This window comes from Crocodylus siamensis, chromosome 2 (assembly GCF_052110815.1).
Source record: "Crocodylus siamensis isolate JL-2025a chromosome 2, ASM5211081v1, whole genome shotgun sequence".
Lineage (NCBI taxonomy): Eukaryota > Metazoa > Chordata > Crocodylia > Crocodylidae > Crocodylus > Crocodylus siamensis.
In genome coordinates this window covers 166,746,071-166,817,517 of record NC_143396.1, presented here as the reverse complement: position 1 = coordinate 166,817,517, position 71,447 = coordinate 166,746,071, and the positions used below count along the sequence as shown (strand labels likewise).

At 47.7% G+C, this 71,447-nt stretch overlaps 2 protein-coding genes and 1 non-coding gene across 3 annotated transcripts; 1 reads left to right on the top strand and 2 right to left on the bottom strand.

Moving 5' to 3' along the window:
- Positions 1-1,501: 1,501 nt before the first annotated feature.
- On the bottom strand, positions 1,502-1,654 carry LOC149871105 (5.8S ribosomal RNA). Its single transcript, XR_016440917.1, has one exon. It is a non-coding gene; the product is annotated as a 5.8S ribosomal RNA (ribosomal RNA).
- A 19,435-nt stretch (positions 1,655-21,089) lies between these two features.
- APLNR (apelin receptor) lies at positions 21,090-24,339 on the bottom strand. Its single transcript, XM_090032142.1, has 2 exons — positions 22,953-24,339; positions 21,090-21,413 (listed from the first exon to the last, which is right to left on the bottom strand). The coding sequence occupies exons 1-2, from the start codon at positions 24,039-24,041 to the stop codon at positions 21,390-21,392; spliced, it is 1,113 nt and encodes a 370-aa protein (XP_089888268.1). The 5' UTR covers positions 24,042-24,339; the 3' UTR covers positions 21,090-21,389.
- A 26,496-nt stretch (positions 24,340-50,835) lies between these two features.
- On the top strand, positions 50,836-63,997 carry LOC149871103 (olfactory receptor 2A12-like). The gene is made up of 3 exons (XM_090034555.1): positions 50,836-51,719; positions 51,989-52,133; positions 63,866-63,997. Exons 1-3 carry the CDS (start codon positions 50,839-50,841, stop codon positions 63,995-63,997), a joined length of 1,158 nt encoding a protein of 385 aa, XP_089890681.1. The 5' UTR covers positions 50,836-50,838.
- The last annotated feature ends 7,450 nt before the right edge of the window (positions 63,998-71,447 follow it).

The window sequence follows — 71,447 nt, the reverse complement described above, 5'->3', positions numbered from 1 at the left end:
CCCTGGCTTGAACTATCAGTGACATACCCCTTCTACCACAGTACATTCAAGCACTGGGGTTATGGCTTTAGGCCAGGGGTCAGCAATCTGGGAGGCATGAAGCCATTAGATCTGGATCTGGCTAGCAGATATGGAGCTTCTGTGACATTTGACCTGAACTGGGTCATTCCAGCCCACCACCTGAAAAGGTTGCTGACTGCTTCTTTAGGCCATTCAAGATCTCCCCCTGTTGGAAAGTGCTCAGCTGACCAGTAGCACTAATGATTGGGTCAGAGGCATAAAAAGCATCCAGAGAGTAAGTTGAATTCCTCCCAGTAATTGCAGTCCTGCCCACAACTTACAGCCCGCTTCTGCCCCATTGCAATCCTCCATCCTACTCCACCAGATTTAGCCCCTGACACATCTCCTCCAGTTTGCTAGAGGAGATCTTGTATAATGGGTCCTACTTTCCTTTCTGTGTTATTCCTCCTGTGGCCACTGCTCAGGTTGACTCTGTGTGTGTGTGGGGGGGGGGGGGGGGGGGGGGCGGCGCGCACGCGCTCCTAACTAGGACAATGCAACCTTTCATGCTTTACTGTAAGAACTTGTGGTTCCCAAGGGGAGGGTGAAGACCTCACAGCTGGGGGCACAACAGAAAACACAATGTTTGTGGAGCCATTTGCTCTGGGAGGGAAAGTGTGAAAGTAGTTCAGGGCCTTCCCTTGCCTCTTTCAAAGCAATAAACAAAAAGCCTTCACATTTCACTTCAAAGGGGAGAAAAAGCCTTGAGGAAAGTCAGAGGAGGATTTCTGAGGCTTTGGATTTACCAGACATCAAGGTGCATTCTTTCCAGCCAGAAAAACTATTTATCATATTGCAGATTCCTATTGAGAGACAAGGATTTTTATGGTTGATATCTTTTCCTGGACCAGCCAATCTTTAATTAGCCCAATCCAATAAAAAGATAGTGCCACAAAAAACCCTGTCTCTCGTGGTTTTTCTAGATCATCCTGGAGACAACATCAACCCAACTCTATCACCACATGAAGATACAAAGCACTTGGAGCATCCACCCCAGTGTAGTTAGACAACATCAGCATTATACCTGCCATTTTACTTGTCCTCACCTGGCACACCTCACAGGAAAAATGAGGAGGCTTATCTGCTCTACACAAGTTATCTGCACATAACCACATAACTCCTCCTGCATAACCGCCATGAAGTACTTAATACAGTAATTTAGGTTCCAGAATCTGTGGGAGTTTATAGATGTGCTCCAGGAGGTGGCGGGGGGAGGGGGGGAACGCTTTAATTAGGACAGCTCCAAGAGCTACGCTAATTTAAAATGCCCAGAGCATCATGCATAGCAACATCCTCATGCTGAAAAATAACAGTGGGGTGAGAGCTTTAGTTTAAGTCAAACAAACTTTAGTTTAAAGCACCCCACCACCATTTTTCAGTGTAGAGACGCTGGCCAGTGCCACTGGCCCCACACACACCGCACGGGCGATTGATCATCAAGCAACGCTCAGACAGGCGTAGCCCTGGGAGGAACCCGGGGCCACAAGTGCGTTCGAAGTGTCGAAGATCAATGTGTCCTGCAATTCACATTAATTCTCGCAGCTAGCTGTGTTCTTCATTGACGCACGAGATGAGTGATCCACCGCTAAGAGTTGTCAGGTTTTTTCACAGGCTTTTTTCCATGGTTGCCACCTCACCCCGTGCAGGCTCCTGGGTCTGCACAAGGTTGGGACAGGGTCCCCTGATACATGTAACACTGGAGGCTGCTGGAGTGTGTTAATTTCTATGCTCCAGCAGACTCGATTAATCAGGTCTGCTCTGACGAACTGGAATTGCAATGCATCAGAGCAGCCTCCCTGCGCTTGTATAGGAGCTCTGCGTGTCCACATATGGAATAGATCAAAAATAGCTATCATACCTCCCTGTTTTAACCTGTATTAATCATGAAGTGTGGACAAGGGCTCGGTTTAATCCAGTATGTTATATTAAACTGCAATAAAGTGCTCTTCATCCAGAACAAGTGTGTCAGCTTCAGGAGTGATTTGGGAATAACTACTGTTTTTTCAGTTCACACCCTATCTTAATCTGAGTTAGTTTCAAGTGTTGACAAGGCATCTGTTTTTAGAAGGGGATAGGTAACACTGATTAGTGAGCCCATGGTAAAAATGCTTTTTTGTCAGTGAAATCATAGCTTGAATAACATGGTAAACACAGGCCTAGACCTCTTATTGCTATCCCTGACAGTCCTAGTGGCCACTAACTGTATTTGGCCTAATATGTGGGCTAGTAGAATCACATCCCAAGTGCTTCATTTCAGGGAGATGCCAGGAACTTTGTATTCACAGCTGACCAGGCCATGAGGTCCTCTGTGTGTTTTCACCCATATGAGCTAGCTGTGGTCACAGAGTACATGACACAGGCTAGGCTGGTTTATCTCCAAGACCACTGCCCACAAGCCTCAGGAAGAGCCTCATGTCAAGTCTATGTTGTATAACATATTCCTTATCTGTATCACCACAGTACCTAGGAGCCTCAGTCATGAATTGGGCCCCCACTGTGCTATGTGCTGTACAAACCCAGAACAAAAAGATAGCCCCTCTTTCAAGGAGCTCACAGTCTAAGACGGGACAACAGATGGAGACCCGAGGAAGCAATGAGATGCTGGACAATGCTGGATAATCACTTAGAAATGTTGGTCTGTTGGGTCAGACAGGGGTTTGCTCACACCACAGCCATGGAAGCACTCAGCTGAGGTTCAACCTCAAATCATCAGCATCTTTTGGACAGAAACAGCAACGCCTTCAGGTTGGGTGGGGGTGGGGGTTCTGGTGATGATGACTAACAACTGAGATCTAACACATGCTAAACCCATTTTCCCTATGACCCAAGGCAGGCTTTGAACAAGAACTGTTTGAAAGATGCTCAGCTTTCCAAGGAGTCCTAGCTTCTCATAAAGGGGGGCAGAAGGAGGAGGGGAAGGAGAACAGGCTTTGTTTAGTTTTCAGTCACCAAAATCCCCAAATTTTTGGACCCCAAATCACACCCCCCCCCCAAAAAAAAACCTTTAAACTTCTCAGCCAAATACCAGGGCATTTCAGGTTTCTGTCAGAAATGTTTCAGTGTTCAAGGTTTTGTTTTTCTGATTATATGTCACTGTGCTTTGATCAAAACACACACTGCACTAAAAAAATGTTAATTTGAAAACATATTTTTCCACAGGGATAATGTTTCATATACATACTTTCATAGCAACCTAGGGGTAGAAGGAATCTCAAGGGTCCTAGAAAGATGCCCTTCCAGCGTCTTCTTTGAAACTTTCCAGTAAAGAACCTACCACTATCTCCCTGGGCAGAAAAGTGCAGGGATTCTCTTGAAGCAGAGGCGTCAAAATCACCTCAGACCACTGGGCCTCCTCCTGGGCTACATCCATGGGTACGGTTACCATACATCTGGGTTTCCCAGGCATGTCCTCTTTTTGAGTCCTCCAATCTCCATCCAAGCTGGTTTTTGAAATAGGAACAAGTGTCTGGGATTTTGTTGGTAGAACTGTATTTCCCAGCTTGCCCTAGTGGCATGCGTGTTTCCAGGGATTTGGGTTTTCCGTTTGCTATGGAAAAATGCAGATTTTCCTCCTTAAAGGAGGAAACCATGGGTTTCTCCTTGCAGGCTGGTAGCCTTCCAGCCTTCAAGAAGCTGCTTGGGGTGATTGGCAGCAGGGGGCACCATGTAAATCTGCACATGCACATGCACCGCGCTGGCATACAGCTAGACAGGTTGGTGGGACTAGCCCTGGCAGCTGGATGCAGGTAAGTCTATGGGGAGCTGAGGTTGGAGGGCCAGGTCTGAGGGACTGTCCAGGCAGCTCTGTGTATGTGTGTGGCAGGGATATGTGGAGGGGATGGGTATGCAGGAGAGGGGCAGGTGCCTGCCAACACTGGGGGAAGGTGTCTGGGCACTGGGGCTGCAGCAGGGCACACAGGACAAGGGGGAGGCACCTGACCCTCCAGCAGGGAAAGAGAGTGAGGGGCTCCTCCAGGGGTGGTGGGGAGCTGCACAGCTGGGCCAGTGGCTCTGGGGCCAGTGTCCATGGTCAGTCACAGGGGCAGGGCAGCTGGGAAATGCTGCCCAAGGTGGCAGCCATGGTCAGGCTGCCTGGCATGGTGCAGGAGCCTCAGCCCAAGGTGGGGGATGCCACAGGCCTCCCCTTCTTCTCCCTCCAGCCCACGCTGGGGCTGGACTTGCTACACTACTGCCTGCACGAGCTGGAGCCACTACAGCCATGGCAGCTGGGAGTCCCCTCTGGTAGGGCTGAAGGGAGCAGGGGGCTGTGGGTCGGGAGTGAGGGGTACCAGCAGGACTGGGCAGGCTATGGTTTGGGAATGAGGAGTACCAGGGGGGTAGGGAGCTATGGGTCAGGAGTGCAGGGCACTGGATGTGTTTGGGGGCTGCATGTCAGGAGTGAGGGGCACTGGCAGGGCCAGGGGGTTGTGGCTTGGGAGTGAGAGACACTAGGGAGACTGGAGGGCTGTGGATCAGGAGTGCAGGATTCTGGCAGCTCCAGGGGGTTGCAAGTTGGGAGTGAGGGCCAACCCCCCATCAACAGGTGTCCCTTTTTTTGGAACTGGAAATATGGTATCCCTGACCATGGGGCCAGCAACAGCTGCAGTGAGGCCACACTTGGGCAGCAACACAGAGCCACATCTGGATGGCAGCACAGGTATAGGGAGCTGCTGCCACTGGCCATGTACACTGAGATCCAGGGACACCAAATTATGTGGTAGGCCATGCCCCACAATTTCCAGTAGCCTGCAGGACTGCTAGTGAGCCAGATGGAACAGAATCTGTCCTGAAAGCCATATGTTGGACACTCCTGCCTTAGAGTGTCCAACGCTCAGACCACAGCAAGGCCATGAGGGACTTGAAGCCTGGACTTCAGATTAGGAGTCTAATGCTCAGCCAGTGGAGCCATCCAGGCTCACGCAAGGACTTTATTTCTGAACAAAAATTAGAACTGGGCCATGGTAGTGAGCATGCAAGATCTAGAACAGTAGGTCACCAGGGCCTCTGACTAAGCTCTTCTTCAAACCAAGTGCTAAGAGATGGAAACTCCCCAATCCTCAGAGAGAAAAAAGAGCAGCTGAGGAAAGCACCAAAACTCATCTTCCCGGCCTCATACAAAGACAGCTCATTCCAAGCCCAGAAAGATGGGTTACTTCTCCTGCTATGCCCACTCTCCCACTCACCCTACATTGCAGGATGCCTCTGCTTACCTCTTCTGCTATGACTTGTTTTTCTTCTTCCTCTATCATATCAGTATTGGGAGAGAGAAAGCATTAAGGAAAGCCACAGAAAATTAAAAAGGAGGGGTATTAAAGGATGATTTTTAAGAAAAGATGCATGATTGCACACACAAAAATGGAAGGGAAGCTCCTCCTTTCATCCAGGATTTTCGAAGTGTGTGATGATGAGATGTAGCCACCCAAGATCTCCTAGGCACTAACCCCCTTAGGCCTCTTTGAAATTCCTACCCAAATGAATGCAAGCCTGAAACTACAAACAAAATTTTTGCACGTGCATTGACCAGCTCTCATTCATTTTTAAATTGTGCCTAGGAAAATGGAGGGGAAAAGGGGAGGGGGCTGGGGAAGGGATAAATTTTGTCCCCCACTTCCTCTGTCATTCTCTGCCATTTTAGGGTTGGTGTCTATAGGCCAAGAGGCAAGATCTCCCTGACCCACTTTCCTCCAGCTCCCTATTTCATTAACTCATTCCCTGCTCTTTTCCACTTTCTCTCAATCAATCTCTGATCTCTTCCCTTTGCCCTTCACAGTCTTCCTCTACCCCATATGCCCTGCCCCCTCCCCCCCATCCCTGCCTCTTGCTGTTTCTCAGGAAGGTGACACCTCTCTTATCTCCTTCCGACTGGTAGTCTGCTCCAGTATCCCCCCTCCCAGTGCCCCTTCCTCTCCACTCTCCTTAGGAAAACTCTGTTTTTTTGAAGCTGTCACTCCAATTCCCCTCCAGAGACTCCCAATCCATCCACTTCCCTCCTTGAAGGGAAATGGAAATGCCTGAAGGCCAGATAGAGAATCTATAGATCCCATCCTTATTGGCAAAAGGCCCAGTCTCCATTTCCTCCTGTGGACACAACTCCTGGGAGGAAGCTGCAGCCAGAATCTCCTTTCATAATACAGAGGTTTTATTTCTTTAGGGAGATATTTAATTAATTGACCATACACCTTTGCAAACAGTTAGAACGTGCCAAAAACTACTTGGGGACCTGCAAAGTGGGGACCAGCCTGTTCCTTGCCTTGGAAACATCAGAAATGTCAAGTCGTCTCTTCCTCTGGAGACCTCAATGGGGGCCTCAGAGATGTGACCCATTAGTGCTCAGAGATGTGAGAGGGCTAGGTCTTTACCAACAACACCCTTGTCAACCTTTGAAAGTCTTCAGGTGACTTAGAAGTTCCAAAAAATGTATTGTAAAGGATCTGATACACTTTTGCAGCAGCTTAACTAAATCACTTTTATGTGACACCTTAGTATATAGGGGTGTAGGTTGTTTCAGATTCATACAAAGAACCTTGTCTACCTTTGTATATGACACATCAGTAACACTTTGCTTGTAGAAAGGCTTTTATAGAGAGTTTTGCTGATATAGACCCTAATTGTTCCCTGATTGGAAATATAATTTTGAAATATCAAAAGAAATATAGCAATTAGCCCCACAGCATATAGGGGCACTCAGAAATGGAACAGCCCATCAGCTGGAGGTGAATTTTACTCTTGACTGACATCGTCCATGATAGTGTTTATTGCATATAATGTATGCACATAGATTTGCATCTTTAATCATTTGTTTTAACTTCCTGCAAGTCCTTACACACACACCTAAGGGATGGTCTCTGCCCTGATGAGATCTCAAAGCACTTTAAAAAGGAAGTCATGTTGCTTTTCCCATTGTACAGTTGGAGAAACTGAGGCACAAAAAGGGAAAGTGGCATGCCCAAAGTCACCCAGCAAGCCTCTGGCAGAGCATTCAGGTCTCCCAAGTTCCAGGGTTGTGTGTGTTCCATTTGGCAACAACCTTAGATAGGGAAACTAAGGCCTGGGGGCTTTCTGAGTCCCTATTATCATCACCCTGAACTATATATAGCCCTTTCCACCTTTGCAAAGTGAGTGCAAAGAGGTTTGGATGGTTGTTAATGACTAAATGACAGTACTACTTCTCCATCACCCTACACTTCCTTATGCCAGTGGCACCAGTCAACAGGGGCAATAAAGGAATCCTCATTCAGGGCAGTGGCATTTTACACCCCTCTTAGCAATAACATCCACTCTTGTTATTTAAACTTCATATATGTGGATATATATATAGACAAAGGGGCAAATTCATCCCAAAGGAATTATGGATTTGGCCCACAGCAGCAAAAAATTATGTCATAGTAATTAGGAAGTTTACCCAAAAGAGCTAAACAAAGAAAAACTTAATAAGGAACAAATTAATAGTCCTGCATCCTTTCCAAATCCAAAGAAAGGGCAAGGGGACAGGATAGTTAAGAGCAAGTATATGAAGGATGTAAATAGCAGAAAAGACAAAGGATTATTTAGGATGGAAGTTAAGGAAATGACTTGCCCTGCATGACAAAAATAAGATAGAGAATTGTGATGGATCATCAGGAAAAATTGCCTGGTAGCAAAATACTGAAATCTATTGTCCTGTTGAAGCATTTCTTTAAGGGCAAGTTGGGAATCCTATACACTGAGATGTTAAAAATAATAAATAATGGCTGAGAGTAAATAAAATAGTGTATGTATTGTAGGAATGTCTAGGGTTCTCAGGGTCCCATTGTGCCAGGGGCTGCAAAGCTTAGCTTTTCCTAGGGTTTACACTGAAAAAAGACAAAGAATGGAGGGAGAAATGGTAGTGACACAGCTTGTCAGAAACAGCAGTGAGACTAGAACTGTGGGCCACCGAGTCACGATGCAGTACCCTATATTATCCAAAAATATTGCCAAGCAGCAGATTTAGTAATAAACTAATATTTGTTTGCAGCATCTGCAGAGCCTGTGGCATCTGATTGCACAGTTTAAAACCAAGGTCTTTGCTAAGTCTCAGTGCTACCTAAAAGGAGGACTGCATATTTTCAAAAATACCCAGGCATGAAGGTCACACATTAAACCACCTTTGGCTTAAAGACATTCCAGGCTTTTGCTACATTCAGTCATTGAGCTCCTCAGCTCTGCTGATTTCACCAGCTATCAAGGGTTCATCCTTGCTTATCCTGGATTGAATTGATTCATGTTCACTAGATTCACGGTCATTTTTGATGGCCAGCTCTTCCTTGAAATATTTCTGACCATACCTTAGCAGTGTTCCTTGAGGTGTTAATTGCTTTGTGTAATCTAATCAATCCACTTATTACCTCTCTGAATAGTGCCTCCTCCTCCTTCTGTCCCTTTTCCTTCTCTTGCTGCTAGTCCATTCCTGGCATCTGAGGAAATATGTTGTTGCCTGAGAAAGCTTAAGCTTCCAAACCAGTTGGTCTCTAATGTGCCCTACGCTTCCGTAACTTCTACCTGACCGTAGCTTTAAATACTCATTCAACTACACAGGTTATTAGAATATAATCACAACACTAGCAATCAAAATGCTTTGCCCATGAAACCAAAAGTGCTAAGTGTAAACACTGATTTCATCCCATTGGTATCCCTCAGGACTGAATAAAACCCAAAACATCTTACTCTCCTTTGCATAGCTATACAGGGTGTGAAGAAGTGTGATCTTATTTGAACACCACTGTGGCAATGTTCTCCTAGTATGAACACACTATACTGGTGCAGTTGGGCTTTGCATTAATACTTAACTCCCCTCACGCACATACCAAGCAAAACAGGCCATACTGGTAAAAGCATGAGTGTGCAACTGGGTTCCACAGGAACTACACATAGCTCTCGCTCCTCTGCCTTCCCCCACAAAAACTGGTAGAAATCTGTGGTGCTAACCTGCCTACAATGTCCCATGAAAGTGGGGAGTCCTAAACCCTAAATCATAGTTTCATAATTTCATAGTTGTTAGGGGTTGGAAGGGACCTTATAGATCATCAGGTCCACTGCCCCTGCACTTGGGCAGGAAAGACCACTGGAATCAGATGACCCCAGCAAGGTGGGCATCAAGATGCTTTTTGAAGATCACCACGGTGGGTGACTGCACCACCTCTCGGGGGAGCCTGTCCCAAAACCTCAGCACTCAACTTGTAAAGAAGTTTTTCCTTATGTCTAGCCTGAAGCAATCTTCAATGAGCTTGTGCCCATTATTTCTTGTCCTCCCCTGGGGGGCCTTCCTGCTGGAGCTGCCCAAGGCTCAGTTTGGATTCTAATGAGAAGATAACTGGGCAAAAGTGGGGACCGTCACTGCAGTAGAGCCGTGTCCCTCACAAAAGAGATACAGATGCTGAATGTTGTAGAACCAGAAAAGCATTTGTACACCATGCGCTGCTCTGAGCAACCCACTCCCTGGAGGGGGGCAGGAGTGCAGACAACCCCACATTCAGCATCTCCTGTGGGCGAGCTCCAGGTGCTCTGAGTCATCCAACTCTTTCTTTCAGAGATCCTGGGCAGCTAATCCTGTCTGGATCAGCCCCCTCAAGCCAAGTGTCCAGCACTGCAGTGCTCAATAGAGGGGGCTAGGTGACCAATCTGGACCTGGCCCTAAGCAAATGCTTCCTCTGTTTTCAAGGACAAACAGGTTAACTGTAGGGGCAAAGGCAGGAGTGAAAAACAGTGTCAATGCCCCCAACCTCCACCCCATGATCCTGGCTTTGCTGGCTGGCCGGCCGGCCCACACACCCACTTGTGGTCCCATCCCACATAGGGAGTTTTGGTGAGCTGTTGCTGGGGGGCTTCTAACCCGGCCCACAAACCTCATCAAAACTCCCTATGTGGCCCCGAGGCCAAAAGAATTACCCACCCCTGACTCAAAATACCAGCATAATCCAGATGGGAACACGCAGGCCTAAAATGTATTGGGTGAGGTGCTTCCCACAGAGCTAGGGAAGGATTCATGCCACTGACCAAGGCCCTGGCAAAACCTTATCTGGGACACGGTGTGCAGTTCTGGTCACCCATGTTCCAGGGAAAGAAGTTAAATAGGACCAAGTATAGAAAGGGTGAGCATGATGATGAGAGAGGAAAGGAGTGCTCATTTTACAAGCGGGGACAATAGCAGCCTGGGTTGTTTAAATAACAAATCAAAGGCTGACAGGGGCTATGATAGCTCTACCTAACTACATCAGCAGGGTAAATAGCAGAGATAGAAAAGAGCTGTTAAAATTAAGGGACAACACTGACACTAAAAGAGAAGAGTCTAAATTGGCCATGAATAAATTTAGGCTGAATATTAGCAGATGGTTTCTAACAAGCACAATCAGAGCAGTGTTCTAGGACAGTGTCCCAAAAAGTAATGAAAGTAACAAAAAAAAATCTACCTCCTTTAATTAAAGACAGGGCTTGACAAGTTTAGGAATGACATAATCAGATATGTTCACTTGCATGTGCAGGAGATGGATTTGAAAACCCAAGAACTTAATTCTAGTTTGCACGCCCATTTTATTTTTATTTTTTGGTCTCAAAATATTTTCTTGGGGATGAAAAGGAGTCAGTTTTTCAAATAAATACAAGTTTTCTTGGAACTTCTGGCATTTTTTCATCAAATCCCCCTCTCCTCACTATCCTCCCCACCCCAATGTTTCAATTTTGGGAGAGAAATCTAAAAAAAATCATTTTATTTAATCCCCATCTACTTTGTTCTTGACTTAAATCAATGATTTTCGTGGCAACAAACATAAATCACGTAGCATTGATGCAGGGGCGGAGGCTCTGGGGAAGGATCCAACAGTGTCCCTGCATTTAGTCAAATCTCAACAACTACTTTAGCTTTATAGCTGAAATAATTTTGCATCTGCTTCCCACTGCACTGGACCGGCCAATGTCCACCTGTCCAAATGTGCTAGAGAAGCACTGCCTTCTACCATATCTCTGTACCTCTCCACTCCTGTTTGCATTTGAGCTCTGACAAATTTCTTTTCACTTGCGACATTAGTTAAATCCCATTTAGCTCCTACTTGATATGATGGTTATGTGAGGTTTTTCTTTTAAATCAGTTTAATCAGAAGTATGTATAGCAGCATTGCCAAACTATATTTTATTGCAAATCTCAAAATGTTTGGAATTGTTTTCTTGAAGCTTGAGCTTTTGGTTTCATGTGATTCTGAGTCTCAGGTTTCATTTTAAAAACCTAGCTTCCGTTTGTGGTAAGACTATACACTATTTTGGTCTCACAAGTTTTAGAAAGATGAATTCAAACTGGAACAGGTGCAACAAACGGTTCTCAAAGATAAAAAATGTAACTCCTAAAATGACCACGTGCACCCCCAAACTATTAAATTCATTTTTCTGGACCAAAATCAAAGTACTTTGGTACTTTGGGGTGGGTGGGACTGTGGTCAGGGTTCTTTGGGACAGTTCCCTAGTGGCATTGCCACAAAGTTTGGGGTGGCCCAAGAAGTATTTTGCCCCATAATCGCATCCTAATCTGACCTTCGTTTAGGGCTCTGTACTTGATGAGAGATAATATTTTACATATTAATTAGTACATATGTGTAGCTAATAAAATTCTGTCTCTGTAGGATGTGTAATTCATTAATAACAAGCTTTTATTGGGTCTAGATTAGCTTTGAAAAAGGAACCGGGAATAAGGAACCAACTTCAGCCTCATGTTTGTCAGAACATTTCTACAAGAGTGGAGAGGGTGGAGAAAAACGCTGTTGACAATATTTTCCAGTATCTTTTTTTTTTTACTTAACACTGGGGAGAAATGTTCTAATCTGAACCTAACCCAGTCCAACCATTTTCAGTTTTCAGACAGAAATATTTTGATGAGACCTTTGATTTTCTTTTTCTGCAAAAAGCAAGCACTTTTTGTGAAGTTTCAGCCCGGTGGAAAACCCGTTTCAGCAGAAGATTTTTCAGGCAGCATGTGGGGTTCTGGTCTGGGAGGCCCCAGTTCAGATAAACAGGGCTGGACTAATAGTTTTCATGAGCATAACAAAGAATCTGACCCATGCTTATAATCACAGTGCAAAACCATGTGCTGATCTTGCCCTAAACCCCTGCCCATAAGCAGCAGCTGTAAAGGGTTTCTCCCCTCCCCCAACCTGTTCAAGGAACCGTGAAGCCTAACTGGGATTTCATTTAAATGCTAACATTGTTGGTTTAGCCAATTCCTCTATCTCCTGCCCACACCCAGCCTCTCCTTCGTTTTCTCTTAAAATGGGGGGGTGGGGGGACTGTAAAAGAAAATGTTAACACAACATTAAACTTGCAGATTTAAAAGGGAAGCAAACACCCAGCTTCCTCACTTACAAGGCACTTTGATTGTATTTTTTAATTGCTAGTGGGGCTGCCAAATGTGTATATGCATACAGGGTGAGTCAGTCTGGTTCCAAAACCCTTCAATTTTGCATTCTCAGTAGCTGTGGTATTTAACAATGTGCCTTTCCTAGTGCATTAGCAGACCTCCTAACTTTTTTCCTGAACTTAATACTCTTATGTTTTCTGATCAAAAAATTATTTAGGTTTTGGGTCCATCAGCACTGAGTGTATAACAGTTAGAGGCTGGGTTTTTTGTTACTTCCCCCTCTCCATGATACAAAGTACAAGAAGAGTTCCAAGAGGCTCAATCCATTTCTTTTTCAAAGACAGGGTTTTAAGATGTGGCTGTCACCATCTATACGTAACCCTAATGGTAAATTACTTTTAACAGAAGCTGCCCCCAAACTAGCAAAAAAAAAAAATGCTAAAATAAAATGCAGAGGCTGAAACAAAGGAAAAACTAATGGCTAGCAAATGAACTTTGATCAATGCAAGGAAGAAATAAGACACGGATTTTTAGCAGAGTAGGGGAGGAATTAACCATGGGAAAAAATTGACCATTGGATCCTAGGGGAATTTTCATCATGCACAGTTATTAAAGCAGAACCGGATGTCTCCCTAAAGCTAGGCTCTTACTCAGCCATGAGTTTTGGAATCAGTGCAAGAGTCACTGGGTGAGGTTCTCTGGCCTGTGCGAAGCAGGAAATTTGGATGAGGTGATCCCAGCAGTCCAGCCATTCTTTAATTGCACGGCTCTCACATCTGACTTTGCCTTTAAACACAGGTTTCACACACACCCCCACTCAAGAAAGCAGCAAGTGCCAAGACACGCAGTTAGTGGGGCATATATTTGGGCAGAATCATCTTATTTCTAGGTAGCTAATGGGCCTGGTTTCCATTAGTGCCTGGAGCATCCCAAGTCCGTTACTACTTACTCAGTAATGGTGGTTTCAGCTTCCTTCGTCTTGACTTTAGTAGTGCTTCTCAGCTGACTCAGGCTTCAGGCGGACAGAAAACCCAAACCTTCCATCCAACAAAAATGCCCAGGATTTCAAAATCCATTCTGGTGTAGAATGAAACCAGGACCTTTTGAAATCTTTTGTGAAGAAAAAAGGCTGCAATGGGTCATAGTTCCATGATAAGGTGCTCTGCTGAAAAGGAAGAGACCCATGTTAAAGTGTCTTGTTTGGTTATGAGTAAGGACATGAAACTTGGTTTCCCAAATCCCCTGCTACATTACACCATAGGGCATGTCTTCACCTTCTCAGACTGGGCTTGACATAGGGTAGAACAATAATCTGAGTGTTAGTGTTCTGGCTGTCCCTCATAGTACAGAAAAATGCAGAAAGTAACTCAAGTATCCAGGTTGTAGCTGTACTGGTCTAGAGGAAATGGCAATCAGGACTCATAGTAGAGATGATCTCTTTTATTAGACCAACAATATTTTTGCAAAAAAAAAAATTCTTTAATTGCAAAATGTCTTTAATTGAAAGTAACTTAAGACATAGATGACTCCACTCTGATTAAAAACACCCCTTTTCAGGTGTGCAGGAGGGATGGAGAATGGGGAGGGATCTTTCTTCCACCTCCTGTGCTGTCTCCTTTCTGGATAAACAGGAGACTTTGGGTATCAAATGATGTTGGTCCAGACCTGACATTCAAAACAGCTGGGAAGGGCTCCTACAGATCCCCTCCCCTTCAGAAACATAGTTTATTATTGCCCAGTCCAGGATTATTTTGGGGGGTTTTTTAATCTTTTCTAAAATATGTTTCCATCCCATATCAGCATTCATGGCCTTATTAGGCTTGCTGGATCAAAAGGATGCATTTTCCTTTCCAAGCCACTATCTTGAGTCGATTTCCACAAGCCCTTTTCAGCATTTGTTTTTTAGCTTAGCGGCCTAAAAATAAAAATAACTCAAATTAGCCCAGCACGTATCCATTAGGCAACACTTAAGCTGACAAATAAACAAAACATAAACACCCCCATGGTCCCTGCTTCCTTGCAAAGCGACTGCTTGCTTCTTCCCCCCAGAGAGGTGAGGTGAGGCCACCAGATGTTCAGGCACAGAGAACAGAGGCCCAGCTCCTGGGAGAGCTAGGAGCTATTCCTGATTTGGAAACGGAGCAGGTCCCATCCCAATGCTGTGCCTCAGTTCCCCTCTACAGTGTGGAGAATTACTTTGGCAAAGAAGCTGGAGAGGAAGTGTGCCTCAGAGGTTGGGGGAAGAATATAGATTGGTAGGGGCCCCCTAGGCCACTGAGTCTGGTCCCCTACATTCATAGGCAGTTGTTAACCTAAGGGATCCCCCAAATCAACCCCCTCCCTCCCAAGCCCTCACATGTGGCTATGAGGCATAAAACAAGAAGCATCAAGAACACTCTGCATCAGGTAAAAGCAGGGGCAATGGGCACACAGCCAGTGCCATTCCACCACAGCGACATGGAAGAAATTGGGTAACATATGCTCAGATGGTCCCAGGCAGAGGACCATGCCCCATACTACAGAGGCTAGCAAAAACCTTCACAGTCCAAGACAGTCTGCCTTGAGGAAAAATTCCTTCCTGGCCCCAGGCTGGATGACTGGCTTGACCCTAAGCAGACCAGCAAGACTCCTTAGGACTCCAAAAATCTGGGTTTGGCTCCCTCCTCTGCCATTGATTTCTTATGTGGCCTTGAGTAAAGGCTTTAGGATCAAATCCTAAAACAGGCCTGAGGTGCCTAACATGGGACTTAGATACCAAAATTCTACCTGTGATCCTGCCTGGCTGTGACCTACGTTCCATGGGCACCTATTTCACTTAAATTGGCTCCTGCTCCTGCACATGCCCAGAAGTATCTCAGCAGCTCAGCACCTCACACAATGTCTAACCTGACTGAGATCCAGAAACTCAGGAGATTTTCACATCAGGGCTAGGTACAGACAGTCAAAAAATGCAAAGCTGAATTGATTCAGTCTTTGCAGGTTAATCTGAACTGCACAGATTACATTGGCACAGAAGTGAACAAACATATACCTTTGATTCAGGAAGTGCAGCCACATGCCTGCAGTGGCTCAGGCCTGAAGCTGGGGGGCACTAGAGCATGGCTCTCTGGCTGGGTGTTCCCTTCTTCCTCCTGCTGCCCTTGAGGTCTCTGGGATTTGCAGCCCAGAATTACAGCAGCAGGACTCTGCAGGGTTGCTCATCACTTCTTCCTGCTTCCAATTGCCTCTGGGATTTGTAGTCCACAGTTGTAGCCAGCAGTAAGTTTGAACAGGGCAAGCAGTGTTTAATACCCCCTCCATGGCCCCAGACTCCAGCCAGGGTTTGCCTGGGGGGGGTGGGCAGTCCTTCCCCCCACCCCTGCAGACTGGGCTGCATCCCCAACCAGGCTCCCCTCTGTCTTGTCAGCCAGCCTGCACTGATTCAGCTAGGGAACAGAAGAGCAGAGCCAGCCCTGCTCTCTGGAGCAGATAGCACAGCCCAACACTGCAAAGCATTCTGGGATGCTGGGGGACTGATTTAACTTGAACCAGGAAGGGGTCTGGGACAGAATTTTCATAAACTGGTTTGCCCCAAAACACTTAGGGCTGATACTACATTCAACCACATTTATCTTAAACCAGTTTCAGGCATTTTGATGCTGGTTTATGTGCACTAAACATCTGTTCTGTTACAGGTTTAAATCAGTTTCTGACCACTTAAACCAGTTTATGTATAACTTCTGTCTCTAGCCCAGGGGTCCCGTGAGGGACTTCATCCAGTCTGTGTGCTTTGAAAGCAAATAGCAGGCTCCATGCAATGGATGAGGATGGCCATTTTCTTTTAAAATTCAGGCAGAAGAGCAGCCCCTTTTGTACACTAGCATGGTTGTAAGAGCATTACCCCACAATGCTGGAGACCTAGTCTGAGTTTTTTCTTAGCCCAGGTGTGTTGAAAGATATGGCTTGTGGGCTGGATCCAGCCCACAGAGACCCATCATCTGGCCCACAGTGCTGCCTGTGGATCTCAGACAGGTACGCCACATGCAGCCCCTAGCCTCACATGCTTCATGTGGTGCACAGAGCCCGTTTAGTGTAGGTGACACAGAGTGCAGGGGCTGGAGGTAGTGTGTGAGCTATATGCAATGCAGGGGCCAGTCTGTAGCATGCACTACATGTGGCACCTGTACTGGACAAGCCCTGTACACTGCATCTGGGCTAGGCCAGACTGGGCCTACAAGGACCTGTCTGGTGCAGGGGCCACAAGTATCACGTGCCCTGGACCAGCCCCTTGTATCATGTGCTGTGCCATCTGAGGCTGGGGCTGATGCATGCTGCACATAATGAACAGGGCTGCTCTGGTGCAAGCTGCACACAGCTCATGAGGCTACAGCCAGAGCTCATGTGCACATGGCACCTGCATCAAACCAGCCCTGCCACTGGATCTGCATCTGGTCTGAATTGGGCCCACAGACTGGTCCCACATGCTGAATCCAGTACACAGGGCTAATCCGGCACAGGCACCGTATCACATGCAGCATATGTCCCAGACCACCCCTGTACACTATGCAAAGCACAAACCCTGGATCAGCTGCACATGCTGCATGCCATGTGTGAAGCTGGGGTCAGCACAAGCTGCATGAAATGTGTGGGGCTGGAGCTGGTGCACACACTGCAAACTGCACGCAGGGCTAGTCCAGGATGTGTGCTGCATTCAACAACTACACCAGACTGGTTCTGTACAGTGGATCCAGCACAAAGGACAGATCTGTGGGCCCTATGTGGCCCACCAACTGGACCCATATCCCTCATCTGACCTGTGGGACTGGATGAGTTTGATACCCCAACATAACCCATGGAGCAGGGACAACAGCCCAAGACTCCCCCTTCTCAGGCAAGTGCCCTCATTAGAGGGCTGCAAAATCAAGCTCATGCCTGCTCTCTCAGTAACCAGTCTCAAATTCATTTTTGCCCTGCCGTCAGCCCTAGCAGGAGACCAGTGAGGTAGGAGAAATTCTCTGCCCCTTGCCATAATGGCCTACCTCTGGCCAGAGGCTTGAAACCCTCTCCAGGGATGTGGGAGATGCAGGTTGACCTCCCCCATCCAGAAAAGATCATCTACATGGGTATCCCAGCTCCTAGGTAAGCACTCTATCTACTGGGTTACGGTTGGGGGACATGTTCTTCTCTGTCTGTGCTCAGTTCTGGGTTGTAGGCTGTATTTCCCAAGGAGAAAGAGGTCCACAACTTTGAGTAATGCACTAAAGTCCTGAAAGGGGACAGGACTTTAGATGCACCCTTATCTTCAACATTACCCTACTGACTCATGCTAGACACTCCCCATTGAGCATGCTGGCTGGTATGGAGACCAAGATAAGGCTCCCAGTTCTCCCCACATAGCACAAGAAGCCTGCCATGGATATGAAATATCACTCCCCACCACACACACACTCATCCCCTCACCAGAAAGCAAAGGGAAAAGAAACTAGGGTTTATTATGTTTCAAATCCAATGATGTTGAAAACCATTCCCTAGCTGGCTTGTACTTTTTGAACAGGTATGTCTGTCACATTGTGTCTGAGATGGCCTCATCTCTGTCATGTCATAAACTGATGCATCTTCAGACTTGGACACAGTTTGTGCAAATCAGTCTTGGGGCAGCAGGACATTAGTGATGGGCACTGGCAGAGCTATGAGGAGCAGCCTAGGCTAGGGAAGTTTCATTAGTTTCATAGTTTCTAGGGTCGGAAGGGACCTGAGCAGATCATCTAGTCCGACCCCCTGCCATGGCAAGAAAGAGTACTGGTGTCAAACGACCCCAGCAAGGTGTTTATCTAACCTCCTCTTAAAAACCCCCAGGGTAGGAGCCAGCACCACTTCTCTTGGAAGTTGGTTCCAGACCCTAGCCACCCTGACCGTGAAGTAGCGCCTCCTGATATCTAGCCTAAACCTATCCTCTGCCAGCTTGTGACCGTTATTCCTGGTCACTCCTGGCGGTGCTCAGGGGAACAGTGACTTCCCCAATGCCCGCTGATCCCCCCTGACTGGTTTATAACAGGCCACTAGATCCCCCCTCAGCCTTCTCTTCTGGAGGCTGAACGGGTTCAGGTCCTGTAGCCTCTCCTTGTAGGGCCTGCCCTGCTGCCCCCTGATCATGCGAGTGGCCTCCTCTGGACCCTCTCGATGCTGACCACATCCCTCCTGAAGTGCGGCGCCCAGAACTGGATGCAGTACTCCAACTGCGGCCTGACCAGCGCCGCATAGAGGGGGAGGATCACCTCCTTGGACCTGCTTGAGATGCTTCTGTGGATGCATGCCAAGGTGCGGTTGGCCTTCCTGACTGCCTCTCCACACTGCCGGCCCATGTTCATCTTGGAGTCAATGATGACTCCAAGATCCTTTTCCACCTCCATGCTGACAAGAGGGGAGTTCCCTAACCTGTAGTTCCCTAACCTGTAAGTTGTCTATGGGCTGGTGATGAGAAGAACTGACAGAGGTATATGGAGAGTCTAGGGCTGAAATAATAGCGGGGAGAGGGGATACAAGTTAGCACTGGGATACAGTGGAACCTGTGTAGGAAGGAGGATCCAGGACTGGGATAGCAGGGGCCTGTACACTAGGATTGGGATGCATCAACTGAGCTATTTTAAAACAAGGCAGCAGGACACTGATTGAACTGTAGTTTATTTGGGGGGGGTGTATTTCTCCCTTTGTTTTAATGTATTCATGAAGTTCCAGCACATTCCAGCACAAGAGGTACTGCCTCCTGTGCACTTACACATCTGTAAGAGCATCCAAGGGAAATATGCACAGGAGTGTGTCAGTGTGTTCACCCATGTCTGTGTGCGCTCTGCTTTGTAGAGAGCTCACCAGTCTGTGTTGCAATTCGTTGCAGTCTGTGTCCTGGGCTGACCCTGGAGTTGTGCTTTGAGCTCACACAGAACCGAGATCCTCCATGTGCTGGCAAACCCCATGCACCAAGAAGGACAAGCCCATGGGCGCATGCACACCGATGCGTGAATACATACCATAGACGGGCTGCATCCATGTGTATTTGTGAAGGCAGGCAGAAATCATGCTTAACTGCACACTCAAGTCACACTCAGAAAGTGGACAAATGCACATACACAAGCACCTATACAGGCTGACCTTAGCACTGAAGCAAACAAGGACACATTCAGGCTCAGGTATGGAAACTAGTGAGGCACAGCCGAACATCAAATAAGGCAGCCTGGAGCAACCAGTGCACACATAAACATGGGTACAGTACATACACTGACACACTATGTGTATCTGCCCCTGGATACAGGACCATGGACACATACACAGATAACACACAATACAAGCTGGTCCATATATTGGCATATAATTGAGAGCACACAGATATGCACATCCCAGTACACTTACAGAGGTACACATTGTCTCACATACATATATAAACCCATGTGCACATACTCATAGACAGAAACTGCCTTTGCACACTCATAGATCCCCCATGTGTACACATATTAGACACAACATGCATGCCCCAACACAAAACTATAGATGCCAACAAACATGTAAACCCACACACAAATACAGAAATATACACGTGGTACACACAAAGAGGAGTGGATACCAACCCATATGCATGAAATACACCCACACAGAAACCGATGCATGTGTATATATGTACTTAAGAACAGGCACCAACACAGCTGCATACACATGCACAGAAGCAGAACCAGCACACATAGGTACACGCATACATACACACACACAACAACAACAACCCACTTGCAAACACATTTTGTGCACGCACATATGCAGGTGTATACACACACGCAAAGAAGCAGACACCAGTACACATGCACAAACACATACACAAGGAAACCAGCACAGGCGCGCGCACACACATGCACTCCCACAAGAGATGATGCCAACACACTTGTATGCACCCACGCAGAAGCAGACACTGCCACTCCTGCTCACTGAAGCCACTCGCTCACTGCAGAGTCCAGGGGTCTCCTTTGAAGCTTGCTCCACTTCTGGATGATTCTGCCCCCTTCCCATGAGAAGGGAGATCTGGTTCTTCTCCAGCAGCTCTTGTCACAAGGACAGAAAAGAGCCTTGGTACCTCTCACTTCTCCTATGAATATCCTCCATGGCTAGACCTTCACTCCTGATTGCCCCTCACTGATGAAGCCAGCCCATACTGCCATCCACACCCATCCCTTGCCCTGCAGCCTCTCATCCCAGAGCAGCTCAGTAGAAATTTCACCCCATATCTACTCCAGTGCTCTTTTAGCCAGGCAGGGTCTTTCCAGCCTCCCTCTCCTGGCTCCACATCTGCCTTTCTTTCAGTATCTCCAAGAACAATTGCTCCTGCCAGTTGTACATTCCTGGAGCCAATTTGTGAGGAGGTGACAGGACACATTAACAAGCTCAGTGACTGCCCTACCCCACCTCCACCCCATCATCTATCTCCTTTCTTCCATGGCCATCTCCCCACTCCAGATCCATGTAGCCCAGAGCCCCCTCTGCCCTATCCCTGTCCACCCCACTTTTCCCTTTTTCACTGATCAGCCTCAGTCACCAACATGCCTGCCCCAGTCCTGGCCAGCTGACCTTCTTCTCTTCCCCTCCTCCCCACCTATATACCTTCTTGGGTTTCCACAGGGGTCCTCCACAGCAATGACAAAGAGTTCTCCTGATATCACTTTTAGCCAGGCTCCTTTATTTTTTTATACATAAAAAAGTCTATTGTATTAGCATGCCAGTGATCCTGCTCTCAGTGAGAGCCCTTTACTGTAAGCAAGGAACCTATTATTCAAAGCTCAGATGGGATGGCCCAAACAAAAGTCGCAGTTTCGGAGATGTTCCCATGAATAGGACCACCAAAAGAGCTAGTTTGGCAAGAGTCAGGTGCTGGAGATCTCACTGCAGGTCACAACCTTCTTCTCCCACAGGATGGAAACACAAGCCCCATACCTGGCTGGAGGGGCCAGGGCCTTTCTCACCAAACTGTGGAGGTTGAGACCTGGAGGGAAATGATAAACACAAAGGGAAATGCTCTGTGCTGAAACCTTGACCAGCAGGTGCTGTGGTTCAGTTCGGATGTCACTGGGGTCTGGTTCTGATGGGTCTGGCCACCTCTTGTAGACGTGCTCTCCCTCAGGTGATCAACAACAAAACAAGATGCTTCTCTGTTCCCCACATGCTGGGAAGCTCAGAGAATGTACTTCCACAGTCCACCCATCCACAGTCTCATGGGTTGGATGCTCTCCCCCTCCCCCAACCCCCCGACTCTCCTGGGCCTTGCTCTGGCACAGTCTTTATCATACAGGCAGTATATAGAGGTCCAAACAGTCCTGGTGCCATGTCAGACTTCAAGCCCAATACTTTTGGGGCTCCTGGCTCCTCTCCAGTCAAGACTTGCCCCAGGCCCTTTCTTGATACACAGTCAGAGCTCCTCCTGTAGCCCACTGGCCCCAGGGTATGGCAAGAGGCTGACAATGTAGCCTAGTCCTTAGTGGGTAGAGTGAGGTCTCACCCTGTATGCACTAATGAACAGCTGAATGATCCTAGTGATGTCATTTTGCCTCCCCCCACCTCAGTTTGCCTGTCTGCTACCAGGCAATGTTACTGTTTTTTGTAAAGAACATTGAGACCTACTGATGGCAAGAGCTACTGGGGGCAGGTTACAAAGCAAAGGGGTATATGATACACATTTCCAAAAGTGCCCTTATCATCCATATGAGAGGGTATGGGGGGCAAGGGTCTCCTAATCAGACTCCACTCAGGGGAAGTGGGGAGGCTTTTCTATCTACCCCTCCCAACACACAACCACAGGGCCAGTTCTTCGCTCAAGGCTTCTCACAACTTTACTTCCCACTACTAAATCGAGAAAGAAGGCAGACATTTACATGGGGGTGAAAGAAGGGACTGCAGCCCCATATCTTCCTCCATCCAACCTCAAAAGGTACAGTGAATTTCCAGAGGGCCAGGAGCAAGGCTCTCAGGAGAGGCAGCAGCACTAACCATTTTGTTCAGACTCAGAGCACAGCAGGGGTTGCAAAAGCAAGGTCTAGACTCTAGAGAAAGAGGTAGATCAGAGTGGGATGATATGGGGTATCCTCCAGCCTCCCCACCCATGCACCAAAAGCTGCGCCACTGAGAAACAGACAGCAAACCACACTGAAACCTCTCCAAAGTAGGGAGAGAGGGCTGCACCTCAGCTAACCTCTGTCCCTAGCTATGAACTAAGTCAAAGAGAGATTCAGCGTGTCTATGGAACTTTATCCATACCAGCCCTACAACAGAGGAAAAGAGGGAAAATGGAAGAGAAAGAGAAGGATGGAGAAAGAGAGGAGAGAAATGAAGAGGAAAACCTGGGAAAGAGGAGAATTCATGAATGGGAAGGTGAAGGACAAATGAAGGAAGCTGGGATGGAGTGAGAGTGAAGAACAGAAGGTGGGAAGGGAGGATGAGGAGGAAAAGATGGGTCTGGCTCTACTTGTCCCTGCTGGCAGGCTTACTCTTAGCCCCGAACCAGCGTATCATGTGTGTCTGGGCTCACCTTCTCTCTCTCTGTCTCCCCACCCTTCCCTGGAAGGTTCTGGCTGTGGCCAGAGGAGTAGCTGGCTGATTTATCCCCACCAGCGCCTGACCAGCGGCCCTGGCGGCAGCCCAGGACAGTGGTGCAGGCCTGCCGGAAGCGGGGGTCAAAGAAGGCATAGAGGAAGGGATTCAGGCAGCTGTTGATGTAGGCCACGCAGGTGCAGTAAGGGTGGAAGTTGTTGAGGAAGGTGTGGAAATTGCAGGACCAGGGCATCACCTCCAGGTCCATCAGCACATATATGGTCTTCACAAGGTGGAAGGGCAACCAGCAGACTGCAAAAGTGACCACCAGCACAATGATGATGGTCAGCAGCCTCTTCCTCTTTTGTAGCCCCTCATTGCGCTCCTTCCGAAAATGTCCAGCAATGGTGCGTGCAATGAAGAAGTAGCAGGTCAGCATGACAGCAAAAGGAATGACAAAACCCAGTAGTGTAGAGGAGAGGCCCAGCCCCACCTCCCATGCCCCCTCAGTCCCATTGGCCACCACACTTGAGTAGTCCATGTAGCAAGTGATCTTGTCCTCCCCGCGTAGCATGGCTGCCTCACGGAGGATCAAGGCAGGCAGGGCCAACATAGCCGCCAAGACCCACAAGGTGATGGTGGCCACCAGCCCACTGGCCCGTGATCTCAGTTTGGTGCTAGCCATCGGCCGTACAATAGCCAAATAGCGGTCAAAGCTGAGTCCTGTTAGGCAAAAGACGCTGGCGTACATGTTAACGAAGACCAGATAGCTGCTAAGCTTGCAAGCGAAGGTGCCAAAGGGCCAGTGATAATTCAGGCAGGTATAGGCAGCCCACAATGGCAGTGTGGCCACAAAGGTCAGATCGGCCATGGCTAGGTTGGCAATGAAGGTATCAGCTGAGCGCCGCTTCTCACGGCCCCCCCGAAAGATGGTCCACAGCACCAATCCATTGCCCGTGGTGCCCAGAAGGAAGACCAGCAGGTAAATAGTGGGAATGAGGGTCAGGGATGGACTCCACTCTGTGTACTCACAGTCACTAGTCTGGTTGTCAAAATAACTGCTGTCCTCATACCCCAGGTCCTCCATGCTCAGGGTCCTGACTCCAGGGGTTAGAGAAGGATGCTAGAAGGTATCTTCTTCAGCCTGCTCCCCCTCTGGATAGAGGCTCGTGGGATATAGCCTCACCACGTTTGCAGTCCCTTCTTTGCTGTCCAAGTTGGGTATGGGGGGTGGGGGGTAAGTTTGAGTCCTCTGTGCTCAGCTCATTCCTTCTTTCTTTTCTCCTTTTTTCCCTTGCTTGCAAAGCCTCAGACAGTTGTGGCCAGATCCTTTCCTGCCTTCTCTCACATGCAGGCTCAGAGGCAGCTGTTCCTTCCTTTTACCATTCAATCCACAGACTTGTGCTTTAGGATCTTTAGTTACGACCTCCCCTTCACTCTCCCCTCCCCTCCCCTCCCACCCCACCCTGTCCCTCCCCTTTGCCTCTCACACCACATCTTTATGTCAAGTAGACAAACAGACTCCTGCAGTGCAGGGCAGCACAGGGCAGCTCAGTCTGCTACTTGCATCCACAAATGTCCACCTCTTGTCCCTCTGTCCCAGCTCCCTGGGGGCTAGGGTAAGAATGAGGATTGAAGCCAGCTGGAGCTGTTGGGGAGAAGTGGGGAGCTAGTGCTCAGTGTGAAATTTCACAGATACCCTTAGCAACCCCACTAACTAAGTCAGCCCTGTCTGTCTGTCCCTCAGCCTTCTTCCATTTCCAGTGTTTGGTTTCAGGGGTTTTATTGGCAGGAAAGGGATACTGTCAAAACAAATACATCAGCCCTAGTTAGTCCCCTCTCTGCGAGATCTAAGACCATGTCCTAATGCAGTGGTACTCAGTGCCCTCTGGATCCACCACGGGACTTGTTTCTAATAATGTGTCTACCATGTTACTGAACATGCACTGGACAGGACTCCTAGTGCATGGCATGCGCCTATCTGCAGTTCAACCTTTTTCCTCTCCATGTTTTCCCATAATACTAGGTCTCTGAGCCTGGCTGTTATTACACTGTAGGTAAGATATATATCTATTTGCACTAGAGTTTGTGCCACATTAGCCACACTGTCTGGGTGAATGTCTTCTCATGTAATTCCAAAGTCCAGCCTAGGCAGGACCTACTCACATTCCCATGTGTCCCCACTATTTTACTTTTATTTATTCCTGTGACCACATGCAACAAATAAGTTCAGAAGTGCTGATAAAATCCTTACGGGAATTACAGTGTTGAAGTCTAGGAGCCATACTTCAAAAAAGATGCTTAAAAATTCAGGATGTCACCCACAGTGGTTAGGATGACTCAGCAGGAGTCTGAGTTCATAACTTAGTCTGGGCTAGTACTAGAGATTGCATTTTATTAAGCCAGCAATAATGGGGACCTGGTCATTGAGGCTAGGCTGTTACATGCAGCTGTACATGATGCCATCCACATCGCTCCTTTGTGTGCTGTTGATTACAGAAATTGGTGTGCTGTAAACCAGCTAGCCCAGATGAGCAGCTGGACCTTTCAAGCCAGGACAGCTGCAGAGAGCTGCAAGAAAGTTGGGAGGTTTGGAAAGCTTGTCTTGGAGGGAGGGACTGAGGATGACTCCAGCTATTTAGATTATCAAAGAGAAGGTAAATAGGCAACTCCATTTCAGTCTGTAAGTAGCTACAGAGATTAAGGGAGTCAAGGACCTGTTAATCTAACTGACAAAAGGCATCACAAGAGCCAGGGTGATGATAAAGGAATCCAAGCTGGAAAGGAGGTGCCAATGATTAGCAGCAAGGTAATTAACCACCCTGACAACCCACCCAGGGGTCTAGAGATCTTCCCTCCCCCCACCCTGAATCTGTCACCCAGATCTGGTGTCTCTGCAAAATTTGTTGCAGTTCTAGCATAAATCACTGGGCTCAGCACAAGAACTATCCAACAGGATGCCAGACTATGGCTCTAAGAATGAGTGGTGCACTGTGGGGCAGTGTGGGGAGGACTTCCTTTAAGTAACATGTGAAATAGTTCACCAACTCTTGTTAGCTTCCCAGATGCTGTAAAAGTGCAAGCCACCAGAGCCTAAAAACACATATGCATTGGGCTTGCCTGCACCAGAACGAACATGCATTAACTCGGACACCACTGTGACACCAAGAGCCAAAATGTGTGCAGGCTCCCAACATGCCAGTGGCAGGTCTAGTGTGGCGCTGTAGGCTACAAAGATTCCAGGTGCGCTTTGGGCTGGGAAGGACAGGTATATGATGACCTCTTACATATAGGGACAGAGGGATATATTCTGTCCTCAGTTAACTCTAGCAGTCAACAGGGCAGCTCTGGGGTGTTCTCTGTATCTTGGTACCCTCTGGCTTGGCAGCTTAGACAGTCCTGGACTTTGCAGAACGTGTCTGCCCCATCTTTCCACTCTCCCCAAAGTTTAAGGAAGCTTTTCCCCTTGCATTGTAATGGAGGTGTCTCCCATTTGGCTAAATCATTAACTGGAATAAATTAACACATGGAGGTGATGCTGATTTCCAGGAGCTGTGATGCTGGCTCCCTTGTTCCTAACCAGCAGAGGAGCCCCTGTCAGTTTACAAAGAGAAGAGAAAATGCCCCTTGATTTCTCATCTGTTGCATGGGTGAAAAAATCAGACAAGTAAGTCACCCTTAGTCATGTCTCCAGCAGTCCCAGACCTCTCAGTTTGGAGTTCCCTTTTTGATTTGATGAGATTGTGTGTGTATTTCTATATTCCTTGGTGGGGAGGTTCATGGTAATATCGCTAATATCCCTCATGGCAAAAAAGAAAAAAGGGTAGTTAAGGCATGTCCATTTCTGTAGCCAATGGTACACAAGGGTGTGATGTGGTCAGGATCATGCTCACCTCCCTTTATTCTTCAGGTCAAACTAAGTCAATGGATGAGGACCCACAGAAACAAGCCTTGAAATCTTCCATTTGATTCTGTAGCATGTCACTATAGTCAAACTGCCAGCACTCCCCACTCTCAAGTCTGCATCCTCCTGAAACACTTTGGGAGCAGGGGGGAATGGGACACAGACCTGAAGTCACTGGGGGTGAGTTCCCCCGGTAAATGTCCTGTCACAGCCTTCATCATTTCATCAAGAACCTTTGGATGGACTGCAGCAGGGACAGCGAGGTGCAGAACTGGCCACCTACAGGATGCAGGCAACCTCCTGCATCATAAATATGCATCAGCAGGCATCCAGTGCAAATTAGGGAGCACCAGCATTGTATGCTTTCAAGCCATGTGCATGCCAGTACCAACCAGTACAGGCATAGAAGTGACATAGCCCATAGGCAGAAAGCACCCTGTAGAAAGCTATCCCAAGAAAGCTATGCTTTGTGCAGCTGGAATAAACCCAGCCACTAGGAGTGAAACAAGTTATTATACCTATAAGGCTCAGTTTTGTTATTATACCTATAAGGCTATCAGTGGGCTCCCTCAATCAGCAGTCATTTATCTTCACACCCTGACTCATGTAGCTATGCTGGCAGAAGAAGTCTGAGAAGTAGAGCTATCTTCAGCTGGACTTTGCTCAGCAAACCCCAGGTTTTGGAGCAAGTTAAGGACACCTTTAACAAAGGCCTGGATAACACCAGCAAGATCTACATTTGAAAGGCCAAATCCCTCTGAGTAGGCACATCTAGTGAAAAGCTATAAACAGCCTGGGTTCAACCAGACTCTGGGATTGTCTGGTCATAAACAGCATAAACAACATGGGCGCCCCCAGGGGAAGATATGATACATTCTCTGTTATCAATCACCCAGGCTTCTTTGTCTCATGTGGCTTATCTTCCAGGCCGCTTGCTTTCAATCTAGTCCCTGGCCAAAGCTATACAAACAACAGATTTTTTTGGTTCACTGGCAGTTCAGAAAAATCAAGGGGAAAATTTTGGGGGCGTCAACCTGAAAGTCAAGTTTTTAGAAATTCTTAGCAACCAACAAGTTAGGGAGCAAAAAAAAATCATTTGGGGGTTGAATGAAATATTTCCTTCTGCCTGAAATTGAACATTGTTTACATTTCCTGCTTTTTTATTATTTAATGAAAAGCAGTCAAAAGCTGTTTCTCCACAAAAAAGCCATGTCCTGTCAAAAACATCAAAATGTTTCATTTAAAAAAATGTCAGAACAGAAAATTTGGACTCATTTAGAATTGTTGCTTGTTTCTGGATAGAAAGGATTTAGCAAAATTGAAACAAAATTGTAAAACATTTCAGTGTTGCCAAATCTTCTTTTCTGGCTAGGAATTCACACAGTCCCACTCCCAGTCTTAACCAGACATTGGGGGCCAGCACTAAGCCAGTTTTGCTGGATGAGCTGAGATCCTAAAGCAGAGCATCAGCCATGTGGTGCATCCTAAAGTGGAGCATCAGCAACATCCTTGCTCCTGCCTATTCCCTAAGAGAGACCCTATCCGTGCCAATAAAGGAGCAGGAGAAAATGGAAGCTGGGGATACTCCACATTAACACAAGTTTGGAGCCAACAGGTCGTTTTTTCAAAAAACTCTTCTCTCAAGCAGCAAGAAACAGAGCCGCTTCACAGCAGGTCCATCTGAATCTGCAGAACTAAAATCAAATCAGGAAGGATATGGAAGGCAGCTGATGCATGCAATAATATCAGCACAGACACCTGATCATTATCTATGACTAAGCAGATCACCTACCAGATCAAGCAGCTTCAAGGGAGGATGGATTGCACATACCCTGATAACAATCTAAGCTGGCTGTAGATGGATTTCATTTGATCTTCTCTCCCCAGTCACCTCTGTGTTGTGTGTGTGTTGCATGTCAGGCTCTGGTGTAGAATCTGAAAGCGATCTAGATGTCTGCATTAATTTTTTTTTTCTTTTATCTGATCTTACTGGAATTCTCTCCCTATCTCTGTTTTGCAGATGCGTGCGAGAGCAAACAGTGTCTGTTCTGCTGGGTTTCCCTCCTGTATATGGGAGAAGACTCTTTGCTTGCCTGTACAATGTAGCAATCTGGTACCAGAAATGGGCATGGGTTGAAATGTTCCACCCACATAGCTCAGAAGCCCAATCCTTTTTTTTGACTTTCATTGGAATGCAAGTTCCTAAGTGATTTAGTGCTACTTGCCCCAGAGGACTTAGGCTTCTCACTCATTGGGAGTTAAATGCCTCGATACTTTTAAGGATCTGAGTATAGAACAAATGTTATCCTGCTTAAAGTGTTCCAGTCCAGTATTATCTGGTGGGTCAAGCACTGAGAAGGAAATTGGGACCTGGTTTCTATACATGGCTATGCCACTGCCTCTTGGGTGACCATGGATAAGCCACTGCCCCGGGCCTCAGTTTTTCTACTTGTGAAATGAACATAATTATTCAGTCTCCTCTGGAAAGTGCCTGGAGCTGTGCAAGTAGTAAAACTCCATTTCAGAGACTGTAATTGCTGTTATACTGGTATAGATGTTTCCATAGGGGGAAAAGAATAAGCTATGCCTGTATATGACATATTTATGCTATAAGACCCACTCAGTTGTACAGCATTTCATTTGCTGGTCTGAAGAATGCTGTATTGGATGCAAGTAGGGGAGACAGTTATAACCAATTGCATGAAGTGTATGAAACAGCCTCTTGTGCTGATGTGACAGTGGGAGCATCTTTGCAATGGACTTGTGTGAAATGTGAGAGCAAAGAACAATCCTTAGTCATAGGCAGTGTTGACAATTAGCATTTATCTTTTTCTTCCCTACTTTTCTTTTCTCAGCTTCTCTCTCTGGGCCTGGATCTGTCTGTCTTGGGCAGGCTTGAAAGCCACTGAAGCCAGTAGAAAAGGTCCCACTGATTTACAGAGTTTTGGTTCAACCTGATACGTCAGTGAGACTTCACCACATTCTGCCATTGTCCTTCACCTTGTGCAGCCAGTTACATCAGTCCAAAGGGAGTGTGTGATCTCTACTACACAGATTAGCTCTCACCGCCCAGTAGCATGGAACACAGAATCACAGGTTTGGCCGGGACCTCACAGATTATCTTCCCCAACCTCCTACACAAAAGCAGAATGTGTGATTCATAAACTTCTTTTTTCTGAGTTCCCAAGTTCTAAGGGATGAAATCAAAACCTCAGCACCACACAATGCTGAGTCATGTGTGTTAGCCCATTACCCTGCCAGGATAGACTCACAGTGCTCCCTTGTGAACATAGGCAAAATTTGGCCTGCCAGCTCTTCTCCTTTTCTCCCATGATGGAATCCCATAACTTCTTATGATGTCAGCAGGAATTACTTCATACCCTATGAGGGAAGAATCAAGTCTTCTGCGCAAAGCTGTCTGTCTCTATCTTTCTCTTAGATTCCTTTACACTCTGATGGGAAAGCAAGTTCTGGATGCCCATTAGTGGGATGGGAAGAGACTAAGCTTGTAGAAGGAAGATCAACAGAGACAAAATACTGTTGGGACATCCTGTGCTGGAGAGGAGGGTTGGATGAGTGGAAGGAATTGCACAGGATTTGGAAATGAAGACTGAATTAATGGAGTTTCACCCTGTCACAGGTAGACAGTGCTGAACAGCATAGGTGTTCAGACCACAGGTTAGATAGACCACAGCTGCTCCTTTAAGCTTCCCCAGACCATGCACCTTCCTTCAAATGATACTAGAAACCTAGAGACTCTATTATGCGGGACTATGTACACTGGGAGAATGGAGGGTTTTAGTCCCATCTCATCTAAGTGGACAAGAGTCAGGCAGACCTGTCATTTAAAGATATTTCTTCAGCTGAAGAGATGGAGCCACATGCCTTGAGATCTGAAGGCCTCAGGTTCAAATCCCCACAGAGATCCTAACAGGGGGTATGTGCATATTATACAGGCTGTGAGCCAGTCAGCCTCACTTAGCTGGATCCCAGAGAAGTCTTCCTGAAGTATCTCACCAAGGACATGAAATTAGGCCATTGGCTCTATACTGACACACACTGCTAGATAAAAACAGGGCCAGCACTTGGCCTGCTCAGCTCAGAGACATGCAGACCCCAAACCAGCATCAGTGGGTTTATATGCTGTTTTTTGCTGTGTAAAAGACACAGCCCTGGCCCCTGAAAACAGGCACTCTTTGAAGAGGAGGCAAATGAGAAAAGCACAAAAGAAAAATGAGACAGGGAAGGCAAGGAACACAGGAAGGAGGAGCAATAGCAGACCCCACATTGCACCATCCATGTGTATTGGGGCCAGTGTATGCAGCTGGAGCTAATGTACGTAGCAATATAGTTTCCTCTCTCTGGCTTGGTAGTCAGGGCCTCTTTCAGGATCAGGATGACGAGGGCCCAGCAGGGTCATGACAGACACCGTGGCAGTAATAGAAAGGGACAGACCCTGATGACTCAGGAGGTCCTTTCAGAGCTGTGCTCCTGCCAACAGTTTATTCCATCAGAGCGTTTGGTGAATTCTGTCTTGTTGGGGAGCTCTTACTTACCCTGCAGAAAAAAGGACAGAGAATGGAGGGAGAGAAATGGAAACATAAAAAGAGGCAGAAAAAGTGGGTTAGATTCAGGGAAAAGGATCAGATGAAGGGCCCTAACAACAGGAGTATCCCAAGGATACATCATTGGTGATGTGTAGGGGGTGCAGGCGAGTGCACGTGCACCCCCCTGAGCATGGCAGTGCACCCCCTGCAAAAAGGCACCATGCCTGTGGGTGATTGCAACTCACCACCTCGCGCCCTTGCCGCTGACACCACCGGCAGCATCTATGGGCAGTCCGCGATTGCTGCTGGCTGCAGCCGACACTGCCAGCGGCATCTGCGGGTGGTCACCAACTGTTGGCTGACGCTTGACACCCCCACACCCCCACCGGCGACAGTGCCACGGCTGCCTGCAGGAGCTCCCCACTTACTGCCGCCATGCTCCCACCGCTGACAGCGCTGCCACTGCCTGCAGGAGCTCACCATACCCCCCCAGCCTCCAAGGGCACACATCATTCATGGGACAATGCTACAGCCTCTCTTTGGCCCTCTCAGCTTTCTCAAACACTCCTTCTGCCCCCTCCTCTTCTTTCTCCTCCCCTGCCTTCAGGTATCTAGCTATCCTGTTCTCAGTTCATAGATTCATAGATTCATAGATGTTAGGGTCGGAAGGGACCTCAACAGATCGAGTCTGACCCCCTGCATAGGCAGGAAAGTGCTGAGTTCAGATGACCCCAGCCAGATACCCATCCAGTTTCCTCTTGAAGACCCCCAGGGTAGGGGAGAGCGAAAGCACCACCTCCCTTGGGAGCCCATTCCAGATTTTGGCCACCCTAACTGTGAAGAAGTTCCTCCTAATGTCCAGTCTAAATCTGTTCTCTGCTAACTTGGCCATTATTTCTTGTAACCCCCAGGGAGGCTTTGGTGAATAGAGCCTCATCTATTCCCTTCTGCACTCCCATGATGAATTTATAGGCAGCCACAAGGTCGTTTCTCAACCTTCTCTTGCGGAGGCTGAAGAGGTCCAGGTGCCCTAGTCTCTCCTCGTAGGGCTTGGCCTGCAAGCCCTTAACCATACGAGTGGCCCTTCTCTGGGCCCTCCCCAGGTTATCCACATCCCTCTTAAAGTGTGGTCCCAAAACTGGATGCAGTACTCCAACTGCGGTCTGACCAGCGCCCGATAGAAGGGAAATATCACTTCCTTGGTTCTGTTTGTCATGCATTTTCTGATGCATGATAAAGTACCATTAGCTTTGCTGATGCCTTCGTCACACTGATGACTCACATTCATCTTGGAGTCCACTAGGACTCCAAGATCCCTTTCTGCTTCCGTGCTACCGAACAGGTCATTTCCTAGGCAGTAGGTGTGCTGGACATTTTTCATCCCTAGGTGCAGCACTTTGCATTTCTCCTTGTTAAATTGCATTCTATTATTTTCTGCCCATTTGTCCAACCTGTCCAGGTCTGCCTGTATTTGTTCCCTGCCATCCAGTGTGTCCACTTCTCCCCACAGTTTTGTATCATCCACAAACTTGGACAGAGTACACTTCACTCCCTCGTCCAGGTCACTGATGAAGACATTGAAGAGTATCAGCCCAAGGACTGAGCCCTGCAGGACCCCACTGCCCACGTCCTTCCACCACCCATCCACCACCACTCTCTGGGTATGACCCTCTAGCCAATTTGCCACCCACCAGACTGTGTAATCATCCAAGTCACAGCCTCTTAACTGTTCACCAGTATGGGGTGGGATACCATATCGAAGGCCTTCCTGAAGTCCAAGTAAACAATATCTACCCCTACTCCTGCATCCAGGTGTTTTGTAACCTGGTCATAAAAAGAGACTAGATTAGTCAGGCATGATCTACCCGCTATGAACCCGTGCTGGTTTCCCCTCAGCATAATTTTCCCTGCTGGGCTCTCACACATATGAGCCTTAATAATCTTTTCAAAGACTTTACCGAGGATGGAGGTGAGACTAACTGGCCTATAGTTGCCTGGATCCTCCTTCCTCCCCTTCTTGAAAATAGCGACCACACTGGCCCTTTTCCAGTCCTCTGGGATCTGTCCCGTGTGCCACAAGTGCTCAAATATTCTTGCCAGTGGCTGTGCAATGATATCGGACAGTGCCTTCAGTACCCTTGGAGGGAGCTCATCCGGGCCTGCCGACTTAAACACATCCAGTCCTTCCAGGTGACTCTGCAACATCTCAGGGTCAACGCTTGGTAGTCTGTAGCCCAGCTGTTGCCTCTGTACGATCCCATTGTGAGGTTTGTTTTGCCCCTCGTTTAGGAAGACTGAGGCAAAGAACTCATTGAGGAGTTCAGCCTTGCCCCCCCTGTCTGTCACTAATTGCTTTTGCCCATTCAGTAGTGGTCCTATTCCACCCTGGGCCTTCCTTTTACCCCCTTATATCTGAAAAACAATTTTTTGTTATCCTTAACTTGGGATGCCATCCTCAGCTCCATGGTAGCTTTGGCCTTTCTAACTGCGTCCCTACAACTGCGAGCTGAGGAGGCATACTCCTCTTTAGTAATTTCTCCCTGTTTCCACTGCTTACATGCCCCCCTTTTTGCTCTTAGGTTGATCTGGATTTCTCTGGTTAGCCAAGGAAACCTCTTGGCCCCTTTCCCCCATTTCCCCCTTATTGGAATCGTCTCCCTCTGTGCCCGAAGGATCGTTTCTTTAAGGCACAGTCACCCTTCCTGGGCTCCCATCTCGCCAAATCTCTTACTCTGCAGTGCGTCATGGACTAAACGCCTGAGTTCACTGAAGTCTGCCTTCCTGAAGTCTAGCACTTTCACCCTACTAGTTACCTTACCCACTCTATGCCTTATGATGAATTCTATTATTTGGTGGTCACTGTCCCCCAGGTGACCACTGATCTGTAGGTCCCCTACCATGTCATCCCCTGTTGCCAATACCAGGTCCAGTAAGGCATTCCCCCTAGTAGGACCATGTACCTCCTGTGTCAGGTGGAGATCCTGTACACAGGATAGGAATCTGCACAAACAATGGGAATTTGCTGACTGCGTCTCCCAGCAGATGGCAGGGTAGTTTAGGTCCCCCATGACTACCGCCTCCCTAGTCTTTATGGTTTCTGAGAGCTGCCTCAGGAGTTCCAAACCTAGTTCCTCCCCTTGCTGTGGAGATCTGTAGCAGACCCCTACCACCAAATCCCTTTCTCCTTGACCTCCATGTATCCTAACCCATAATCCTTCTACTTTCTCCTCCTCCAATTCCATTTTGATAAGGGTCGATGTATAATGCTCCTTGACATAGAGCACAACCCCTCCCCTCTCCTCCCTACTCTGTCTTTTCTGTATAGTTTATAGCCCTCAATGTGTGCCAACCAGTTGTGGGTAGAGTCCCACCAGCTTTCTGCCACTGCTGGCCCGCTGACTACTGTCACCGCTGGCCCGCTGAGCAACCCTTGCAAAGCCAGCACACCAAGGCACTTAAGGGAGCCCACCCCTGCCCCAGCCCTGGCACAATCTGTGGGCAAGGCAAGAGCCCCCAAGGGCACACTTGCCTGCCTGTACACTAATGCCAGGAGCCTGGGCAACAAGCAGGAGGAGCTCATCCTCCTGCTCAGTGCAAAGAGTTATGATGTCATTGGGATAACGGAGACCTGGTGTGACTCCACCCATGACTGGACCACGGGTATAGAGGGCTATAACCTGTACAGGAGGGATCGTGTTGACAGAAGGGGCGGGGGTGTAGCTCTCTATGTGAAGGAAAGCTACGTGTCCCTGCAAGCTGATGTTGGCGACCAGCATGGACAGCTAGAGACCCTCTGGGTGAAAATTCATGGGGAATACGGCACAGGGGACACAACAGTGGGAGTCTACTACAGACCTCCCACTCAAAGTCCTGAGCTTGACCAGGAGTTCACCCAGGAACTGACTGAGGCCGCTTGCTCCAGGACCTTGGTTGTCATGGGTGACTTCAATTACCCAGACATCTCATGGGAAGATCACTTAGCAAAATCCGAGCGGTCACAAAGCTTTCTCTCGTGCGCAGATGACCTCTACCTGACTCAAGAAGTCTATGGGCCAATGAGAGGCAAAGCGCTGCTCGACCTGGTACTGGCTACGCGGGATGACCTAATCAGCGACCTAGTGATCGATGGGAAGCTGGGTGACAGCGACCACGAGCTGATCACCTTCACCATCCGCCATAAAGCTGGCAAGTCAGTCAGCAACACAGAAGTCCTTGACTTCAGAAAAGCCAACTTTGACAAGCTCAAGAGGCTTGTCAGTCAGGCCCTTAGGGACCATGACCCCAGGGAGAGGGGAGTTCAAGAAGAGTGGTTGCTTCTCAAGGAAGCGATCCTCAATGCACAAGCTAAATCTATTCCAACACGGAGGAAAGGCAGCAAGAAGGCACAGCAGCCCTCCTGGCTCTCCAGGGACCTAGCGGACCTCCTGCGGCTAAAAAGGAAAGCCTACAAAGGATGGAAGACGGGAATCACCTCCAAGGAGGATTATTCTGTGCTGGTCCGGTCCTGCAGGGAGCAAACCAGGAAAGCCAAGGCTGCAACTGAACTCCAACTAGCTTCAAGCATCAAGGACAACAAAAAGTCCTTTTTCAGATATGTGGGGAGCCGGAGGAAAAGCAAGGGCAACGTTGGACCCCTGCTAAACCAGATGGTGCAACTGGCAACTGACACCCAGGAAAAAGCCAACCTATTAAGTAGGTACTTTGCGTCAGTCTTTCATCAGTCCCATGGGACGCCCATGCCTGCTATGGGACAGGGAGATCTGGGTGATGGGGATCCCCTACCGTCCATAAATGCTGACCTCGTGAAGGAACACCTTGAGAAGCTGGATACCTTCAAGTCAGCCGGCCCTGACAATCTGCACCCCAGGGTACTCAAGGAGCTGGCGAGCGTCATAGCCCAGCCCCTGGCACGGATCTTTGAAAACTCCTGGCGCTCTGGTGTAGTGCCCGAAGACTGGAAGAAGGCCAATGTGGTGCTGATCTTCAAGAAAGGGAGGAGAGCGGATCCGGCTAACTACAGGCCCATTAGCCTGACTTCTATCCCAGGGAAGATCTTAGAAAAGTTTATTAAGGAGGCCATCCTTGATGGACTGGCCCAGGCTAACATTCTAAGGGATAGCCAGCATGGGTTTGTTGTGGGTAGGTCTTGTTTGACCAATCTCATTTCCTTCTATGACCAGGTGACCTATCACCTGGATGAGGGAGAAGAGATTGATGTCATATATCTTGACTTCAAAAAAGCTTTTGATCTGGTATCCCATGATCACCTCTTGGCCAAACTGGCCAGTTGTGGCCTTGGCTCCACCACGATCCGCTGGCTGGGAAATTGGCTCCATGGTCGTAATTGATGGCAGTCACTCATCGTGGTGCCCTGTGACCAGTGGGGTCCCTCAAGGCTCTGTCCTTGGACCCATACTGTTCAACATCTTCATTAATGATGTGGACATTGGAGTCAGGAGTGGACTGGCCAAGTTCACCGATGACACCAAACTTTGGGGCAATGCATCCATTCCAGAAGACAGGCAGGTGATCCAGGCTGACCTGGACAAGCTCAGCAAATGGGCAGACAAGAACCTGATGGTGTTTAACACCAAAAAATGCAAGGTTCTCCACGTTGGGAGGAAAAACCTGCAGCATCCTTATAGGCTCGGCAGTGCTATGCTGGCTAGCACTACAGAAGAAAGAGACTTGGGGGTCATCATTGACCACAAGATGAACATAAGCCTGCAATGCGATGCTGCAGCTAATAAAGCGACCAAAACGCTGGCTTGCATCCATAGATGCTTCTTGAGCAAATCCCGGGACGTCATTCTCCCCTTGTACTCGGCCTTGGTGAGGCCGCAGCTGGAGTACTGCGTCCAGTTTTGGGCTCCACAATTCAAAAAGGATGTGGAGAAGCTTGAGAGAGTCCAGAGGAGAGCCACGCGCATGATCAGAGGTCAGGAAAACAGATCTTACGATGACAGGCTGAGAGCCATGGGACTCTTTAGCCTGGAAAAGCATAGGCTCAGGGGTGATCTGATGGCCACCTATAAATTTATCAAGGGTGACCACCAGGATCTGGGGGAACATTTGTTCACCAGAGCGCCCCAAGGGATGACGAGGTCGAACGGTCACAAACTCCTGCAAGACCGTTTCAGGCTGGACAGAAGGAAGAATTTCTTTACTGTCCGAGCCCCCAAGGTCTGGAACAGTCTGCCAGCGGAGGTGGTTCAAGCACCTACATTGAACACTTTCAAGAGTAAATTGGATGCTTATCTTGCTGGGATCCTATGCCCCAGCTGACTTCCTGCCCTTTGGGTAGGGGGCTGGACTCGATGATCTCCCAAGGTCCCTATGAAACTCAACTAAGTCGTAAGTGTTTTCTGCAAGCAGGAGTGCTAGTGCATCCTGCTTGTTCCCCATGCTCCTAGCATTAGTGTATAGGCACTTGAGCCCTGTGAGTTGCCCCATGCCTCTTCCCCAAGGGGACTGTATCACCCCCGTGTCCCTAACAGCTGGGAAGCAGGGGAACAGCAGAGCAATTGAAAGTCATGGCAGGACTTGATACTGGAGACCAGCAAAACAGCTGGAGTGGGAACAGCTGACTAGAAACATTTCTTGAGACTCTCCCCAAGCCATTGTCACCCACTGCTCATTTGAGATGGAGGATTTTGTCCTGTTGCCCAAAGGGGGATCCCCACTCCCTCACCATCACCCCACTTTCAGCCATTGCTCCCCTGTCAGCTGCAGAGGAGCTTGGAGGATGATTTTTCCCGTCATTTGAAAGGCACTGGTTCTGTCCCCATAGTTTCCTTTGGTAGAAAAAGGAGAGGAGAGCCTCTGAGGGGAGGCCAGAACAGGGGAGCACCTACCCCACACACTCCCCCCAGCCCCAGCAGAACTGGGGTCCCATTGAAAATGGAGGGTCCTTGAGTCCAGAGGTCCCACAGGGGGAAGACAATGAGGTGTGGATCTCAGCCACCACCTGGAGAATCAGAAAGAGCAGATTTCATGGGGAGGCTCTTGGAGGCAAGGATCTACGCAGGAGCAATGTGAGGGGTGGAGGGGGTCTCTTTGTGGCAGGGTTGGCGGCCACTTGCTGTTGATGATCCTGAGTGTCCCAGTGATGTGCTTAGGGGGTAGAGGCCTGCAGGGCAGAACTGGGGTCTAGGTGGCTGTCTAGGAGGGAGGTCTCCCCTGGGCAGGTACACGGTCCTTTCAGCAGTGGGGTCCCTATGACGTAGGGCTTCTTGGGCCAGAAGTTTGCAGTAGAGAACAGGTGCCCTTTGCTATCTCCCCACACTCTTCTTGTCTAGATTAGAAGGGAATAGCTGGCAGAGGCTCTCTGCAGCAGGCAATGGCGGAGAGGAGGCAGGAAGGGAAGGCCTCAGGGAAAAAAAATAGATGGTCTTAGGGCCCTGCTCATGCTTGGCAAATCCCCAGCCAGCCTTAAATCTTAAAATCTCTTCCAGGCAGATATTTATAGCAGCTCAGAATAAACAGAGCATTTGCAAAACAACCTAAAGCTATGACTGCCAGGCGGCCCATGCCCAGGGGTTAGAGGGGAGGCTCCTATATCTGCTTGCGGAGTCCCCATGCAAGGAGATATCAACGCCTTTGTGGTGCTTACCACCTCCACCTCCCAGAGCCCCACACACACAAAGGAACATGGGACCCCAAGCCTTGCACCCATCTTGGTCTCCACTTAATCTCGTCTGTCTCTGAGACAAGGGCATGGCTGATACACTGCCCTCTCTCCTCTTTGCCACTGCGGATGATGGTCCCCAGGGTCTGGCAATGGAATGGGAAGGCACCCACAGGATCTGAGCCTTTTCATAAAGCCCCAGCTCCTGAAGACAGGGGATGAGAGCTGGATCTTGGCTGGCAGGTTCAGAAATTAGAAGGCCTGAACAAAAAAAATGGAAAGGAAGGTATATATTGGTGTCAGGGCTGTATCTGGGGTAGAGGGGGTATTAATATGTGTATGGGAGAGTTGTTAGAAGTCTGCATATATGGGCATGGGGGGTTGACCATGTGTCTGTGTGTCAGGAAGAATAGCTGTGTATGTCCATGTATGGGCATGTAGCTGCACATGAGAGGAAATGTCTGTGTGTATGGGTGTGCACATGGGTGTGTGGGTGCACAAGGGTGGGGGTGCAGAAATGTGTCAGTTCCCAACAGATTTTGGTTTCTGCCTTCTACCCTCTAACATAGCCCTCCTCCCCCCCCACCCAGGGCCAGACAGAGGCATGGGCAAACTGGGCGGTCAGCCAGGGCCCAGACAGAAAAGGCCCCAAAATGGTAATGTTTATAACTATTATTATCTCTGGTGAAGAGGGGCCCGATACTAAAAGTTTGCCTGGGGCTGCCAGAAGTCCAGGTATGGTGCTGCCCCCACTCCATCAGAAAATGGTGAATAATCCGTAGCAAAAAAAAATTTAGAGACATGTCAATTTCTAACTTCTGGTTTGGAGAGAAAAAGGAAGGTGGGGAAATGCTTTGACCATTTCAGAATGGGACATTTCACATATTTGTGTTTCGAAATAGCTTCATTTTGTATCTCTTGTTGTGTTGTCAAAAAAGTCAAAACTGGGGGTGTGTAACAGCCAGAACCAGAGGAATTAATAAGCAATAAATATGTGCTTCTTGGAGGCATTTGGTATTTTGCCCAAACAGGTAATATTAGTTAATATAAAGCTTGTAAGTTTGTAAACTGAAAATGTAACTTTTCTGTCATAAGTTTAACCAAAATGATAAAATTAATTGTTGATGTAATTGACTGGGCCCCATAGGCAAAGTTGTAAGATTAGGAGACCTAACAGTTTTTTGCTCAGGGTTCAGCCTTAATGATAAAACTGAATCAAACAGCCCCGTTGGCCTGTGATAAAATTGATACATTCACAGTGCCCAGCTGGCCTGTGACAGGGGTGGGAAGGACTGTTGATTTTTCTTATAGAAATATCTTGGTTGATCCAGGGTAATTTTTTCCACAAAAAATTTCATGAGACATTTCAAGTGCTGCGGTCAAGGTGACGATTGTGGTGTTTCTCATTCCATTTTGGAACAGGAACAAAATTTGGACTCTCAAAATCTCCCTCAAAATGGATAATCCAGCATCTGCTTCACGGCCACAAGAAGTTGGGGCAAGGGGTCAGGCTTGGTGCTCCCTACACCCACAGGGCTGGTGATGCCAGCACAGGGGGCTCCACTCGCTGCAGTTAATTATATGGGGTGGGGATGGAGAAAGCTTCTGTTAACCTCAGGGAGGTTAGGGCAGTAAGAGTTGCACTGCTGCATCAATGCCTTCTTTGCCTCACAGTGTAATTTAAGAACTGTGCCCTAGCTCATGTCCTTTTTTGCCTCCCCAGCTCTATGCTGTGAGTTATCTCCCAGAGTTGAAAGGAATGAGGCCCCACGTGCGGCACCGCCAGGCTCCGCACTCCCTCTTGTCCTTGAGACCAGCAGTCTCTCAACTCAAACAGTCCTGCTGATGGCATTGCAAGGGTAATGTGCACTGGTTCCTATGCTTCGGTGTTTTCCATGCACCCCTAATTCAAGCCCCATGTTCCTCTATTGTAAGTAGCTGCACAGGAACATCTTTTTATTTAACCCTGCAGAAGGACCATGCTGCATGAGGATGACAGTCCTCCCAGGGCTGGCATTCCAGCCAGGAACCCAAGTTCTGTCTAGTCCTATACGCCACCTCCCTTGCTTTCATCCCAGAGCTCACAGCGCCACTTGCTGGTGGTTCATATGTCAGCAGGTGGTCCTTTTTTTATCCAAAATAGGCCAAATCCAGTTTGCTATTTCCTGCCTGTATTTTTCCAGGTGTGTTGGTACTAAGCCTCTCTCCTCACCTGTGCTGGGGATCTCTCCAAATTCAGGGATGCCTGCAAATGTCATGAAAATATGATGAATGTTATTTACTTCCTTTTGCAGATCATTAGTGACCAGAGCAGGACAAACGCAGGCATTTGTGGTGCCGTCAGCAGCTGTGCTACCTGACACCTTTCAGTCACAGAAAGATGGCATTGAGTGAGGCCATCAGGAAAGGTGTCTCTAGTAAAGACATGAAGAAACAGTGCCACTGGACAGTAGCATAACAAAAGATAGGTAAGAGGGTGTCAGCCCTTGGTCCTCACTTAGACAGGGTGCCAGAATGGTGCTGGGTGCAGGGAATCCATTGCTACAATTGTGTGTAAGCAGACACTGCACCAATAGCAGCTGGGACTTTGTGTCCTTGGGGTGATAAAACTAACCTACCTCTCTCTCTACCCCTACTGCTCTGTACCTTCTCCCCCTCTCACCCTGCAGGGTTTTGTCCAGAGTACAAAACTTGCAAGTTATGTCTCTGTTGTTGTACAAGGCCCTCATGAAGTCTTATCTGAAATATTGGGTACTACAATTCTGGTCCCCTGTGTTCAAGAAAAATGGACTTCACCTGAAACAGCCCTTGAAGAGCAGAACTGATGGGAAGATCAGGTGAAGGCTAGTCAGGTCTCAGGGAAGGCAGGATCAAGCAGGTCATCCCACCTACCCAAGCCCACTGACACACTCCAGAGAGGGAGGTCACCTGTGAGACTACTCTGCGCTTGTCCCCAGCACCCACTCATGGGGCTGTGATCTTCAGCAGGTCTGAAAGTAGCTGCTGAGGATGAATCTGGAGTAGTTCCATGGATAAACTTCAAGCTGTGGAGCATGTCCTTACATTCAGGTGGGGAGGCTGGGCTTAGCTATGTCCTTCCAGAGACCTACCTGTGACAGCAAATAGACATCCCTGGAAGAGCATAGGCTTCCAAATCTAAAGCTGAGAGAGACTACCAGCACTCTTTATAAAAGCTTCAAGGGGAGGGGAAAAGAGCCATTTCAACTAATGGACAGCATTCACCCAAGAACAAATGAGTATAAGCAGAATGAGTTCAGCCTGGAAATTAGCAGATGGTCTTTAAACTACCAGAGTATACTATTCTGGAATAGTCAGCCAGTATGAAAAGCAGGGGCAAGAAACCTAACTGGTTTTAAGATGGACCCCCAATATGTTTAAGAAAGAGACTTTATAAAATGTCTGCCTGTAGTCCTTGTGGACTGGAACAATGACCACAGAGCTCCTTTCCAGGCTTATGTTGCAAACCAAACTAGGGCCAACAAGGTTCAGCTAGTCCACCATCCTATCAATGACTGCCTGAGAGGAAGATGTGTGGACCCTTGCTGTAAGTGGTTACAGCAGAGTCAGCTCCCACACAAGGGCTTTGCAGACTAAAAAACTGTAAAACATAAAGTTGTGCCCCAAGTTTGAGGCTATATAGCTTCATACAGCAGTGTAAAGATGCAGCTGGGAGCCCAGGACAAAGCACCGATTTGTGGCTCACAATCCCAAATGCAAACATCCAAATCAGCCACCTTTTTTCATTTCCCTGTTCCTACCAATTTGCCACCCAAGGCAGTTGCCTATATCACCCCCCACCCCAGTTATGCTACTGGATTTATAACACATTTGGATTTCTTAAATGTCTGCTAAAAATTCTCAGGTTTCTTATTATCCATATAAATGTCTGCCCTTCTAATCCTACTTAACCCATGGCATCAACAACACCTTTAGACAATGAACTCTGCAGGTTCTTGCTGCTATGTGTCTGAAAAAAATGTTTCATTTTTCTGTTTTTGTTTTAAATTTCCCACTCTTGTCATTTGCTGGCTGTCTCCTTGGCCTTGTCTACCAAAGCAGAGAGAACAGGAGTTCCTGATTTGCCTTCGTCAGCCAGAAGAGGATTCAAGGTCTGAGGAAAATAGGCTTACAGTAAGGGACTTAAATCTGTTCAGATTATCCAAAGAAGTGGAGGAGGAGATTTAATCATTGTTTACATGCCTTGTTGGGAAGGGAGATACCAGGTACTAAGTGAGTGTGTCTACACATGCAAATGATCCAGGAGCAGTTTACTCTTGAGTAAACTCTCCTGAGTATGTGTGTACACTTGCAGGGAGGCAGGAGCAGATTTGCTATTCCTAGCAGCAGCAGCAGATTGCTCCTGCTCCCTGTGGCTCTTCAAGGGGCCCTTGCAGCAGCCTGGGGGAGCTCTAGGCTCCCCCTTAGTGCTAGCCCAAGGGCCAAGAGACAGCTGTCTCCTGGTGGCAGCTGCAATACTGCCAACCCCACCATGTTATGAGACAAACTCTTAAAAATAAAGAGATTTGGAATATATATCATGAGATGCTATTTTTGAAGTGTGTGCATGTGGGAGTGGTTATTTGTGAAGGTGTGTGGGGCTTTAGGTATGTGTATGAGGGTTGGAGCATGGGGAGGGGGGTCCCTTTATACACTGGCAGGATGTGGGGTATCGTGGGTCAGGACTGAAGGGCAGCAGCAGGGTTGGGGGGCTGTGTTTTGGGTGTGAGGGGTAGATACACAGATACACAGCTGCCCATGGCTCTGTTGCATGACTTGCCCCACCCCTGGGGCCCTATTCATCCTAGGCCCTGCCACACTCCATCCTTCACTGTGGGGGCCTTGATCTGCCCTCCCCCACCCCACTTCCCTCTCTCCCTGCCCCTTCTGCTCCACAGACTTACCAGCTTGGTACTCTCTACACGTGCCACAAGAAAAAATCCCAAGATTTGATCTCTCTACCAGGGGATCATGAGTCAGAGTTAATTTGACTTGGAAATCAGGAGTCTTGTGATTTTTTCCATGAGAGTTGACGTCATTGCAGTTGAAACATTGCTCCCTGGCCCCAGGAGCTGTCTGCTGCCAGAACGGGCTCTGCCACTGGAGCCTGGGCAGGGACAATATCCCCCTACCCTGGTAGCAGGGAGCTCCCAGCCCCAGCTTCATGGTTGTGGGGCCTTAACCACCCCAACACACACACACACACACACACACACTCCCAGACTTACCTGCAGGAGCTGATGTCCAGGGTACCTGGTGGCCATGTGCATGTCTGAGGGAACACATGCACAAGGCACCCCTTGCCTGACTGCCCTCCTCCCACTGCCCACAGCCCCTTGCAGGCTGCAACTCTGCCAGCCTGCAGAGAGCTCTTTGCAAAAGTGGGAAATCCAAGTGTTTCTCCGTTAAAATTAAAAATCTGCATTTTTATTGGTTAAAAGGGACAATTTGTGTTTTTTCCATTTTCCTGCAGGAACAAAAACCTGGTTCCATGCTCATTACTTAGTATTGTGTTCCCACAGGGATGCAGAGGCCTACAACTCCTTGTAACAACCCATTATGTATTTGAACACTTATCAAATCCCCAACATAGGTCTTCTCTTTGCCAACCTAAAAAATCTCAAGTCTTTCACTCTTCCAGTGTTGATGAGCAATGCTATTCTGGCCTTCTTATCCACAACCATGATGTCTAGTCAGTTGTGTGGCATAGTACAGTTTGCAATGTTTGTAGCATCCTAATAAATGTTGGTTTCATCATCTGTGACATCATCTTGCATTTGTACTGAAGGATGATGGCATCTATCTTACTGTAACTGTAGTTAATGTAATTGTTATAACTGGTACTGTGGTGAGGGGGGCGACACGAAGGGGCGCCAACAGGTGCTGCCCAGCCAGGGTGGGGTGCAAGACAGAGCTGCAAACGGCTCATTTGGTGGGGTGCAGGGATGGTGGGGAGGGCACCTCCCGCTGCTGTGTGCACTCCCAGGCAAGCACAGAGCCCCTCCTCCCCCAGATCTGTGCACAGGGCGAAGGCAGGCTGCCGCTGTGGATTTGCCCCACGTGCCAAACATTTTTGCTATGGTACTGGTTGTAACTAATAACAATAGACAATAATATTGATGGTGATGATAATGCAAGACCCCAACTTCTTTGCTCTATGAGTCTTTTAGTTCTAACTTATCCCACAAAGAAGAGAGAGAACCCTTTTCTCTATGCATGATGTTGATATTGCCATTTCCAAAGGCTTATCCTATCTATCCAGGCCTCCAAACAGCTACTGAGCATGCACATTGTCCAGGTGGGTGTGTGGTTCTTTAAATACATATCTGACAGTGTTAATATTGTGGTCAGGCAAAATCCTATAACTGGTGAGTGTTTCAGACACCAGAAGAGGAAGAAGACCCTCCCATGTCTTAGTCCATTAAGCTAATCATAATGGTACTTACCCAGGAAGGTGGAGATACAGGTTCTAGGCTCCCTCCATTAACAAAGGTTAAACTTGTATCACTCTGACTCTACTCTGTGGTGGGTGCTGAAAAATGGCAGCAGGGGCTCTTGAATTAAAGCTCATTCAACAAGCTTTAGTTCAAGTGGCCCTGCCATCATTTTTCAGTGCAGGGACGCTGATGCACAAGATGCAGGAGGCTGCTGGAGCGAGGCAATTGCCACACTCCAGCAGACTCGATTAATTGGGTCTGTTCTAATATGATGGAATCCCAGTGCCTTGGAGCAGCCTCACTGCTCATGTATAGGCACCCTATAATGCTGAAGATTTGCTAGCTCTTACCAAGAATGAAAACTGCTTTTTGAAAAGAAGAAAAAGGATTGGAAAGGCCTGATAAACAGGTGGGTTGCAGAATCAAGACATTTCCAATCAGCAGTGCATGCAACTTTGAAGATATTCAAAGCACACCTGTACACAGACAGCCTCCTGAGTTCTCATTAGGTACTTCCAGTTTGTGAAGGTTTGACTTCAGGCATCCATGGTTTCATTTTAATTGCATCCCTGGGGCATGGATCCACAAGGTGTGTCTTTGCCCCAGAAACACTGCTGAGATTCACCATTGCAAGGGCATATGTAGAAGTGCCATTTCATCCCTGTAATTTCAGAAAGGCTGAAATCGCTCTCTGAAATGGATCTCAGGAATCCTCTCCTCTCGTGAGCAGTAGTAGAGGATGCCCTTCATTGGGAACCTTCCAGGACATGGGAGTAAAGCCAAGAGTTCCTTTTGCTTCGCCCACTGGCAGAATTTTAATGTCGCTATCCACTGAGTAGCAGCCAAAGGGGATGAACCCAAGGACTCCATCAATTTCAAGCTCAGGATCTAGCCCAATCAGCACAGATTTCAGGATGAAAAGCACCCAGTTTGCCAATGCATGGTAGGATTTCTAAATAGGGTTGGTCTCTGGCCCCTCTTTGGGCTGTATCATTGCTGTGGCTCGTCTTCATGGTGTGTTTTACAATCTTGTAGACATGAGAGCAGCAGAAGAGACTAGAATTTAGAATTTTTGTTCTGTATTTGGAGTCCAGCCTTGGGACATGGCCTTATTCTGGGGCTGTAATGGTGATAATAACAAATGAGATCACATTTTGTCCAACTTCACCCACCATATGATTGAACCCTGCAGTGACAGACAGATCCTCAGTGAGCAGCAACCACCAACACCAGCTAAGAGCCAAGGCCCAAACCTCTGTCGAGATTAGTTGCACCATCAGTTTGGTTGGGAAATGGTCACTCAGCTCATCTAAAAGATCTGCCTGGCAAGCCACTTATCCTGTTACTCAGCCTGCATTTCTCTGTGCTCACTGTCCTCCCTGTGGTCCCATTTATAATGCCCCCCCACCCCAATGCCTTCTCTCTTTGGGGGTCTCACACCCTCCAGATATCTGTTGGTCATCATAGCAACTTGCTGTTGACTTTTCTTAACCAAGCCACCATCACATCATTAGTTTTTCTCATCTCTCCTCTAAATCAATCCCTGTGTATCTTTTTTCCTTTCCTGCTCTGAATCCCCCTCACATTTTGCTTCCTGGTTGGAGCAATCATAGAAATCAGAGGTAAATCCTTCTGCTCCACTGTTTGGGCTATCAGCCATCTCCCTGCCCCAATCTCTGTAGGCTCACTGCCTGAAAACCTCTTCTGTAGGGATGGGTCTAGTTTCTTTTGCAGTGGCTCATGCAATAGGAATTTCTCTCCTCATTTGTTATGACAATTCTAGCATTCAACAGAACTTACACGTAGAGAAGATTTCTGATTTCTAGCTATAATTTCTTCTTTTCTTAAGTAGGGTTGGATAGTTGTTGTACTATGCTGGTCCAAGAAGTATGCACAAAGCAAGGCTTTTTGATGACATCTTTTATTAAATCAACAGTAGAGTTTGGAGGGATATTAGATAATCCTTTGGGTGAAATGTGCTTGTATAACATCTCCCCCAAGTATACAACTGATCCAACAAGAGATATCATCAAAAAGAATGATTAGAGGACAAAAGAGCAGACCTTAAGAAGAGAGGCTGAGGGACATGGGACTCTTCAGCCTGGAAAAGCATAGGCTTAAGGGTGGCTTGGTGGCAGCCTATAAGTATATAAGGCATGTGCACCAAGAACTGGAAGAACATCTGTTCACCAGAGCACTCCATGGGAAGACAAGATCCAATGGTCACAAACTCCTGGAAGACCATTTCGGGCTGCGCATTTTAGGAAAGGAAAAAACTTCTTTACTGTCTGAGTCCCCAGGGCCTATTCTGAAAAACACTCCCCACAGAGGTGGTGCAAGCTCCTACTCTGGGTACTTTCAAAAAACACTTGGATGCCTATCTTGCTGGGATTATTTGCCCCCTGCTGACTCCTGCCCTTTGGGCAAGGGCCTGGACCCCATGATCTTGCAAGGTCACTTCCAGCCCTAATGTCTATGAAATCCCTCTGTATAAATAAAAAACAACCCTTGCTTCTCCTTTCATTTAAACCCCCCTTCTCTCCCCCCAGCACTGCTCTTTTCTTGGTATTTTAAACCCTTAGCATTTGGTCTTTTGTAGCGAGTTGTTGCACCTTCTTAATTATCCACTACCCAAGAAGACCTGCTTTGTTACATTTTTTAACACTCCACACCACCAAAAAATATTATTTAAAAAATAGATTCAGGGTACAACAGTTTACGTACACATCTCATCTTGGTGTACCTACTTATCTCATACTAAACACATTTTTAGAAGATAACACTGAAAAGAAAGGAAAACTGAATTGCATTATCAACATGCTAAGTGTAAACTGTATTAAGTATAAGTAAATAGCTCAACATCATAAAATACCTAATCTTTCATCCAATGTCTTATTTTGGTAATGTTGGCTTTGCTGTTTTCTTATTTTCATGATGGGGATAGTGTTAAATACAATATATTCAGTAGAAGCGGGTTCATTCATCATTCCAAAAGAATTGGTAATGCTGACTAATTCATGAGGGACTGATGAACAGTAGTAAGCCAGTTTCAACTCTGTTAGAGTATTTTTCATGCTTTATCAAGACACAGCAAAGAATTATTTCTGACATTTATAACAAAAAGAAAAATATATTCTTACAAAAATCCTGAGTGTGAATTCAGTACTCTGGCTCATTGTGTGAGAATTATATGCTCATGCAGAAGGCAGGGTAGATTTGTACCTTGGGCTAATTAAATCAGAGCTGTACAGCATAAGCTTTTGTAAGCAGAAGGCTCACTTCATATGATGCTTATACAGATGGTAGGTTTACACAAAAAAAAGGATTAACGTACAATATACAGCCTTGCTACAAAAATTCAGAGCTCACTAAAAAGTGGCTTGGTGAATTGCACCAAGAATATTTCCTGTTTGTGAAGCCAGTCATTCAGAGTATGGTATATTACACATCTCATTCTTTACAAACATTGACTTCTGATTTTCCTTTAACTATTTCTTCTTTGTTTTCCACTTTTCAACATAGTACCTCAATGGACCTTCCTTCTCATTGTGACTGCTGCTAAGGTTGGGCTTTGAGATAAAATGAGGCTTGCCAAGTGCTCACCATGTTACTTAAATCCTCAAAGCATCACAAAATACCCAATAAGGTGGTACCTTTAAGCTGACAAATAATTAGGAATGAATTCCAGTGTGATTTAGTATGCATGTATATTTGAAAATGACGAGTTACACTATAGCCAGTGACAGATTCCGGAAAGATTTTTGCATCAGCGGGTCTTTGGCAGGGATTCTGTATACCAACAAATAACCCCATAGCGATGAATAATCCTGTTACACATTGAGTAGATTTTACTGGACTTATCAGCTACAGTAGAACTTGCATACTTATAATTATTCTTGCTCTTGCATTTATACATATAAATTATTGGAAAAGTGTAGAGCTTTGTGCACATGTTTGAGAATGATGGTATGACACATCTGCTTTTGGGGGACAATAACAATCACATTATAGAAGTAGGTGTTTCTGGGAGTATGTGTTTCTGGGGTGACTAGCATAACACGGTCATGGGCTCCGAGTGCTACCACAATATGACAATGCTGATGATAATTCCAGGGTATTGGTATAATGATATATTCTGTGGTTTAGCATTGGAGGCTGATCTGTACATGTATTCATTTGTGTGATTCCATGTGCAATTTCAATGTTTCCATCTTGAAAGAGTTTCTAGTGTCTCTTCAGAGATTATTTAGGAAAGAATAGGATTTTCCAAGTGTTTGCATTCTGATTAAATAAGCATTTTTTCAGTCAGGATCAGAACCTATGTTTTCAAGCTGAATCCCCAAAGCTATTTAAATGCTAGGTTTAGAGCAGGGGTACACAATCATGGCATCCAGCTTGCAGGGCTCCCCATGGGTCAGGGGATATGGCAGCAGAGAGCAGTGGAAATTAATACTACCACCCCTCTCCTGCTGCCAAATTCCCAGGTCCTGTGTGGTCAGATTGGGGCTGGGTTGGCCCCTGCACTCCTCCGTGCAGCTGGCTCCAGCCCACAAACAGACCAGTTTAGAGGACTGAGTTTGGACTTAGGAAATCTAACTTCAGGCAGCTGTTATTTTTTCCCTGAGACGCTTATGAAACATACAGTAGTATTTCTGGTTGGGTCAAATGAAGGCAGAGGTTCCTTGTATTGCAACAGTATCAAAAGAGTCTAACCACCTAAGGAACTATTATCACTGCCATCCTACAGAACTACAAAGCAAAGTACAAAAGGATTCAACTCATGGTCTAGCAAGCTGTCTGTGACACAACCAGGAATAGACCTGTGGCCCCTGGCCTGGCACATTGGTATCTCACTTACAAGCTTTCCCTGTGCTATCCCCTGGACACTGCACTATAACAGAAAAATCATTAACTCTCTTCACTTGTATATTGCTATTACTAGGTTTCAGAATAAAAACAATTATGGAGAGAAAAACACACATTATACTTCTCAGTGCTCATGGCTTCTTTCTGGAGTTTTAAGGCCAGAAAGACAAACTCGAGTGATGCAAGCTGCCTTCCAGCATAACAAAGGCCATCAGATACCACCAGCTGTTTCCCCCGTCAGTGCCGTGAACTTGTCTCAGGTTGTTGGTAACTTGAGCAGGCAATATTTACTTCAGTTTAGACAGGATTTCTTTGCAAATAAAAGAGTAAAGTTCCTTTTCCCACATGGAAGCACACAGTCTGGAATCCAATTGTGTAGCAGCAGGTAGATAACACAGCAGAACCAGGCCCTGAATGACTTCTCCATGTTTCCTTTCCTTCCCTGCAGGAGAGGCGCTGTTAACAGCATGAGAAGGGGAAACCAAATGGCACTGACTGAGTTCATCTTGCTGGGCTTTTCCAGCCAGCCCAGGGTGCAAGCTATGCTTTTGGTGGGGTTCCTGACTTCCTACCTGGTCACCTTGGCTGGCAACATGGTAATCATTGGGTTCATCTGCCTAGATTCATGCCTCCACACACCCATGTACTTTTTCCTGAGCAGTCTCTCCTTCCTCAACATCTGCTATGCCGCCAGCATTGTCCCTCGCATGCTTTTCAGTCTGGCATCTGGGCATCAGACCATCTCTTGTGCTGGCTGCAAGGCACAAATGTTTGTTGCACTGACCTGTGGCATCACTGAGTGTATGATGCTGGCTCTCATTGCCTATGACCGCTATGTAGCTGCGTGTCTTCCACTGAGCTATATCACTATCATGAACCACAGAGCCTGCCAGGTTTTAGATGCCTTTGCCTGGCTGGTCAGCCTCATGCTTTTTGTTGTGCCTGTCTTTGGCCTGCCAATACCCTTCTGTGGCCCCAGTGAGGTAGATCATTTCTTTTGCGAGGTGCCAGCGGTAATGCAGCTGGCCTGTGCCAACTTGTGCTTCAGTGAGACTGTCATGTTTGGCGGGGACATCTTCACCCTGCTCATTCCCTTCTCCTTCATCTTGGCCACCTATGGCCATATTGCCATCACTATTCTCCACATCCATTCAAACCAAGGCAGGCGCAAAGCCTTCTCCACCTGCATCTCCCACCTGACAGCAGTGACCTTGTTCTACAGGACAGCCATCTTCATGTACATGTGGCCAAGAGCCAGCCGCTCCCCAGCACAGGACAAGATCGCTGCTGTCTTCTACATAGTGGTGACTCCCATGCTGAACCCTCTGATCTATAGCTTAAGAAACAAGGAAGTGAAGGGAGCCATGTCTAAGGTCATAAACCTAGGAGGGAACATGTTCTCTAGAATGGCATAAGTGTGTCCTCTCTCCATAAACATCCCACCAGGGGAAGATATTCTTATCTGAATTCCATATCCCCAGAGTGATTCGGGCAGCTGTCTGACTGCTATCCCTGGCTATTCATGCATGTGCCGATAAAAAATGACTAGAGGGCTCTAGATATGAGAGTGAAGGACACAGGGATTCAGGCTATGTTTCTGTCTATCCCTCTGGTCAAGGGTAAAGGCTCAGGCAGGAAAAGATTCATCCTGGAAATGGACACATGGCTGTGGAACTGGTGTCACCCACAGGGCTTTGGCCTCTTTGACCACTGGGCCTCATTTCAAGAAGCAACAGGACAGAGCAGAGATGAGACCACAGGATTTGGAGTTGCTAAACTGGTGAGGAGGGCTCTAAACTAAATTTAGCCATGGGTGAATGCAAAAGCCCTCAAATATCTAAGAGCAGGATGATCAGCATGAAGGCTTAGGAACGGTAGACCATAAGAAGTATCATACTGGTTCAGACCAATGATCCATTTAGCCCAGTATCCTGTTTCTGACAGGAGTGAATTGCCTGAGAGGGAAAGCATTGAACTGGATACATCTAGAGTGATCTATCCCTTATTCATTACCCTCCTTGGCATCCACCATTATTAGTCTAGAGATGCCAGAAAAAACATCTCTAATCATTCTGTTTGACAGTTATTAATAGATCTATAATCCATGAGTTTGTCTAATCTCTTTTTTTAACTTGGCTATGTTATCTGCCTCTACCAGCTCTTGTGACAACGAATTCCACAAGTTAGGTACTGTCGTTGAATTAAAAAAAATACTTTGTGTTATAAGTTTTAAACCTGTCTACTACTAATTTCAGTGGGTGCCCCCTAGTTCTAGTGTTCTGGGACTTGGAGAATAACAATTCTATCTTCACTTTGTCCTCACCCTTCATGATTTTATAGACCTCCATCATATCCCCTCGGCCTTCTTTTCAGACTAAAGAGTCCTAGCCTTTTTAGTATTTCCTGATATAGCAACTGCTCTATACCCTTTATCACTCTGGTTGCCCTTCTCTGTTCCTTGTCCAATTCTACTACATCCTTTTTTGAGATGTGAAGGCCAGAACTGTACACAGAATTCAAGATGTGCGTGGACCATGGTTTTGTATACTGGTACAATCATGTTCTCCATTTTTTTCTTCAACTCTCTCCTTAATAATACCCAACATTTTATTGGCTTTTTTGGTTGCTGCTATGCACTGAACTGACATTTTTAGAGGCCTATCCATAATGACTCCAACATCTCTTTCTGGAGTCATAACCTCTAGTTCAGTACCCAGCATTGTGTACATTTACTTGAGGGTATTTTCCCCATGTACATTACCTTGCACTTGTTGACATTGAAGTTCTTCTGTCATTTTTTTGCCCACTTACATAGCTCAGTGAGATCTTTCTGCAGCTCCTCTCCATCAGCTTGGAATTTGACTACCCAGAATAATTTGGTATCATTTGCAAACTTGGAGATTTCACTGTACACTTCCATTTCCAGATCATGCATGAAAATGTTGAATAAAACTGGGCCTGTAGCACATATCCCTGCAGGACCCCACTTTTGACCTCCCTCCACCCTGAAAAGTGACTATTTAACCCTACCCTCTGCTTCCTATCTTTTAACAAGCTCTCAGTTCATGAATTAAACTTCCCTCCAATCCCATGGTGACTCCCTTTTTTAAAAAAGCTTTTGGTTTTTCAAAAACTTACCAAAGGCATTTAGTTTGAAAGGTCAACTATATTACGTCAGCTGGATCTACCTTGTCCACATGCTTGTTCACACTCTCAAAGAGCTCCAGCAGATTGAGGATGCAGGATTTTCCTTTACAAAAACCATGCTGGCTTTTCCCCAACAGATCATATTTGTCCATGTCACTGAAGATTTTATTCTTTATTATAGATTCTACCAACTTGCCAGGGATGAGAGTGAGACTTAGTGGTTTGTAGTTCCCAGAATCACTTCTGGAGCCATTTTGGAAGATCTTGTGTAGGCAACCTGCCAGTCCTCTGACACAGAGACCATTTGTAATAATAGGTTACATACTACTGCCAAGAATTCTGCAGTTTCACCTAACTTCAGAACTCTTGGGTGAATGCCATCCAGTGCTGGTGACTTATTAGCATTTAATGTATTGATCTGTTCTAAAACTTCTGTAGTCACTCTAATGCAATCCAACTCTTAAGACCTATCTACTAGGAAGGATTGATCTGGCGTGGGAATTTCTCCAGTGCCTTTTGCAGTCAAAACCAATGCAAATAATTCATTCAGCTTCTCTGCTATAGTTTGATCATTCCCGAGTGCATCTTTTACATCTGGGTCATCTAATGCTCTCACCACCTCTCTTACTGGCTTCCTGCTTCTGCTGTATTTTAAAAAGTTTGTGTGATTAATTTTATCATGTGTTGCTAAACACTCCTCAAATTCTTTTTTTGGCCTGCCTTATTTCACTTGTCCATTTAACATGCCAGAGTTTGTGAGCTTTTCTGTTTTCCTCATTTGAGCATGCCTTCCATTTTTGAAAGATGTTTTTTTGCCTTGAATAGCTTCCTTATCTCTGCTATTAAATCATGCAGGGGATTTATTGGATTGCTTGGTATCCTTTTTGATTTTTAGTACACACTTTTCCTGGGACTCTAGCATGATATGTTTAAACAGCTTCCAGCCTGCCTGTAAACCTTCTACATTTCTGACTACTCCTTTTAACTTCTTGCAAAATTACCTTATTTTTGTGTAATTTCCCTTCCCAATATTTTATATAGTGTGGTGGATATTTTGGCTTACTCCCTCATGCTAGAATACTGAGTGTTATTATGTTGTGATCACTATTATAGAGTGGCTCACCAACATATACCTCTTCAACCAGGTCCTAAGTATTACTGAGAATTAGGTCTAGAATTGCTTCTCTTCTCATGGGGTCCAAGAGAAGTTGTTCTAGAAAGCAGCCATTTATTACATCCAGAAATTCTATCTCCATGTCTCACCCTGATGAAATGTTTACTCAATCTATGTGAGAGGATAGTTGAAGTCTCTTATTATTATTGCTTGTCCCATTTTAGCAGCTTCTCTAATCTCTCTTCCCTAAGTATTTCCTAATCACCTTCACCTTCCTGATCAGATAGTTGGTAGTACTATATAAGGGGGAAAAGCTAGGCCTACCCCATAAGCCTGGGCTGCAGGTACTCTGGGTCACAGAGCTCCACTGGGAGCAGAAGGTTACAAACCTCACCCCCAGCCCAAAGCTGGAAGGATTAGAAACTCCCAGGATTTACCCCTGTTTAAAAGCTGCCAGGCCTAATTCCTGGCCAGCCAACCCAAGGAATCAATACCCTACTCCCTAGTATTAATCCCTTAAAACCTCAGAAAAGGGAGAAAAAGAGGAGAGAGGAGTTCCTAGACAATTCTTTCTCTCTCCCCTCTACTTGAGTTTCCCCTTTCTCGATGCTGATTCTTTCTCCTCCTGGAAGCAATTTCTCTCTTCACTGCTCATAGCAGTTTCTTCTTCCTCAGTTTGGAGGATCTTATATCCTTTAGCATGACATCACCTTACCCTTGTCCAGTCAGAGAGTGATATATCAGTCTTTCTTCCCCTGGCCTATCAGGCAAGAGCATTTTACATGTCTTACCCAGATACAAAGCCCCAGCTTTCTATGTGTAGAGCACATGGCCAGAACAGCAGGGACCAATTTGCCCACATGGACAGATCACATTTTTTCTCCTTAAAACAACAGGACAGAAGAGAAAAGAAGTGGGGGAGGGAGGTAACTACAGAAACACACACATGCGCATGCATACGTGTGTGTGTGGAAGAGGTCCTGTTGCCTGAACTCTGGAGGGAGGGACTTTCACCATTAGAAGGCACCCAAGAGTGCTAAAAGAAGTGGCTGACATCATAGCACAGAGGCAGGGAAGATACAGCCTTACAGGCCGTATCCAGCCCACCAGGCCATTCTATCCAGCCCATGGGACCCCTAGAAAAATAAGTATATTAATATTTATTTGCTGCTGGCTGCCTGTCAAAGCTGGCAGGAGCTGGGGCAGTAGGAACCAGGGGGAGCCCTCAGAAGGACTGAGCAGCCCAGCCCTGCCCCGGCCCCGGCCATTTCACTCTCTTCCTGACCCCACACTGCTCCAGCACCACATGGCTCCCAGCTACATCACTGGTCTGCTGTCTGTCCATAACGCTTTATTCGCACTCTGATTGGCTGATACAAACAACCAATCATAGTGCAAATACAGCATTCAGACAGGAGGTGGTGGTGTGGCAGAGTGGCAATGGTGTGAAGTGCCGCAATGATGGTGGGGACACGGAACAGAGTGGGGGGACGGGCGAGGCCAGCACATCTGGCCTCACCCCCCTGCCTGCTCCCTGAAGGTGGCAGCAACAGAGTGGATGGAATGAGGGGGGAAGGGAGGCAGAGCTGGCCTCACCCTACCCCCTTGCTCCTTGGATGTGGCAGTGCTGCAGGGGAGAGTGGGGTCAGGATGCTGTCAAAGGGGATGAGGCTGGCCTTGCCCCCTCCCCCACACTTCCTGCAGGTGGCGAATACAGAAGGGAGGGGCCCAAGGCCAGTGCTCCTGGCTTCGCCCCTCTCTCTCCTGCGCTACTCCCTCCTGACATGCAGGGAGGGGAGGAGCAGGCCCAAGTGGGTGGGGAAGAAGCCGGCCCACCACAGCAGTGGGGGCAGAAAGCAGCAGATCTTGGCTGATGCAGAGTGGGTGGGGGGATGGGAGGAGCAGGCCCAGCCCCAAAATAGCAGTGGGGGGCGGGCTCATACCTGGCCAGCCTGGCCCAAAATGGAGGGTACGGGGGGGGGCACACTAGGCCCATCTCAGCACGGAAACAGCAGTGGAGACATGGAGAGGGATGTGGGGAGTGGGGTGGGCCTGACCCTGAAATGGTAGTGAGGAGGGTGGGGGCGGCCAGGCCCGGCCCTCAGTGAGTGGAGTGGGAGAAAGGGGAACGGGCCTAGCCCTGAAGGTGGGGAGAGGAGCCAAAAAGAGGCCTCTGCACCGGAACCCATTATTCTTTATGGGGAACAGGCTAGTAAGTATATAAGGGGTGTGCATCAGGAACTGGGAGAACGTCTGTTCACCAGAGTGCCCCAGGGGAAGACAAGTACTAACAGTCACAAACTGCTGGAATACCATTTTAGACTGAACATAAGGGAAAACTTCTCTACTGTCTTAAGTCTCCAGAATCTGGAATAGACTCCCCCCAGAAGTGGTGCAAGCACCTACTCTGGATACTTTAAGAAATACTTGGATGCTTATCTTGCTGGGGTGATCTGACCCCAGCTGACTTCCTGCCCCTGTTGCAGGGGGCTGGATCCAGTGATTTTGTGAGGTCCCTTCCAGCCCTAATGTCTATAAAATCTATGAAAGCATTAAGTTTCTTAGTCAGGATTTGCAGGAGTACTGACTTTAGTACAATTGGGTCAGCTAAGCTAAGGACACCAAAACAGCTGGAACAGATTAGCTACATAGATATCAGGCCTTCACTGGTTGCCAGGAAACCTACCCTAACTTTATTTAACCTCCAAATATACAAGAAGTGTGGGAGCTGCATTCGTGTGTCAGCAGTTGGAAACAAAAGACATAGCCCTAGCTCCAAATGGGACAAACTCTCCTCCTGCTGTTTATCCAATAAATACAAAATAAAAGGTGCTGAAAAAGCCAGGAGGGTCAGTGTCTCCTCTCTTCTAGAGTAACATCCACCTCACTAATCCACATACATCCTCTTCTCCTAGTTGCACCTATCATCCCCACTTGGCTGCCCAGTGGGTGGGGACTGAAGAGTGCTCTGGACAGGACCTAACCTGTGGCTGCTTCGTTGGGAAATGGGTAATGCAGATTCAAAGCCATCATATATGAGGGGACCTAGAACTTGGGTGTCCTGCTCCATGGGCAAGTGCCTAAACAGTAGCCATTTTCAAGAAATGGCCCTGGATTTTGAGCTAGTAGCCAGAATTCCTGGAGATTTTCACTTATTTTCATTTATTCACAGAAGTCCTTCCTGAGTCATACTGGCAAAAGCCAAGGAACTCTGTAGGGGTCAAAATGAATGCTTGAGGCCATCTGAGACTTGTCACCCCATGGCCAAAAGCAAGACCCTTCTGGCTGATACACTGTTCTGTCTTACTGAAGAAAATTCTCTCAGTGCAGATGAGGATTTAAATCAGAGTTTTTTTTCTCTCTGATGTTACAGCTGTGTTTTCCACCCAGCTAAGCTATATCTTACTCATGTGTAATGGAGGACTAGTTTGAACTAGCCTAAAGGCATGGGACATTTGTGTTTCCCATGCTCAGGGGGTAGTACATACAAATCCTCATGTTGCCCTGACAGGTGGAGTGAAAATGACTGTAGCTTTAAGTTTTGTGAGAAATGCCTCCAGGACAAATTCTTTGCAAAGTCAGTTTGGCTTATGGTCTTCAGTGGGGCAGCAGTAACACTCTGTTTGTGTTTGGGTCTTTGCCAAACCTGGTACACATTAGCCAAATTAAAGCTGTGAGACCATGCATGTCACATCTGATCCCCAAAAGGCCTTGGAGAATCTGTAATGCCTGTATCACATCAGTTTGTATCTGGTATGAGTCTGAGTCATGTTCCTTACATTTCTTATGAGCACTCACCCCTGCTAGCAACCCCATCTACAAATCTCCCAAACACTAAGAAGCACTGCTTCCAGAAAGGCAAGGCAAATGCACAAGCCAGCATTAAGGGATTTTGAATTTGCCCAGGCCAGGTGCCAAGGGTACCAGGAGATACCAGAAAATTTGTTTGACCCTCAGGAACAATTCAGCTTCTGCCATTGTAATCCACTGTTTCCTCTGACAAACAACAGAGGACAATTTCAGTTAATGACAAGAGGTGCACCAATACACATTAGTCCCATATGGGATCAGCACCACTATAAGTATAGCAGGCTTACCTTTTCGGAGCTTGGGTTGAGTCCCAGGATTGAGGGTCTGCTGTTTGATTGGTGGAGCCCACCCACCAATCCGGAGGCAGCACAAGGGATGCAATGCCATACCCTGCCCTTTTCCAAAGGGAGGGGGCAAGGAGCAGCTGGACCTGAATCAGAACTATCAGCCAGGTCTGGAGAACTTCAGGGGTGGAGCCCCTGAAGAGTATAAAAGGGGAATATGGTCAGCACACTGGGCAGATGCAGCGAGGGACTCAAGAAGAGTAGAGCCAAGAAAAGCGGGAGAGCTCTCCTCCAGCAGGCAATAGGCCCAAGGCTCCTGAAGCAGCCTTTGGAGTGGTGCGAGACCGCTCAGGCTGTTGACGGCGCACGGGGATGGTGAGGGGAGACCTGGCCTTGGGAGCAGTGTGAAACCGCTCAGGCCATGGTTTGGTGCACGGAGCCCAGGCTTTGGGAGCCTCAAGCGGTGGCTCAAGCCTGCAACCCCAGCAGGGCCAGCAGGGGCCATATGGTGTGCGGAGCAGCACACAGGGCAAGGGCCTCAGGGGCTGCAGTGGCACCTCAGGGCCCATCTCCTGGCAAGTGCCAGGTCCCACAGTGCTCAGGGTGGTGCACAGGCCTGAGCCTTGGGAGCCAGGGAGCAGCAGAGGCTGCTTGGCTTAGCCATCCAGCATTAGGATGAACAGACAGAGCCTGAAGGGCCCAGCCTGTACTAAAAGAGCCCTCAGTGCTGAAGCCAGGGCACGGGGAAATAGTAGTGCTGCAGCTTGAGGCCCAGAAGCCAGCAGCGGTGGTACAGCAGCTGAGAGGAGCTGACCCCTCAGTGCCCAGAGTGGGGCACAGGGTGAGGAGGAACCCAGCTTCATGGGAGAGGCCTGGAAAGGCGCTCCAGTACAGGAGACCGCCTTGAGCTGTGACCTGACCACTGCCACCTGAAGGAGGATGAGTCATTGGGCCCTTGGGTCCCACAGGGGAAAGACATTTGGGGCAGGCAGACCCAGAGAAGGGCCTGGGTAAGCAGCCCCTCCCTAGTCAAGGCCCTAAGGGGAGGGGCCCCTGGTGCTTCCTGGACACCCTGCCCCTCAAGGGACCCCATCGGAAGGAGGACTATCTCTTGCCATGAGTCAAGGACTATATTAAAGAATAGATGATATTAAGATTGTTCATGTTTGTGCCTTATATTTTCTAAGAAATGTTGTATTGTAATATTGTATTGTGTTGCTGCTGCTGAATTTGTTTTATTGTGACGGGTAAACAGTGTTATTTAGGATTTAACACTGGTTATTGATTAATGTTCACTGTGTAAATATATATGTATATGATATTTAGTTTTATGCTTATGTATATTATAACTCAATAAATTGTATATAGTTAAGAACTTTGGGCTTAGGCTAACTCTATAGAGGAAAGAGGGAACCATTCGAAATTCTGGCATCCCTCTTACAACACCCCTGCCTACCCATCCCATCCGACTGAGAACCAGGTACACCCTTGGGTGTTCCTGGGTTACATAAGGAAAATTGACAGTATCAGCAATTGGCTTTTTTTGGCTGATGTGGCCAATAATGTTACTGATAAATGCCCTGTGCATTCATGCAGCCACAGTGCAGCATGCAGGTGGCCAGGAGTGCAGCCCAGCAGTATGAAGAGCAGCCAGGTCTGGCTTATAAGTCTGTTGTGGGGGAAGGGGCATGGCTGAGGGAAGACTGGGGATGGTGATAAACTCTTTCTGGAGGGTAGCTGGACTGGGCTGGGCTGGGCTGGGCTGTGTTTAGGGCAGCCCACCCACCAGGAACAGCCCAGGCCCACCCCAGCCCCAAGCCACAGCAGCATCCAGCACTTGTCCCACACACAGATCCAGGGACACATGCCCCCCATGCCCTCCTAGGGTGTGTGCAGTGGTGGGAGCTGCCCCTGCCCCGTGACCCCAGGTGAGCCTCTAACCCACACCCTGCCCCAGCTGTGCAGGGCCTGCCCCAGCCCCACTCCCTCCCTCATTGCAGGGGCCTCAATCTGCCCCATCCCATGCCCTTTCTCTCCCCCCTTGCCCCTTCCCCATGACAGACTTACCAGCCAGATGCTGGTCTCCAAGCTGCCCAGCTGCATATTGGCAAATTGATTGGTATCAGTTAATATGGCTCATTAAAAATCAGCCATCGGTATTGGCCCAAAAAATCTATTAATGACATTATGTCATGTTGTGGGGGGAAAAAATCTCCTGGAATAGCTTCAGACAGAGTTGGCAACCCTAAGCAGTGAGGATTGGTTGATATGGAGATGGGGGGACAAGTCTGTCTGGGGATGCAGCCCAGTCTGGGGGAGGGGTGCCCCCTCCTCCAGGGAAATCCCAGCTGGGGTCTGTGGCCAGGGAGGGGGGTTAAATGCCCCTTCCCCTGCTCATATTTACTGCTGCCTGCAACTGTGGACTACAAATCCCAGAGGCACCTGGAAGCAAGAAGAGAAAGTGATGAATACCCTGTAGAGTTCTGCTGTTGTAATTTTGGACTGCAGATCGCAGAGACCTCAGGGGCAGCAGGAAGAGAAAGTGAACACACAGCCAGAGAACCATGCTCTAGAGGAGCCCCCCAGCTTCTTGCCTGAGCCACTGCAGGCATGTGGCTGCATTGCCTGAATAAAGGTAAATGTTCACTTATGTTTCAATTTAATCTGTGCAGTTTAGAATAACCTGCAAAGACTGAATTGATTTAGCCTCAGGCTTTTTTGACTGTCTGTACTTAGTTTCAGCGTTCAGATTTTATGCAGCTTAAAATGACTCCAAGTGACAGCATCTCAGACCTGAACAAACTCCTAGGCATCTTTGGAGACAATACAAATGATCGATATCTACATGGATCTCCTTGGCAGTATCCAACTGCTCGTACATTCTGTTGACCTGAACAGGAAGGATCAGGGAGAAAGCAATGCTTTCTGATCTGATTCCACTGAATGAAGAAGCCTTTGGACCAGGAAAAAGGTCATTAAAGCTGCTCATACATCCAGTTGAATGGAATACGCTTCCAACTTCAGCTGCCCCTGTGTTGAGAACAATGGCATCTGTAGTTTCTATCCTGTCTTGCCACCTCCTCCCTGGCAATATTTGTCTCCCAGGAGAGTGGCACTAAGGAAGGCAGGGCATTTTGCTTCACTGGCAGTAATGTGTGATTCTCTCCCACCAGTAGCTCTCCAACTGTTTGTCCCCAGTGGAGACTTGATGCAGCATCTTGACCACCTGTAGCCCCTCAGAAAACAGTTGTGCAAGCATAGCGCCCAAATACAAGAAAAGTGAGGGAACCCAAACCCTTCCTCCCCCTCCTCACTAGGTCTTCCAAGGCTTTGCTCCCCCAAAGGACCAGGAAGGGGATGGCCAGCAGGGAGCACTTGAAGGATTCAAATGAGAAAAGGGGGTGCAGGGTCATGAGGGTGACCCTGAGACTTGAGAGAGAGGATGGAACGGAGATGGAACAATAATCAGGTTGGATTCAAGTAGGGTAGGGGGTTGGGACTGGAATTCAGTGGGCCAGAGGTGGGGGAGTTGCCAAGGTTGTTAGGAACTGGGGCATGGGTGGTTTAGCCTAGCAGTTTGTCCCCTGAAGGATAAGTGCAGTCCAGGCTGCAGTCCCAAGGAGATGGGGCTCTGGCAACAGAATAGGAATTGGGAGACAGCCAAAGTCAAGACAGTCGAAGAGCCAAAACAGAGCAGAGCCAGAGATGGGGTAGGCCAATACTTACACCAGGATCAGAAACCAGAAACAAGAGCCAGAGATCCAACCAGAATCAGGAGCAAACACTGGAATCAGGATATGCCAAAGGTCCTCCCAAAAAGTATCCAAGATTTACTAAGGGGAATGTGGCCCTCGTGGCAGGAGGGGGCAAGGTGTGTCTGGAGTTCCTAGGCTAGCAGGGAACACCAGGGAGCCAGGCAGGGAGCAGATGCACAACGTGGGGGAGATCCACCCAGCACCCCTGCTGACCATAGCTAACCTGGGGGGAGAAGGGGGAGGCAGAGCTGCTTCTGTCCCATTCCAGCCAGGAGCTGCAGGGAAAGTTTCACAGCATGCTGGGGTTTACCAGGGTTAGTGGCAGCAGCAGGTTTCTACTTCCAGCCCCTGCTCCTGGGTTTCCCCCTCAGGTGTCTCCTGCTGGCCTGAAGCTGGTGCTGGAAGGAAAAATCTGTGCGTCACCACTGCCACTGTTCCCTACACATTTGGTCCCTGGAGCTGGGGCTGGAGCAGCCCTGAGGCTTGCCCTGTGCCCAGATGAGCTGGGGACAGCAGTGGCACAAGCAGAAGGCAGGTACGGCGGCATTGCTGTACCCCGCCACCTGCACCATCCGGATCACTGTGCTCAGCTCACCAGAACCTTCGGTACCAGGGAGTCCTGTGCATGCAGGTGGCACGTAGAGCAAGGACAACTTCTCAGAGAGATCCCAGATGTCCAGGCTCTCCTACTCCAACCCAGAGACCCTACGCCCATCTCAGAGTTAGAACAGAACCTAGGAGACTTGGGTTCTAGCTTCCCCTTGCTTTAACCAACTAGACCAAGGGTGTTCAACCTCTAAATCTGGTCCACCAAGCCATGGCATCCAGTACACTGGGCTCCACACTGATCAGGAAATTTGACAGCAGAGGAACAATGGCTATTAATACCACCAACCTCCCCCACTGCCAAATTCCCATGCCCCTCATGGTAGATCAGAGCCAGGCCACACCTCCTCCCCCTCCCCCCCTAAACCCTCCCATCTGGGCCAGGCCACACTGCCTTCACCTGAACGGCTGATTTGGGGCTGGCCATACCCCTTGCCCCCTCACCCAACTGGATCAAACCCTCTTCCCCCGCACAGCTGGATTGTGGGCCGGTTGCCCCTGTCCCTCTCCCCACGGGTGGATGGGGCCCCACCAGCCCTCCTGCAGGTGCTGGACTGGGACCACTAACTAGATCCAGCCTGCACATGGGTCAGGCGCCACTGCACTACACCCTGTCTTCCCAGAGTTAGGGTACACAAGGTGTCTGGACTCCCAACCAGCTCCTTATCTCCCACTCAGACCCCACCACCCACTTAGAGGCAGGAGCAATCCTATTGGCAGAGGACTGCAGGAGGAAGATGGGTTTGAGGGGAGGGGCGGGGGTGCCCTCATTTCTCTGTCCCCCCTCTTTCCTGAGCAACACGGAAGCTGGCTTGCAACCCTCCCAGCTTGCAACAAAAAGATGGAGGCGCTGAAGTACACCAAGGGCACTTTTGGCACCCTCACCAAGATGGCATACTACAACACTCAAATCCCCACACCCCAGTGAAGAGCTGTGAGCCAAGGCTCAGACCCACCTGCCTGGGGCCCTCAGAGGCACCTTCCTCTGCCTGCATCCTACTATTGCTTCTCTCTTGGGCTGAAGATCTCTAGGGGAGGATTCTCATTTTGCTTGTGTAACCCTTCTGTTGGGCACCAGTTGGCAGGTTCACATTTTGGGGTACCTCATAAATTATACCTGTAGCTCAAGCCCCCACCCAGAAGTCTGGAACACTGAATTAATTACTAGGGTGTCCCACATGAACACCTCCCCCCCCGACCTCAAAAGCAATGTAACCAAAAAAAAGATTCAATACAGAAAACAGGGAAAAAACCACCAAATTCAATGTGAAACACTACTAACTACATGACATAGTCCATCAGTTGTGCTGCACCAAGGGAAGCTGCTTGAGAGCACAGGTCCTTCAGTGATGCAAGGGGTCCCTCGGTGCTCTCGGAGAGATAGTGGCATGGCAATCTTTGCTCCTGCGGAGAGATTGTATATGTGTGTGGGGAGTGACTGCGGCTCCAGACAGCATGCATACACCTTGCACTTCTGGGGTGGATGATGTGGCCTGCTGAAATGAAAACTGCAGGAAAACTCCAAAGGAACCAGGTTGATCCATGGTTACAGCCAGCCCAAAATTGGCAGAATTAGAAACACACAGGTTCCAACCCTGTTTAAACTACCAGGCCTAAATCCTGGCCAGCAAACCCAAGGAACCACTACTCTTTCCCCCCAGCATTAATCCCTTAAAACCTTAAAAAAAGAAAAAGGAGAGAAAAACAGGAGAGAGGTGTTCCCAGACACTGGGACAATTCTCTCTCTCTCTATCTCTCCCCTCTACTTGAGCTTCCTTTTCACTATCTGCAACTCCTCCCTTAAAGAAGACTTCACTCTTCAGCAGCTTCTCCCGGAAACCAGCCTAGCTCACCTTATATCCCTTTGCATGACAGGGAGAACCACACTGCAATCTTTCACCCAGCCAGTCTGCCTAAAGAATCCCCTGCATCCTCTGCCCAATACGGCTAGAGGGCTTTGCATATTTAGACCAGATACAGGCCCCAACTTGCTATGTGCTCACATGGCCAGAACAACTGGGGCCATGTTTTCCACATAAAAACACAATATACAGCAACCAGAAGTGTGCGGGGGGGTTACACTTGTCTGAATAAAGAGCATGTGAAAGATAAGAACTGGCTTTGTTTGCATTTAATGACAGGGACTGTTAGGGTAGCTTGCCATACTTTATGCCTTAAAGTTGCACCTGTTTATGGAGTGGTGAATTATAATATTGTTTAAAGTTTTCTTTTATATTCAGCCATATTTAATCATTGCTTAAGTTCTGTATAGCCTTACTGTTATCTAAATTTATCATTTTGCTAGTGTGTGCAATATCAGCTGGCCTTGCCTCTTGCAAGTAGCTTATGGCCTTGAGTTTGTTCACATGATGTTTCTTTTCTTTTCTATCACCATGAGAAGTTTTTCTAACACAACATAGTAATAGTTTTGGTACTAGCTCAAATTAACTGAACTTGGCACTAACTGGCTGAATCAGAGAGATGAAATGATTGGATATGTTAATAAAATGTGATAAGGGAGACCAGTGGACAATGGCCAAAGAAAGACACCAGAAAAAAGGCCAGATTAAGAGATGTGTTTGTGATGGGTCAGTTGAACAAAGGAATATATTGACAGAATAAAATATGGTCAATATGCTGACAGCAGAGTGACCAATCCGAAAACAGAGTCCTAAAAGGAGTGAAGTTAAAGAAAAGCATAAAAGAGGGCAGCAAGAAAATTAAGTGTCACTGTCGTCATCATCATCATCATAAATCCAGCCTTCATCATCAACATCTGTTTGGACCATCCCAGCCAACAACTTCCAGGAACTGAGTGGCTGTCTTTTCCGTTGAGCAAAGTAACATCTAGGATTGGGTAAGGTTATTGTACTGAACGTTTTTTCTCTCTCTGAATATAGAAACTGCTAAAATAATACTTGTTTTATTAATAAAGTTAGACTTGGATTTTAGGACACTGAGTTGTCTATGTTTGTATTTCACATTCCATTTAAGGGTTAACTGTGCTTTAATGATCCCTGAGCAAGCACTACTTGGTGGACGAGGGTGCTAACAGGACAGAACCCAGGACGCCTGCCTTATGATACAGCCTACATACCAACCTTGTGCATGCTAAGGTGCCTGAACTGAAGCCTTTGCAAGGGGTCTGTGATGGGCCTAGGGATGCAAGTTAAAAACTGAACCCAAAAAAGAACAGTAATGAAACAGGGAAGTGCACCAGGCAAGAGGCCATTTCCCACAGTTCTCAACTGTGCACTTGCTAAGAAAAAACAGGAAACATGAAATCCATGAGTGGATCCAGGGGGCTGCGGTGGAGTAGACACACTCCCCTTTTTGCTGACACCACTACTATACCCAGCTGACCCAGGGTACACTGGGACTGCCAGAGCCTCCCTTGCCTCACTCTGACGAGGGGCTGCAGATGCATGGAGTGCCTGGGTTGGCAGGGGACAGCAACGGCAGTAGGTAGGTTTCCTCTTCCTGCGCCTGTTCCCATGCTGCCCCTCTACCAGGTGTCCCTGCTGGCCAAGTACAAATGCTGAAAGAAGGAACCTGTCTCACTACTGCTGCCACTCACCATCCCTGGCTGACACAGGCATGGGGGGAGCCCCAGAGCTGCTGCTGCACTGCTGCAGCCACAGACTGCAGGGAGTGACTGTGCAGGGAGCCAGGTTCAACTGGGAACAGCAGTGGCTGCACACAGGTTCCTCCCTCTTTCCAACACCTGCTCCCAGACAGCAAGGGAGTTAGGCAGCCCAGGCAGGGAGCAGGCACTGGATGGAGGAACCTTCACATTGCTGCTGTCTCTGTCCCTGGCCAAGCTAACACCCTGCACAGCTGCTCCCCCACAGCCCCTTGACAGACCAACACAGGAGCAGGTTTGGATCTCCCCCAATGCCTGGGTCAGCCAAGGGTAGGGACAGCTGGAGCCCCTTCCTTCACATGCTCCCTGCCTGACCCCCCAGTGCCCCTGTGTGTTGGGGAGGTCCTCAGCCACACCTCTCCCCTATCTCCCCATGGCCTGAGGAATACTGTGCCACCTCCCCCCTCAGTAAATCCTGATCTACCCATGAAGAAATTATCATAGACATGTCCGGCCTTTTTTCTAATCACAAGAGAGGCAGGCTGGGAGAGAACTCAGGTATCCTGCTCCCTCTCCCCTGCTACCTGAGGCATTCAATGCCTGAGTATAAAAAGATTTGGTCTATGTAATCTCTGTAATAGCTGACCATTTGAACAAGAAGAGACTGTTTTGCATGATAGAGGGAGTTTGAATTTGTGGGCCAGTGGCCAGGTTTTTGAAGCAATGCCGTCTTATCTCCCCTGTTCCTAGACTGAAGGTTGCTGTGTAACTAGTTTATGTTAATGTAACTTTTTACTTTATTGTTCTATCCTGTTTTATAACTTATATTCTATCTAACAATATATTTACATTTGGTTTAATATATTCCTGTGCATGTCTTTATTTTGTACAAACTCTCACATGCATAAAGCCTAGTGGATATCCAACCTAAGCTTTAACTCTTAGGTTACCTGGCTAAACCTTGTGGCTCTCACCCTGGCTGAGCTCTTGGATGCCCTCTGCTTGATGCTCACCAACAAAGCACCAGGCACCAACAGGCTGACTGTGGAGTTCTACTGCACCTTCTGGGATGTCCTCAGCCCAGACCTTGTACAAGAAGGGAAGAGACAAACAAAAAGGGGTTTTCCCCTCTGTCTTCTTCCCTGGCATGCAGAGAGGCACAAGCACAACAGGCTCCAACGTGGCAGTTTTGCAGTTGCCTGAGCCTGTGGGTCAGGGAAACAAGAGGGTGGAGCCTGGGAGGAGGTGGGGCTTGGCAATGAGTGACTGGGAATGCGGGGGAGGAGACCAGAAGGCAATTGACAGGGTGGATCACAGATACCTCACGGGCATAGAAAATGAGGGTTGAAAGGGACCTCAGGAGGTCATCTAGTCCAACCCTCTGCTCAAAGCAGGACCATCCTCGGCTAGATCACCCCAGCTAAGGCTTTGTCTAGCCAGGTCTTAAAAGCCTTGGAGGACAGAGAGCCCACAACCTCTTTGGATAACCTGTTCCACTGTTTTACTACCCTCCTACTGAAAAAGTTTTTCCTAACATCTAACCTAAATTTGCTGCAACTTGAGGCCATTGCTCCTTGTTCTCTCATCTGCCACCACTGAGAACAGTCCAGCTCCATTCTCTTTGGAACCACCCTTCAGTTAAACCCATGTAGTATAGTGTAGTAGCTGCTGTAGTGATTGTGAGATATCTACCTATCTGAGGCCCTAAAGTCTGGTGTCGATGGTCAGCTTCCTTCAAGGCAATGTCTTCTCCAGAAAGGGGTCACCTGCTTGTCCTTCTGGCTCAGTAGGTCAGGTGCTGGATGAGAGGGTGCCACTGAGGGTCACGCTTCACTGCCTTTTATCCCTTTCTGGCAGACCTATGTGATCCCCCAGCATCATCTTGGCTGCCCAATCCAGACGTTGCTGTCCCATGTGGGTTTTGAGTAGCACATGACAGGGGTCTCTGTCTGCTGGTGAAGTTTCAGAAATCCATCCTTGACTTACTGACTTAATGGCTGTATTGTCTTACAGAAATAGTCAATAGGGTGGGTGCTCAGTTACAGGAATCAGTTCCTTGGCTTGATTAGCTTAAAATGGCTTTAGAGTAGAGTTTTGTAATGGTAAGTTCTTTTGCCTCAGCTGTTGTCATTTAATTACCTACTGATCACCATACACTCACATTCACTCAAGGGACCATCCAATATAGCAGATTTCATCACTTTACAATTACAATTTCAATGCAGTTTTTAACAATGGTCTAGAGTGTAACTTCACTCTACAAGGAGTACATTCCTTAAGGGTTTAAAAGTATAAAATATAAAATACAAAATGCCATGGTAAAAATGAGACAGTTGAAATATAAACATGCACTGTGAGAACTATATAAAAATGCAATGTGAGGTAGTGAGGATTAAAGGTTACTGGGGACAGTGAGTGAGTTATTAGCACCAGGATATATTTACAGTCTTTGAAGTGGATATTTTAGTTCTTTTGTTTTCTTTGGTGACACTGAGCTTAATTAATATGTAGACGTAGTTTCTAGGTTTCTCCTACAGAAAACCACTTCAGCTTTCTGGCTTGCTCTGAGCCTTGTCACACCCATGCAATGAGTATACTAGGTCTCTGCCAATACTTAGAAGGAAAAAGAAATGCACAAAACGTGGGGGGTTGCAGGCAAGAAGGGGCTTTTGTTATTTAAGTGCCCAGAAGGAAAATGTACAAAGGGGGTTTCTCCTACATGCCCATATCAGGGATCTCCTGGACTATATCAGGCAAGGGTGGGCAGATCCCTCTGCACTGGCCTGGCACATGGAGCTGTCCACACTGCGTATACCCTACTGCCTACTATAGGAAGTCAAAGCCACCCTACTGGACACTGCCCTGACCTACATTGACTAGGTCCTGCACAGGGGCACTCCCCACCCTCCAGTAGCCCCCTGTTGCCCAGAGCTCATCACAGGGCCCCTGCTTTGATAGGCTTCATGTCATTCACCATCACACCATGTCAACAGGCTAGGGGATACAAGCTGGTCCACTTCCAGACAACCCATCACCACCAGCTCTACACACATATGGTCTACACCCTCCATCATCCCAACCTCACATCCTGCTGACACCAAATGGCAGGATGCACTTGGCAAGGGCGAGGGTCCCCAGTGGATGAACATATATTCTACCTTGATCCCAACAAGCCACCAGGAACCTGCGGTCCCTGATCACCGCTGGCTGCCACCACAGCCAGTGTCTGCAGGTGGTCACTGCTGACACTGCTGCGGCCACTTGCAGGAGCTCCCTGCTTGGCCTGCTCCCGCCACCACCGCAGCTGCCTGTGGGAGCTCCCTGCTCACCGCTGCCATGCCCCCGCCACCACCGCCTGTGGGTGGTCGCCATGCCCCCCCAGCCTCCGGGGTCACGTGTCATTCATGCATTTACACACTCAGCATATGTTGACCCATCAAGTCCCAGGACTTCCTGGTCAACCTCCTCTTGGCCCTGGCTAAACCTACAATCTACCAAGGAATCTACATCCCCGGTAATCCCATGACTACCTATCTTAGTTAAGTCTCTGATGGGAGGCATTATCAAAGGCTTTTTTGGAGTCCAAATAGACTATGTCAACTGGATCGCCTTGATCCACCTGCTTACTGGTACCCTCAAAGAACTCAAGCAGGTTGGTGAGTGTCACAGGGTGAGGTCCATAGGGATGGCTATGATGTCCCTAGGGCCCTGTGACCCTGCCAGCTTCACGCTACAGGCATCTTCTATTCTTGTCTGCCAACAATTTTTATTGTTACCTTTTATGCATCTAGAAAGTTTCTCCTGAAATTGTCTCTTAGCTTTGAGTTTTACATTTGATTTCCCAGTGTTTATGCTATGTTTTATCTTCCTCATTAGAATTTAACTTCCACGTTTTGAAATAAACCTTTTTCTGCTTATTTCTTCTGCAGCTGCCATTAAACCATGCTGGCTTTCTTTTGGTCCACTTTCCCTTTTTTTTTTTTATTTCAGTTTTCATTTGCTCTGTCTCCCCATTATCATGCTCTTAAGCAATTCCTATGGTGTTTCACCATTAATCACTTCCCTAGAGACCCCTTTTAATCTCGGTCTAACTAGCTTCCTCATTTTTTATATTATTAGTCTCCCTTTTTAACGTTCAAGGCTACTGTGGTAGCTTTTCTTCTCATCTCTCCTCCTACATGGATGTCAAATCCAACTGTATTGTAGTCGCTAGTACAAAATGGCTCAATAACATTTACCCTTTGCACCAGATCCTGCACACTACTTAAGACTAGGTAAAAAATGGCCTTTCCTCTTGTAAGAGAAATGTGCTCTCTGCATCCCAGCCTAATGTTAGATTGACCCAGTCTATTTGTAAATAGTTGAAGTCACCCATTATTACTGTTTTCTGCTGTATTTTCTCATCTCCTTTAGCATTTCTACCTCACTACAGCTGTCCTGGTCTGGGGGTTGATAGTATACCCCCAAAAAACTGACGTGATAAATTTTCAAAGAGCTCCCATATATCTCCTCAAAATTTTTATTTCACTAAGCTAAGCAACACAAAGTGATTTTTTTCTCTTCTCCCAAGACTGGTTCTGCCCCCCAGATAGTTTACTCTGGCCCTGTTCCAATAGGGATTTATCCTTCTTGCGATACAAGTGGCTGGAATTGTATACAAAGCAGTCTTCAACATATGGTTTGTGGGCTGGATCTAGTCTGTGGAGTTGTGTCATCTGGCCTGTGGAGCTGCCCACAAGTCTGGAAATTTGGCAGTAAAGGAAAAGTGGCAGGATCCCAGATTGCCCCAGGGATC

Excerpts from the sequence above, each read along its gene's own strand:
- APLNR (XM_090032142.1), bottom strand. The coding sequence starts at position 24,041 with ATGGAGGACCTGGGGTATGAGGACAGCAGTTATTTTGACAACCAGACT. Across the intron at positions 21,414-22,952 it reads GGGAGACAGAGAGAGAGAAG|GTCTCAACCTCCACAGTTTG; the intron begins GTGAGCCCAGAC and ends ATTTCCCTCCAG.
- LOC149871103 (XM_090034555.1), top strand. The coding sequence starts at position 50,839 with ATGGCACTGACTGAGTTCATCTTGCTGGGCTTTTCCAGCCAGCCCAGG. Across the intron at positions 51,720-51,988 it reads AAGGAAGTGAAGGGAGCCAT|GAAAAGATTCATCCTGGAAA; the intron begins GTCTAAGGTCAT and ends AGGCTCAGGCAG. Across the intron at positions 52,134-63,865 it reads GATTTGGAGTTGCTAAACTG|CAACACGGAAGCTGGCTTGC; the intron begins GTGAGGAGGGCT and ends CTCTTTCCTGAG.